General features: G+C 41.1%; 2 protein-coding genes across 2 annotated transcripts; both read left to right on the forward strand.

The window, feature by feature from the left end:
• Window positions 1–1,284: 1,284 nt before the first annotated feature.
• kif11 (kinesin family member 11) lies at window positions 1,285–40,824 on the forward strand. Its single transcript, XM_085994782.1, has 24 exons — window positions 1,285–1,392; window positions 9,366–9,461; window positions 12,632–12,764; window positions 12,853–12,950; window positions 13,803–13,881; window positions 15,414–15,599; window positions 15,749–15,873; window positions 16,352–16,442; window positions 19,364–19,509; window positions 20,169–20,265; window positions 20,725–20,820; window positions 21,643–21,731; window positions 22,483–22,570; window positions 24,922–25,110; window positions 27,117–27,324; window positions 28,612–28,784; window positions 31,011–31,136; window positions 31,568–31,726; window positions 31,819–31,958; window positions 32,221–32,500; window positions 34,639–34,861; window positions 35,613–35,770; window positions 38,637–38,747; window positions 40,242–40,824. The coding sequence occupies exons 2-24, from the start codon at window positions 9,391–9,393 to the stop codon at window positions 40,350–40,352; spliced, it is 3,177 nt and encodes a 1,058-aa protein (XP_085850908.1). The 5' UTR covers window positions 1,285–1,392; window positions 9,366–9,390; the 3' UTR covers window positions 40,353–40,824.
• Window positions 40,825–50,628: 9,804 nt separating this feature from the next.
• On the forward strand, window positions 50,629–57,424 carry hhex (hematopoietically expressed homeobox). The gene is made up of 4 exons (XM_085994783.1): window positions 50,629–51,178; window positions 53,344–53,522; window positions 54,094–54,144; window positions 56,535–57,424. The coding sequence occupies exons 1-4, from the start codon at window positions 50,818–50,820 to the stop codon at window positions 56,772–56,774; spliced, it is 831 nt and encodes a 276-aa protein (XP_085850909.1). The 5' UTR covers window positions 50,629–50,817; the 3' UTR covers window positions 56,775–57,424.
• The last annotated feature ends 14,665 nt before the right edge of the window (window positions 57,425–72,089 follow it).

Below are 72,089 nucleotides of genomic sequence, written 5' to 3' on the forward strand. Positions count from 1 at the left end.
TGGCTGACCTCCCACCTTCCTCCCTCCATAAACTTAAGATTATCCAAACCTCCGCTGCACCATGTCCCGCTCACCCATCACCCCATGGCTTATTGACCTACATTGTCTCCCGGTCCCCCAAGGCCTGCAATATAAAATTCTCATCCTCAAGTTTCATTCCCTTCATGGCCTTGACCCTCCCTATCTGTTACCTCCTCCTGTCCAACAACCCTCCGAGAACTCCACTTTCCTCCAACTCTGGCCTCTTGTGTATCCCCACTCCCTTTACTCTGCCATTGTGGCCATACCTTCAGCTGCCTTTCTTTTTATTCATTCATGGGATGTGGGCATCACTAGCAAGGTCAGCATTTATTGCCCATCCCTAACTGCTCTTGAGAAGGTGGTGGTAAACCACCTTCTTGAACTGCTGCAGTCCATGAGGTAAAGGTACTCCCACAGTGCTAATCCATGCAATATATTACCCCCAATCCCACGAGCCCTAATTTTGCATAATAACCTCGTGTGGCACCTTATGGAATGCTTTCTGAAAATCCACTGGTTCCCCCTTATCTACTCTGCTCGTTGCAACCTCAAAAAACTCTCCTATTAGATTTGTCAAACACAATTTCCCTTTCATAAATCCATGTTGACTCTGTCCAATCATATTATGATTTTCTAAGTGCCCTGTTACTATGTCCCAAATAACAGATTCTAGCATTTTCCCTACTACTCCAGGATTTTGTCTAGGCCTTATAAATTGAAATTCTCTCCCAAACCCCCCTCTCTCCCAAACCCCCCCCCCCCCCATCTCTTCTTCCTCCTTTAAGACCTTCCTTAAAACCCACCTTTGATCAAGCTTTTGTCCACCCCTTAACATCTCCTTCTTTCGCTTGGCACCCATTTGTGTCTCCCTTATAGCCCTCAACTTAATGCAGACACAAAAAAAATCATCTTTTACGTGAAAAAGTGAACAATGCTGCTTACATCCCATGCGGATCATATAAAATGTAAAGAATATTAACAAATAAATGCAACGTTGCATCTCGCAGCCTAACCTCCTTCGGGATAATGTTTAGACCCGTTCATTTTCCTTTTAAAAACAGTATAATTTGGGGGCAGGGGCAATGTACTCGATGCCACATCCGGGTAATGCGCCCTCATCAATATGCCCTGCCGAAGTACCAACTCTCCCGGCACGCCTCGCGACTGAAGGTAACATGGACCAATCATAAAGGCGAGCGAGACGCTGGCGTATTCTGATTGGTTAAAGCTTACGGAAGCGCAACTTTTAAATGTGCAGCTGACACCAGCCACGGGACAATCACTGGATTCGGGTCGGTTTGAATTCGGGTGGCTGACAAATAACTTCTGGAGACTTTCTGCTAAAGATCTGACAATTTTCCTAACGTTTTGGTAAGTTTAATTCTGCCACGTGCCTAAAAACATTTGATGCGAAACCTCCCGGTCTGAAATGATTCATTGAGGCTCGGTGTCCGCGACCGCCTTTTGTGTGTTGTGATGTAATTGCTATTAAGCTTGTTCAAAGTCTGAGACAGGAGTGACTTTCATAAATTGTAATGTGGACGTTTCCCCACATCACTGTCCGCTTTAACTTAATAGAGTGACAGAATTGTAGCCAGCTCTCTTATTGAGGTTTGTATCTTTTTAATGTTTTGCTGTTTGCTAACTAAATAATGACAGAAAAAATCCAGAGTATTTATATGGTTAATCTACTGTTCAGATTTTTTAAATCCTGATTTTTTTTTTGTCTGTTGAATTGTTAACTTGCATTTTGTATTGCTAGAAACAACATGTAAGGAATTAAGAAACAAGCTCCGAGGCCAGGTAGCTTGGTTGTAATAGAAACAAAAAATGCTGGAAAACATTCCGGTTAGAGAGAATCTGTAGAGAGAGAGAAACTTCTTAGGCAGAACCGAGGATTACTTGCTTCAAGTGACTGATGAGTCTAATGCGAGACCTACAGTCTCTGTCACAGGTGGGGCAGGCGGTGGTTGAACGGGTGGGTGAGGTGCTTGGGTGATGTGCGCTGCTTGCGCTTGGCTTCTACTTGCTCCCGGCGGAGAGACTCGGTGTTCGGCGCCTTCCCGGATGCTTCTCCTCCACTTTCTGCAGTCTTGGGCCAGGGATTCCCAGGTGTCAGTGGGGATGTTGCACTTTGTCAAGGAGGCTTTGAGGGTGTCCTTGAAGCGTTTCCTCTGCCCACCTGTGCTGGAGCTCCGCTTGTTTTGGGAGTCTCGTATCGGGCATGCGGACGATGTGACACATCCATCGGAGCTGAGCGAGCGTGGTCAAAGTTTCGATGCTGGGGATGTTGGCCTGAGCGAGAACACCAATGGATTTGCAGGATCTTGCGGAGGCAGCGTTGGTGGTACCTCTCCAAGCACTGGAGAGAGAGAGAAACAGCATTAATGTTTCTGGTCAATGCCCTTTCATCAAAATTGGTTGTGATGTGCTTCACAAGGTGTGAATTGCTTAGGCCAGCACAGTGGGATTCTGAGGTGTGAATTGCAGGAGCCATTGCATTCAATCATGGACACACTTGTCATTGTCAAAGATTAGCTATCCACTCAGTATTGATAGAAATGCAGTCTTCTGCAGCTGAGAGTTGATCTGAGATGTGGTATAACTTATGGGTAAACTTGCCTGAGAAGGTTGTCTGCATTCAGTGTCTGCTTGTATGCAGCAGCTGAAGAATTGTCTGAGAAAATTGGGACTGAGTAAAGCTACAGCAAATAAACTTCTGTTTGACATCTGTTTGAGAGAAAGCAAGTGGCATCTTTGTTGTTTTATGTATTGGGGAGGGGAGTAGAGTGTATGATTCACTGATTGTGGTTTGTTTACCTGTTTTATTTAAATAAAACCATTTGTTGGTTCAGAGTTTGACCCTCCATATGATCAAAGAGAGAAGGGTTACATGGCATATGATGCATCCCAACAACCAGTGTACCGAGTAAGGGCTCCCTTACGATCCTTGGGTCTTGCTATTATTTACATAGATAATGAGGCATTAAGCCATGCTCTGGCTTGCTTACAGGAGTGGCTGGTGATGCTGACCTCCAGCAAATAGCTAACGTTAAAAACCCCAAAACTTGATTGCACAGTAGGTCGCAGGAGACGATGTGTGGATGCTCTGCGCTGATCATAACAAAACAACCAATCTGTCGGGGAATACAAAAAGAAAATACTGCAGATGCTGGAAATCTCAAATAAAAACAGAAAATGCTGGAGATACTCAGCAGGTCAGGCAGCATCTGTGGAGAGAGAAACTTTTTGTCAGAACTGGAAAAAAGCAGGAAATGGAACAGATTTTTAAGCAAGTGTAGGAGCTGGGAAAGGGGGGGGGGATGAAAGAACAAAAGGGAAGGTCTGTGATCGGATAGAAGGCGGGAGAGGTTAAGAGATATTCAAGGCAAAAGGAGATGGTAATAGGACAAGTTAAGAAACAAAAGCTGGCTCTAGATGAAGTGTAACTTGTGCTGGCAGAATGATGGACAGCTGCCATGTGGGAAAGAAGAAAAGACACAAACAAAGTGTGGGGAAAAAATATATATATGATGATAGGGGCCGAGGTTATGATCTGAAATTGTTGAACTCGGTGTAGAGTCCAGAGGGCTGTAGAGTGCCTAATCGAAAGATGAGGTGCTGTTCCTCGAGCTTACGCAGAGCTTCCGTGGAACAATGTAAGAGGCAGAGGACGGTGAGGTCTGAGTGGAAGTGGAGCGGAGAATTAAAGTGACAGGTGACCGGAAGCTCGGTGGGGGGGTCCCCCTTACGGACTGAACGGAGGTGTTCCACAAAGCGGTCACCCAATCTGCGTTTGGTCTCCCCAATGTAGAGGAGACCACATTGTGAGCAGTGAATACAGTATACTAGATTGCAAGAAGTACAAGTAAATCGCTGTTTCTCCTGGAAGGTGTGTTTGGGGGCCCAAGACTGTGGGAAAGGGGCAGGTATAAGGGCAAGTGTTGCATCTCCTGCGCTTGCACGGGACAGTGCCAGGGGAAGGGGTGTTGGGGGTGATAGAGGAGTGGACCAGGGTGTCGCGGAGGGAGCAGTCCCTTTTGGAATCTCAGGAAATATGCTTTATGGGGTTATATTTCATAGAATTTTAGAGCAGATGGAGGCTATTCGACTATTCACGTTCTGGCTTTCTGAATGAGCTATTCTCAGTTTCAGTTCCATGTCCTTCCCCATATCCTTTTATATTTTTCCACTTCCCTTTTTTTTTTTTAAAAAGTGATCATGAATTCTGTTTCCACCACTGTTTCTGGTCGAATATTGATTTCCCCAGCAACCCTCTGCATATTTAAAAAAAACATTGTCCTAATCTCTCCCTTTTGTTAGTTTGGTGATGATCTTAAACATAAGAACATAAGAAATAGGAGCAGGAGTAGGCCATTTGACTCTTCTAACTCACCTCCACTTTCCTGCACTAGCCCCATATCCTTTGATTCCCATAATATTCAAAATTCATGCCTCTAGTTGCATACTCAGATTAGTGGAAATAGTTTTCCTCTATGTATCCTATTGAAAGCAATGGCATCTAGGGTTACAGATACACAAATCACTAAAAGTAGTGGCACAGGTTAATAAGGCCATCTAATAATTTTTTTTAAATGCAAACCAAAAACTGGGATTCATTTCTAGAGGGATAGAATTAAAAAGCAGAGAAGCTATGTTAAACTTGAATACAGCTTTGGTTAGACCACATTTGGAGTACTGCGCACAGTTAAGTCTCTATTATTAAAAGGATATAAAGGCACTGGAGAGGGTGCAAAAAGAGATTCACAAGGATACGGAGTGCTGGCAATATTTTTAGCACCTCCTTTTTATCCTATTCAATTTCTCTACTACCATCTCCTTTACTGTGACATTGGCAGCCTCTTTAGTGGAGACCGATGCAAAGTGCTCATTTAGTACATCAGCCATTCTCTCTGCCTCCACTAAGCTATGGTGAAAAGATAACTTGTGGGTGTTCATTGTCTAAGCTCGTGTATGACGAGTGATTCCCTCAGCTGAAGTAGTAGTTATTTCTGAAAGCCAAGTATGAGTAAGAAAACATAGGATCCAGTTCATCAGAGATTAATTGTTTGGTATGGGATTTTTTTATTTGTTCCTGGGATGTGGGTGTCACTGGCAAGGCCAGCATTTATTGCCCTTGAGAAGGTGGTGGCGAGCTGCTGCCTTGAACCGCTGCAGCCCGTGTAGTGAAGGTACTCCCACAGTGCTGTTACGGAGGGAGTTTCAGGATTTTGACCCAGCGACGATGAAGGAATGGCGATATATTTTCGAGTCAGGATGGTGTGTGACTTGGAGGGGAACTTGCAGGTGATGGTGTTTCCATGCGCCTGCTGCCCTTGTCTTTCTAGGTGGTAGAGGTCACGGGTTTGGGAGGTGCTGCAGTGCATCTTGTAGATGGTAGACACTGCAGCCATGGTACACCGGTGGTAGAGGGAGTGAATGTTTAAGGTGGTGGATGGGGTGCCAATCAAGCGGGCTGCTTTGTCCTGGATGGAGTCGAGCTTCTTGAGTGTTGTTGGAGCTGCACTCCTCCAGGCAATTGGAGAGTATTCCATCACACTCCTGACTTGTGCCTTGTAGATGGCGGAAAGACTTTTGGGGAGTCAGGACTCGGAGGTGAGACATTGTCGTAGAATACCTAGCCTCTGACCTGTTCTTGTAGCCACAGTATTTGTGGCTGGTCCAGTTAAGTCTCTGGTCAATGGTTACCCCAGGATGTTGATGGTGGGGGATTTGGCGATGGTAATGCTGTTGAATGTCAAAGGGTGGTGCCTGGCACTTATGTGGCAAGCAACACTCATGGCACACATCAGCCTAAGGCTGAATGATGTCCAGGTCTTGCTGCATGCGGGCACAGACTTCATTATTTGAGGAATTGTGAATGGAAATGAACACTGGTAATCATCAACGAACATCCCCACTTCCAAAATGGAGGGAAGGTCATTGATGAAGCAGCTGAAGATGGTTGGGCCAAGGACAGTGCTCTGAGGAACTGCTGCATCGCTGTCTTGGGGCTGAGATGATTGGCCTCCAACAACCACAACCATCTTTTGTGCTAGGTATGACTCTAGCCAGTGGAGAATTTTCGCCCTGATTTCCATTGACTTCAATTTTACTAGGGCTCCTTGATGCCACACTCTGTCAAAGGCTGCCTTGCTGTCGAGGGCAGTCACTCTCACCTCACCTCTGGAATTCAGCTCCTTTGTCCATGTTTGGACCAAGGCTGTAATGAGATATGGAGCCGAGTGGTCCTGGCAGAACCCAAACTGAGCATTAGTGAATGTTGTGTTGTACCTGTACTAGAACTGCTTGGCTAGAAACACTGCTAGTTATGGAGCACAAGTCTTTAACACGACAGCCAGGATGTTGTCGGGGCCCATAGGTTTGCTGTATCCAGTGCGCTCAGCTGCTGCTTGATATCACATGGCGTTAATAGAATTGGCTGAAGACTGGCTTCTGTGATGGTGGGGACCTCAGGAGGAGGCTGATATGGATCATCCACACGGCACTTCTGGCTCAAGATGGTTGTAAACGCTTCAGCCTTGTCTTGTGCACTCGCGTGTAGGGCTCCGCCATCATTGATGATGGGGGTATTCATGGAGCCTCTCCCTTCTGTTAGTAGTTTAATTGTCCACCACCATTCATGACTGGATGTGGCAGGACTGCAGAGCTTTAATCTGAGCTATTGGTTGTGGGATTGCTTAGCTCTGGCTATAGCATGCTGCTTCTGCTGTTTAGCATGCATGTAGTCCTGTGCTGCAGCTTCCCCATGATGGCACCTCATTTTTAGATATGCCTGGTGCTCCTCCTGGCATCCTCTTCTGCACTCCTCATTGTCCCCTGGCTTGATGGTAATGGTAGAGTGAGGGATATGCTGGGCCATGAGGTTACAGATTGTGGTGGAATACAATTCTGCTGCTGTTGATGACCTACAACGCCTCATGGATGCCCAGTTTTGAGCTGCTAGATCGGCACTGAATCTCCCATTTATCACAGCGGTAGTGCCACACAACATGATGGAGGAAGACGGAACTTCCTCGTGTTTGTTCTCTCACCACCTGCCGCAAGCCCAGTCTGGCAGCTGTGTCTGTCAGGATTCTGCCAGCTCGGTCAGTAGTGATGCTGTCGAGCCAATCTTGGTGATGAACATTGAAGTCCCCCACCACAGTACATTCTGTGCCCTTGCTGCCCTCTGCTTCTTCCAAGTGATGTTCAACATGGCGAAGTACTGATTCATCAGCTGAGACAGGGTGGTAGGTGGCAATCGGGAGGTTTCCTTGCCCATGCTTGACCTGAAGCCATGAGACTGTAATGTGCAACTGTCTCCGGTTCCGAAAATCACAGCCATGTGCTCATTGGGATCAGACTGCAGCTTTTTTTTTTTTTTAAACAGCATTTTAACGCTGTTTTATAACTAAGTGTGGTATCCTGAGTGTGATGTCTGCACATGTGAGATGTCTCTTTTTAATGTTTTAATTAACTAAAGATATAATACAGCATCTTGCATATGTTTGCACTTTCCATCTACATATTTTGCCCTTGTCAACTTTTTCCATTTATAAATTCCTATGTCTGCATACAAAGGAAAGGGCCTATGTTAACTTGTGACATTATAATTACACCCGCTAGCCAGTGATGGCATTCTAGCATCTCTGTTTCACATCTCACAACTCCTGAGTCTGCACTGCAAAGGGCCTTCTATGCTGCAGCTAACTCGGCTTTGCAATTTGTGATTGTTTTGCTATTTAACTATAAGGAGATAGAGGCACTGGCGAAGGTACAAAAATATTTACCAGGATGATACCAGAACAGAGAGGTTATAACTATCAAAGACTGAACAGGCTGGGCTCCTTTCTCTAGAAAAGAGACGGCTGAGGGGTGACCAGAGAGAGGTTTTCAAGATTATGAACGGTTTTGATAGAATAGACATAGAGAAAATGTTTCCACTTGTGGGGGAGTTCAAAACCAGAAGCCACAAATATAAGATAGTCACGAATCTATCCAATAAGGAATTCAGGTGAAACTTTTTTTACGCAAAGAGTAATTAGAATGTGGAACTTTATACCACATTGGGTAGTGGAGGCAAATAGCACAGATGCATTTAAGGGGAAGCTAGATAGGTACACGGGGGAGAAAGGAACAAGAATATGCAGCTAGGGTTAGATGAAGATGTGTAGGAGGAGGCTCATGTGGAGCATAAATACCGGCATTGGCTAGTTGGGCCGAATGGCCTATTTCTGTGCTGGAGACTTATTGGCCTGTTGGTGTGCTGTTAATTCTATTAAAACATAAAATCAAAATATCGTACAATAATGTCCGAATATGTGCCTTTTTAAAATGGGGACTAAGTTAAATCTACATGCCCGGGACCAATTATTCCTTTTCATCAGAAAGACTACAGTTGGCCTCGATTCTGTACAACACCTCAGAAGACTGATGTGTAAATAAATCTCCAATGACAATGCACATGGTGAGTCGAGGCTGAATCCTGAATTTTATTCTTGATGTCTCCCACTCTTTTTGAAGGCCTGTGAGAAATCTAAACTCTGCACACATTCTGGAAATCTATCCCAGAGGCTGGTAACTTTATAAAAAAAAAAAGAAATAGTTCTTGGCATCTACAGTATATGAGTGACTGGGCCCTCAGCAGATCTGTTACCATTAATAACTACCCTCTGACTACACAAATGCAACCACAAATTTCTAAACACCCTCCATCAGATTTCCTCTCCCTTTGTACTTGTCTCTCTGATGCTTGTACTTTGTTGCTGATTACCCCAATGGTTGTAGGAACAGGAGTAGGCCATTCAGCCACTCGAGCCTGCTCCACCGTTCAGTTAGATCATGACTGATTGATTGATACCTCAACTCCATTTAGCTGCCTTTGATCCATACCCCTTGATACCCTTGGCTAACAAAAATCTATCAATCTCTGTCCTAAAAGCTCCAATTGTCCCAGAATCCACAGCCTTTAATGGGTGAGAATTCCAGATTTCTACTGCCATTTGTGTGGAAAAAGTGCTTCCTGATTTCCCTCTTAATTGGCCTAGCTCTAGTTCTAAGCATATGTCCCCATAGTCTTGATTTCCCCCACCAGATGAAATTGTTTCTCTGCATCTACCCTATCGAATCCTTATAACATTTTAAACCCCTCCTGTGGGGGAGAATTGTATTAAGGAAGTGTTCTTTATTATTTTTCACATCTCTAGATGAGTTACTGTGTAATTTGCAGTAGTCAGTGCATGAAGAATACTTGCCTGGATTTGGGAATGGCCTAATTTTGTACCATAGACAAGCCATGTGAAATGTCAGAACTTATAAATAGGAATTTCTCTCTCTCGCAGGTGCTCTTGTAAACCAAAACTGAAAATGTCAATCCAGAACTCTTTGAGTAAAAAAGAAGAAAAGGGCAAGAATATACAAGTGGTTATACGATGCAGGTAAGGAAACAATCATCTTGTGTTACCCACTGTTTGTTTAGTAAGATTTCAGATCCCAAAGGAAACAAATTGTGAAATGTGTATTTAGCCCCTGTTGCTGTTAACAACTTTAAGTACTTTTTGGGGGGGCCTTGGGGGTGGGGGGCTGGGCTGGGGGGTGAGGAATGGAGAAATGATGGCTTTGATGAGGCTAGCATAAGTTACAGGACTTTTTTTAAGTTTCATTTTTCTATTCAAAGCCAATTACATATGGGACTGGTTCTGTGCAAACTCTCAAGAAAGGTGTTTCAGGTTTTGCTACTCGGTCAATTGGTAAAGCAAATTAGTGGCAGTCATATAAACCAGAAGGTCCCAGATCTGTGCTGAATTGGCCTTATCTCAGTTGGGGCAACAGTAGAGGCTACAATTGGTCTACGCTTTCCTGGACTAGGGAGGATTCCAATCCACCAGGGTTCCTGCTCCAGATCGTGATCCAGTGACTACTCTGAATGACTATATTGATGTTCCAGTCCTCACCTGATATGGACGTGATGCCCCCCACTGTGAATAGTCTACAATACTCTGTGCTTGGGCTCAACTATGAAGAATGGGCACTTGATTTAGACACAGTGGTCAGAGCCTGTAGAACCATACTGCAGCTTGAGTCAATGGTACGCATCTTCTGGTTGTAATACCGATGGCAATGCATTTAAAATGAATGTAATCGGAAAGTCTAGGCCAATGTATTTCCGGGGAGAGGGAAGAAAAATTTCCAGGGAGGGAGTGGAGATGGAAAAACCTAATTGAGTATTTGTTTATAAGGGCTGTGGGTTGACTGTTTTCTGATTCCTACCTGTAACATCCGAGACTGAGGTTTTTTGTGCCTATGACATTATGTGGGATGCAGTCCACATGTATGGTGGGAAGCTTCTGTCTATTCTGGGCTGTATGATCATATCACAGGTGTGGAGATGCCGGAGTTGGACTGGGGTGGACAAATGTAAGAAGTCGCACAACACCAGGTTATAGTCCAACAGCTTTATTTGGAATCACAAGCTTTTGGAGCGCTGCTCCTTCGTCACCTGACTAAGGAGCAGCGCTCCGAAAGCTTGTGATTCCAAATAAAGCTGTTGGACTATAACCTGGTGTTGTGTGACTTCTTACATATTATCACAGAGCAGCGTATAAAGTTTAAATCCACGTTTATAAATCTCTGGTTGCTGATGGGGATCTTGGTATTGCGATTTAAGATTTATCCACCTATAAAACAACAAATGTTAAAACATGGTCTTCCCAGCCCACAAAATTTAAATAAGAAAATGTATAAACACAAATAGGACAAAGTTACTTGTGCTCTGAAGCTCAGATTTTCAAAGCTTGTAGGCCACAGTTTGGACTCTCATGGACTTTGAAATATCTAGTTTGTAACTACCTTTAATTTTGTTGGACAACTTAAAGTCATAGCAGTACAGAAGGAGGCCGTTCGGCCCATCGAGTCCGTGCCGGCTCTCTGCAGAGCAATCGAGTCAGTCCCATTCCCCCGTAGTTTATTTCCCTCAAGTGCCGATCCAGTCTCCCCTTGAAAACAGTGTGTGTCTCTGCTTCCAACACTTCCGTCGGCAGCAAGTTCCAGGTCCTCGCCACTCGCTGTGTAAAAAAGGTTTTCCTCACATCTCCCCTGTATCTCTTGCCCAAAACCTTAAACCTGCATCCTAGTCCTTGTACCAACAACTAGTAGGATCAGCCTTTCCCCGTCTAGCCTATCCAAACCCGTCATAATCTTGTACACCTCTATCAAATCACCCCTCAACCTCCTTTGCTCTAATGCAAACAAATCCAGCTTCTCCAACCTGTCCTTGTAGCTAAGATCCCCCATCCCCGGAACCATTCTGGTAAATCTCCTCTGCACCCTCTCAAGGGCCTTCACATCCTTCCTAAAATGTGGTGACCAGAACTGGATGCAATCCTCCAGTTGTGGCCTAATCAGTGCTTTATAAAAATTCAGTATAACTTCTCTACTTTTGTACTCCATACCTCCAATTACGAAGCCCAAGATATGCTTTGCTAATTGTAATGTATGTACAGCTCATGTATACTGCAGTACTGGCAGTGACCACACCTGTATATAATGTTGAGTAGTAATCTGTACAGTTCAGTTCTAGAGTAACCCTCATTCAGTAAACACCTGTTGATCGTTCCCTGCAATCTGTTGTCTGATTATTGAAGGACACAACATTAAGATACACGGATATAACACTAACCACTCTCTCTCAATATGTCCTGCCACCTTCCGGGACCTATGCACATTAACTCCCAGGTCTGTCTGTCCCTGCATACTCTTTAAAACTGTGCCATTAAGTGTATATTGCCTCTCCCTGTTCCTTCTGCCAAAATGCATCACCTCACACTTCTCTGTATTAAATTCCGTCTGCCCATTCTGCTAGCCTTTCTATGTCCTGTTGCAGTCGATTGGTATCATCCTTGCTGTTTACCACCCCCCCCCCCCCCCCCCCCCCCCCCAAAACTACTACTTCAAAAAACTTCTATTTTTTTTGCATGTAATTTTACATATTTCATGCTAAAGCTCTTAATTTAGCCTGACACAATATTAAATAGCAGCCAAATGTTCTGTGTAACTTGACCTACACAAAAAGGGGACTTGAATCTTCTATTTAATTCTAGCTTGTTTCTTTTTCAATAGCTTCTCTCGTGCACCACCATCTTGTTGCATTACTCGTGAACCTTTCTTCTGGTCTCCCTTGCTGGTGTTCTCTGCTGCCTGTCCCAATCTGGCCTCCACTTTGCAAGCTTTTAATTCTTCATTTTAAAATCGCAACTGGCAAGCAGCTGCAATTAATAATAATGGGAGTTAAATGCTCATGAGCTTAAAATTGTCAAATACATTTTGCTGTCAGTTCTCAGTAGCTGAAATCGGTAGACAAATCACCGAGCGGATAACTGGAGAAGGAATTCAGCAGGTGTTCCACCATGTTTTGCTTTAGCATCCTTTCTGTTTACTAGCTCTTTTACAGTGCTGCATTGTGGAAGTGGCTGGCCTCCTGTCTGTCATGAGTCTAGGTTGGTTCGGCTGTGAACAGGACTAATTTTTGAGATGCATGTTTTGCTTTCCTTCTAAGAAACTTGACCACTGCAAATACTAAAATGTCAGTCGACATGTGCTGTTTCCACAGGCCTTTCAGTTTAACAGAGCACAAGTCAAACTCCCCCTGTGTGGTTGACTGTGACCCGGTAAAAAAAGAAGTCTCTATACGTACTTCCGGACCAGGAAGTGAGAAAGGAGCCAAAAAGTATACATTTGACATGGTAAGAACCTTGGTGTTTGTCTCAAATACAGAAATCATCAAGAAAACATCTAAAAGTGAATACTTAACATATTTATTTTTAATTCCAGGTGTTTGGACCCTCTGCAAAACAAATTGATGTGTACAAAAATGTGGTGCACCCCATTCTGGATGAAGTAATAATGGGATATAACTGTACCATTTTTGCGTAAGTTGAGTCATTTCCCAACATCAAAAAGTGAAAAATGTTAAATGAAATTTCTCTGCTTCCGATGTTACCACTGGCTATTTTTAACTTTCCAAATAAATAGGATTCTTCATTTTCAGTTAATCTCCCATAATCTCAGATGAAAAATGTTTTTAAAATATAATATTTAGCTGTTATTCCTTTTGCTCGGCTACCTGCGCTCCAACTTCATATGAAAAGTTTTGAATCTAGCATACCTCTGCCTACTTGCAATTTTTAAGGTGTCTCACCTCAAGAATCCACCAGTCTGTAGGACAATGGTGAGTGATCAGTGGAAATGAGGACCGTTAGTGTTGGTGCTGACTGACTAAACATCAATGAATCAGAAGTAGTTTCATTCAATTGATATCTACCAATGAGAAAGTACCAGAAAACTGACCAACGAAAGCTCACTATTTTCCTTTCCAAAGCTACTGTTCACTTAGCACCAGAAAACTGAATTGTTCAAATAATCTAAGTTTTAATCTGCCATTTTCTTCATTGCTCAGTTGAGAGTATACAGTTGGAAACAATTTTTTATAACAGCCAAGCCTGATCCTGTCCTCGTCAGGAGTCTGTATACAGTCCTTTCAAGTAGGGGTTACTGTTCAGAAGCAGGGACCCTTGCCAGCTTTCCCCTCCGAGCTTGGGGACTGGGTATCCAATGTAGCACTGCTGCTCTAACTGAGGTCAGCTAGCTTGGCTCAAACCTGGGCCCTCCCCCTGAAATATGTGGTCCAGAGACCAATCGCTGCGAGGGCTGTGAATGTTTGTTTCTAAACGGCTGTCATGAAACTTCCTAATTTAATTTCTCCATTTTTGAATTTGACTCAGATATGGACAAACTGGTACCGGGAAAACCTTTACTATGGAAGGTGAAAGATCGCAAAATGAACAATACACCTGGGAAGAGGTAAGTGACAGAAGAGTTTCTCTGATAAATGTATGGATTTATTTTGTACTTTATTCCTCTGTTCCTTCTAGTTGTGAAATACTGGGCATTTGATTCCATCAAACCAGTTAATAATTGTTTCACCTAAAGTACATTTTGTAAATTAATGTATGTGCAGCTGACTTCTTTCCCTGATGTCTGCCTGAAGTAGTGGTGACATGTGATTGAGGTAATTTATGCTGCCATCATACTCAGTTAGAACTGGCTTCATTTGAATAGCATGGTTAGTAGAAATTGAATTGACTTGGTGTTTTTTTTTACATTAGGTTGCAACCTGAGTACTGTATATCTGCAATTGTAGTGGAGAATAAAATCTATTTATTAGTGGATTCATGGACTTAAATATCAGAAAATCTCCATGTAGCTGCTGGAAGGAATGTTGTATAAATTAATACAGGAACAAAAGAACATATAGCGTCTTTCACAACCTCTGTACACCAAGCGCTTTACAGTCACTTGTAATATAGGAAGCGTGGCAGCCAATTTCAGGAGACCGAAGGTCAAAATTATCAAGCGGTTATGTAACATGGAAGAAATGCAAGTACTGTGAAGAATAGAGCAGAATTTGAAGATTTAAAAATGAGAGAACTGCCTTTTGTAGAACAAAGAAATCGACACATTTTGGACTTCTAGAAATAAATCTAGTCATGGGGCAGGGGGACCTCCTGTGGTGTTTCTAAGCAGTTTGATTGCACATTGTCGTCTGCCATGGGATGACCGGATGCAGATTTGTGCTCTTAAATTAACGCTTAATCTCATGGGGAGGGGGCAGGACTTTCGGAGCGTCTGGGTAAATGATCACTGACGATTTTGTTTTGATACTGAGGCTTCACTGATGTGCATTAAGTTATTTTTGGCACACTCTGGTTAATTGATTTCAGAGAAGAAGTACTAATTTATTTAAGGGTATGATATTCCGACCTGTTTTTAAAAAAAATTAATGTTGCTGGAGGTTTGCCATTAGCAGTAAAGGTAATTTAACTTTTAAACTGTGACCTTCATGCACCAGCGTGCACAGTTGACTCGGTCAGACTGTATAATCTATTTGGGGGTTTCTGGGTTTTTTTTTTTGCATATTGGAAAATTGCTGATGCGTTGACCCACTGATAAAATATTTTGTCTTGAGGCCTTGTAGAAAATGAAGTCAAGCTGTTAAATTCAAGAGCTACTGATGGATGAGCAGAGCAGTGTTATTCACCCTGTTGGGTCACAGACCACTGCTGCCTCCATTTCCTAAGCTTGCTCTCTCTTTTAGAGAAACCTATCCTTGATTTATTAAAGTAAGATTTCATGGGAATATTGTGGTATCATGGTCCTTGCATTACAATAGTGACTACACTTCAAAAGTACTTAATTGGCTGTAAAGCATCTGGTACGTCCTGTGGTCATGAAAGGCACTATAAATGTGAGTTTTTTTTCTTAAGTCTCTCTATCCTCTGCCATTAACTGGATTCTCTGATTTTTAAAAAAAAAAAAATTTCTGCTCTCGGCAGGATCCTTTGGCGGGTGTTATTCCGCGTACACTGCATCAGATATTTGAGGCGCTGGCAACACAAGGTGCTGAGTTCTCAGTGAAAGTCTCTTTGTTGGAAATCTATAACGAGGAGCTCTTTGATCTTCTGAGCCCCTCTAGTGATGTTAGTGAGAGGCTGCAGATGTTTGACGATCCCCGCAATAAGGTAATGTCCATTTGATTTTAGTAATTTGGTTTTATGTGGTTGTTGCCAAAAAGTGCAGTAGCCTGATGCTCTTTTTAAGATTGCTTTTCTCTGGAATATAGAACTTGGTGAAATACTGCCTTGTTTTTTCTTTCCTTGTGTCACTGTAGAGGGGAGTTGTAATTAAAGGACTTGAAGAAATTTCTGTCCATAACAAAGATGAAGTTTATCAGATTCTGGAGAGGGGAGCAGCAAGGAGGACAACTGCAGCGACTCTGATGAATGCGTACTCGAGGTATGGGTGGCTGGCTGGTTGAGTCTTGTCTGAAATTCATAACTAGTTGCAAAATAAACTCTGTACACAAGGGGCTGAGTTAAATACTCCAGGGTGAGGCCTTGCAATAGACATGTCTTTGCATGTTCTTCAACAAAATACAACCAGATGTTTAAACAATGTTTTTAGCTTAATATTTAGTTTGCTTTACAATTGGTATTGCTGAAACGTGGGTTTAGGGCATTTGAAAAGACTTTTCAGCAGCAACCCTGCAATGCGGATCTTCTGTACTGCTAATACCTTAATGTTGTCCTTCACAACAAGCTGGTTTCATATTGCAACACCCAGATTAAACAAACAGATCTCATCTATTCCAAAGATGATTCTCTGTTGAATTTAAGGCAACAAAAATTCTGGATTTGCGAACTTGCTCAGAAGTGAAGTGTGTTATTTATAGAGGCTTGTATTTACATTTTGAAATTTACAATTTTTTTTCCAGTCGTTCCCATTCAGTCTTTTCCATTACAATCCATATGAAGGAGACTACACTTGACGGGGAGGAACTAGTAAAGATTGGCAAACTGAATTTGGTGAGTATCATTTTATGCAAACGTGTCTTAAATAAAGGCTAATGCATCTCTTATTTTGTTGGGAGCTGGTGTTGGAGCTGCAAACCCTGTCCCCATCTGCTGGCTTCATAAAACATTAAGCGATCAAGGTTTATAAGTTGGTTTGAAAAAATTTGCTCCGAGCAAGGCTTTGGGGAACCATAGCCCAGTAAACTGACCTGTCAGAGGGTGGCCATTTCTTTCTGGTTGAATTCTATCTGTAGAATAGGTAACCTATAATGTTGGTGGAGAATTTTGTCACTTTTTTTTACTTCGAGAATGTGCAATCCCTTTTTAGAACATAACATAAGAAATAGGAGCAGGAGTAGGCCAATCGGCCCCTCGAGCCTGCTCCACCATTCAATAAGATCATGGCTGATCTGATCCTAACCTCAAATCTTCTATCACTCTGCATCCACCCGAACCCATGTGATCTCCCGGGAGAGGCGAAAAACCAGATAAAGACCCAATGGCCAATTTGGGAGAAAAAAATCTGGGAAATTCCTCTCCGACCCATCTAGGCGATCGAAATTCTTCCAGGAGATCACTCTGTCCCTATATTTTCTACAGTACTTACCTTCTGTAAAGGCGATCTCCACCCCAGCCAGGAACAGGAATAAAACCATCTCCTGAAATCTAACAGAATTAGAACACAGTAGGAGCAGAACAAGGCTACACGGCCCCTGGGACCGCTCCACTACCCACAGGGCCATGACCATTCCGAACCCAGACTCATGTCCAATTTCCTGCCCGCTCCCCGTAACCCTTAATTCCCTTTACTTCTAGGAAACTATCTATTTCTGTTTTAAATTTATTTAATGATGTAGCTTCCACAGCTTTCTGGGGCAGCAAATTCCACAAACCTACCACCCTCTGAGTGAAGAAGTTTCTCCTCATCTCAGTTTTGAATGAGCAGCCCCTTATTTTAAGATTATGCCCCCTAGTTCTAGTTTCACCCATCATTGGGAACATCCTCACCGCATCCACCCGATCAAGCCCCTTCACAATCTTATATGTTTCAATAAGATCGCCTCTCATTCTTCTGAACTCCAATGAGTAGAGTCCCAATCTACTCAACCTCTCCTCATATGACCACCCCCTCATCCCCGGGATTAACCGAGTGAACCTTCTTTGTACTGACTCGAGAGCAAGTATGTCTTTTCTTAAGTATGGACACCAAAACTGTACGCAGTATTCCAGGTGCGGCCTCACCAATACCTTGTACAACTGCAGCAATACCTCCCTGTTTTTATATTCCAACCCCCTAGCAATAAAAGCCAACATTCCATTGGCCTTCTTAATCACTTGCTGTGTTACTTCCTGTTTCCTTCGCACTGGCTGCTTTGTAAGCATGCTTCATTTCCTAGCTTGTGCTGGCAATGATCCATGTAACCGCATGGAAACATTCCATCGGGTGGTGCCAGGCAGCATCAGATCACAAACTGCAAATTTAAAGACCAAGGACAGTAATTTAGTGATCGGAAGTACTGCAGAGAGAATGTAGATAACTTAATCTACATCCTTTTCTGGTTTTCAATATTTGACTTCACCTTGCTAGATTTTGTATTTAATTTTTTTCTGTTTCTTATCATCTATCCAGTTAATCTGATTTGCACTTTTTTTCCCAAATTGGATTCAACTACCCTGTACTGATATTACTGGTTTCCTTATTACTACTAAAGTAATAAACTTGCTACATTTAACTTATTTTTAAACATGGCTTCCTTGATGGTTCACCAGATTTATCCAGTGAGCATCTGAGCTGTACAGGTCCCACATTCCATCCCTGGTCTTTGCCAAGTTCCCTGATCTCTGGTGGGACTTTGCAATTTGGTTCCAAGCCATGAGTTAGGAAGTGCATAATAGGCAGAATCTGTATCCTATTTCATCAGCTGGTGATCCCTAATGCAACGGTGTGTTAGTGAGTGACACCCGGTCGGGACCGGATCGGACTTGGTTGTAGTGGCTTCTTGGGTCAAATAACCTACGATAGAGTCAGAGTTATACAGCACAGAAAGAGGCCCTTCGGCCCATCGCGTCCGCGCTGGCCATCAGGCCCTGTCTAATCTAATCCCATTTTCCAGCATTTGGTCCGTAGCCTTGTATGCTATGGCATTTCAAGTGCTCATCCAAATGCTTCTTGAATGTTGTGAGGGTTCCTGCCTCTACCACCCTTTCAGGCAGTGAGTTCCAGATTCCAACCACCCTCTGGGTGAAAAAGTTCTTCCTCAAATCCCCTCTAAACCTCCTGCCCCTTACCTTGAATCTATGCCCCCTTGTTATTGACCCCTCTAAGGGAAAAAGTTCCTTTCTAGCTACCCTATCTATGCCCCTCATAATTTTGTACACCTCAATCAGATCCCCCCTCAGCCTTCTCTGCTGGTTGTTGAAGCTTGTATGAGAAATGGCCGCTTGGGTGAGATGGTGTAGGATACCTATGGAACCCGAATAACATTGATGGGGACAAAAACTTTAGAAAAAATGTTCTTGATACAATGTTTTGACTCTCTTGAAGCTGCAATGCAGCACATTGCAAATGTAATTTTATTTTAAAAACAAACACCTTTGAAAATATTGACCAATAATTGACTTTTAAAGCCATCAAATGTCACTACTTTGCTCACTTCACATAATGCAACTCTGTCAAAAACATAGAAGGCACAGGGCAATGTTGTGTATACAGTTTTATTCTATAATGTGTAAACAAGCAAACCAACCATTTTTTTTGGGGGGGGGGGGTGGTTGTTCTATCTTGGCAGTCGAAAGCATATTATGCCTTAAGATCCTGTAAATTGTGCCCAATATAAAAGTAGAAACCAGTGTTCCAAAACTGCTATTAGTCTGCAGTTAGTGAGAATGGGCATGGCCATAATTAGATCCAATTGTTTCCTGATCCTGCAAAGGTGGATCTTGCTGGGAGTGAGAATATTGGCCGATCTGGAGCTGTTGATAAAAGAGCTCGTGAAGCTGGCAACATCAATCAGTCACTGCTTACCCTGGGCAGAGTAATCACTGCGCTGGTGGAGAGAACCCCTCATGTGCCATACAGGTAAATACTTAAATTGTCATTCAATTACTTTTATTCCTCTACTAAAGGCTCGTTAGAATTTACTGTCTAGGGGCCTGCTCAATCAGAAATGTTATACTAATATGTGCATAAAAACTGACAGGGATATTTTTGAAGTAAACGATTGGTGATTGGCCTTTGGTTGTAATTTTATGAAATGATCGATGAGTAGTAATATCCAGTGACCACTATTTTAATCGATAAGGGTAACAGCACAGAAGAATGAACGTGACTAACATAACCTGGATCGAGGATACTACAGTCATGTGTGCATGCTCCAGACACTTGTGAATAGTGACTTTCTACATCTACCTCTAATCCAAGTGTTGCACTGTTTTGTGACTGAATTGCAATCATTGAGAGAGTGCATTATACCTAGCTTCATAAACCTTTTTTAGAATGGATCTTGTGCAAACATTTCAATCTGAAGTGGAGATGGGCAATTCTGAATAAGGTACAGAAACTATCAATTCCAGCAGGTCACTGCTTGTTGGAAATACAGGCCTCTTTCTACAAACACTCATCGGTTTAAGTTTGGCCATTTTCAGTGATTGACCACCGCACAATATTGAGCAGGGAATACTTGGGCCAATTCAAGCTTTCTCAAATCATTGACTCGCTTTCTTTCTGTACATTTTCAGAGAATCAAAGCTAACTAGGATCCTGCAGGACTCTCTGGGAGGACGGACTAAAACCTCCATCATCGCCACCGTTTCCCCAGCTTCTGTGAATCTTGAAGTTAGTACTGTATAACCTCCTTTGCTGAAGTAGTAGAGTGACAATTATCCCAGATAGGGCAAGTTTTAAGTCCTGTTCTTGTGTACTGTTTGCCACAAAGTAGTTTTCAAAACTGTTAATGAACTGGTTCTCATTTTAAAAACAAAATACTGGAAATACTCAGTTCAGGCAGCATCTGTGGAGAGAGAGAAAGAGTTAATGTTTCTGGTCGATGACCTTTCATCAGAACTGGAAAAAGTTAGATGTAACAGGTTTTAAACAGTACAGGGACAAGGTAAGGAGGGAGGGGAGGAAAGAACAGAAGGGAAGGTCTGTGATCGGGTGGAAGGCAGGAGTGAGTAAATGACAAAAGGGATGATTGTACAAAGCAATTGCATGATTGTTCATGATGCACGCTTAAGTGAAACTGACTAGTTTGCTTCTAGTTCAGTAATCCAGTCCAATGTCTCTAAATGATAGGAAACCATCAGCACTCTGGATTATTCCTATCGAGCAAAGAACATTATGAATAAACCTGAAGTCAACCAGAAGCTCACCAAGAGGACCTTGATTAAGGTAGTCAAAATTATGCTTCAATCAAAGTAAATATTGATGTGCAGCCTTAGTATATTCATTCATGAAGATAACCATCCAAAAAAATCACCATTTCTTTACAGCTGTTATTTTGAAGTGATTTTTAATGCTGGTTGGAGGGTATGTCACGATCGCCATTCCTTGATGCTGAAAATTCTAATTTGGGACAAATTGTCATCTCTCCAGTGTGAACAAAAATGTGTAAGACTCTTAAAGCACCCTAGCTAAGTTATACCAGCTTTTCTGTCCACAACACAGCTGTTACCACTTAGTCACTGAGTGACGGTCTCCCTTCTTTCTTTGCCTGTGCTGGTTTGGCTGTGGTACAACTGCTGATCGCCGCACTCTCGGAGAAATTCTAGTGACTCCACAATTCCATACCAGAAGTTGTGTGAATGCATAGCAGAACCACACACATGTCTTTAAAGAAATTGTGGCACGGAGTACAAATACGATAATTCGGGTGTCCTGTCAATCTGGTTATAAATTCACTTAGAACATTAGAATTTGACACCGGGTGATTACAATGTTCTTAATATCAAATATGTATAGTAATTAAAGTTTTTATGAAGCACAGAATTAAAACTCCTTCATTGATGTGCTTTCTCCTGAGGTCTTATTTTTAAAAGCAAATGTACAAGTTTGGCCACAATTTTCCTGTCTGATGCAGTGTTACTTTCCAACTGGCCATAATATAGGTGTGCAGGTTAACAAACCATTCCCTTTGCTGTACTTTCATAGTTCCTTTCTAGTCCCAAATTACTGCGTATCTGGTGCAATCTGATAACTGTGCGTTGATTTCAGGAGTACACTGAAGAGATTGAAAGACTGAAGCGGGATCTTACTGCAGCACGTGAGAAAAATGGAGTGTACATGTCTGCAGAAAACTACGAGTGAGTATACCATTTGTAAGAAGAGGTGTTGGGAGTCTGAGTTGCCTTGGAAACGATGCAAACAATTTGAGCTTTAACTTTAGGAATTGTTTTATTTTATGTTTATATACTCTAGGGTAATTTTGCACAGTGAGACTCCCAGTGCAGAGCCTTGCTTGGTACGATGTGGATTGGAGAATCGAATATGACGGTCTGCACTCCCCATTTAGTGACCCCAATTTCCCGGTGATTTCATTTTTTTTTATCCAGTGCCTCGTGCAATGTTTCTTTCGCTTGTAGAAGGTGCTACTTAAATACAAGTTGTGGTTGATGACTCTGCCGGTTGTCATATTGAATGATGCATTATGGCTGATCTGACAATACCACTCTAACTTCAACGTGTGCATACAGATGAATTTTTAATAACGCACAACCTCGCATCTCGACTATATTACATGTACAGTCAATGACTGCAGTGCTGTAACTGGCCAGGGCAAGTTGCAATTCAAGCAGGATGGTGACCATCAGTTTCTCAGTCTTGTACAAGAATTAAAATGTTGAGCTTGATCTTGTCCCCTTCTGGACGGGATTGAATTGCTCAAACTGTTTGCGCTGCCACACTGCTTATCTTCAATATATAGAAAGTAATAAAGCATCCGACAGAGCAAGTGCTGCACTGGAGCACAGTTTAAATATTTGATATGAAACAGCTGCTCCCTATTCTGGAGACTAGTAACCCAAGTACATATAATGTGTTTTTTTTCTCCTTTAGATCTATGCAAAGCAAGGTGACTGTTCAGCAAGAGCTGATTGGCAACTATGAAGACAAGATTGCTGCTATTGAGGAGGAGCTGAAACGGGTAAGGAGACACAATGGAATATTCTCAGCATAACAACAACTTTCATTTATATAGCACCTTTAACGTAGCAAAACGGCCAAGGCACTTTGAGTGGTGACAATCAAAATTTGACACATGATATCCGGACAGATGACCAAAACTTGGTCAAAAAAATAGGTTTTAAGGAGCATCTGAAAGGAGGGAAAGGCAGAGGTTTAGGGAGGGAATTCCAAAGCTTGGGGCCAAGACGGCTGAAAGCAAGGCCGGCAATGGTGGGGTGATTAAAATTAGGGATGCACAACATGCCAGAATTGTAGGAGCGCAGAGGTCTCAATGGCTTGTAGGGTTGGCGGGTAGGAGCAAGGCAGTGGAGGGATTTGAAAACCAGGATGAGAATTTTAAAATTGAGGCGTTGCCAGACCAGGAGTCAATGTAGGTCAGCAAGCACCAAGATGGGTGAAAGGGACTTGCTGTGAGTTAGGATACAGGCAGCAGACTTTTGGATCCGCTCAAGTTTATGCAGGGTGGAAGATGGGAGGCCGGCCAGGAGAGCATTGGAATAGTCAAGTCTAGAGGTAACGGTGGCATGGATGAGGGTTTCAGCGGCAGATGAGCTGTGGCAGGGTCGGAGTCGAGTGATGTTATGGAAGTAGGCAGTCTTAGCGATTGAGCAGATTGTGGTCGTCGGCTCCTCTTTAGGTCAGACACAACACCAAGATTGCTAGTGGTCTGGCTCAGCTTCAGACAGTTCCCAGGGAGATGGATGGAATTGGTGGCCAGGGAACTAAGACAATGGCTTTGGTCTTCCAATATTTAGTCGGAGGAAATTTCTGCTCATCGTGTACTGGATGTCTGACAGTGTGTCAAATCAGAGCCCGCCATGGAGTCAACAGAGGTGGTGGTGAGATAGAGTTGAGTGTCGTCTGCATACATGTGGAACCTGACCTTGTGTTTTTGGATGATGTCACTGAGGGGCAGCATGTAGATGAGAAATGGAAGGGGGTCAAGGATCGATCCTTGGGGGACTCCAGCATACGGCAATGAGCAAGGTCCAATTATTTTGCTAATATTGTAACCCTTTACATATTTTTAAAAGGTTAGAGGAACATCTTTTGTTCTGTTTGAAGTGGGTAGTCAGGTGGGTTAGGGCACTCGGCAGCATGTTGAAATCCTATGATGGCATTCTCCTGCTTCACCGACTAGGCCCCAAACTCTGGAATTCCCTCCCTAAACTCCTCTGCTTTTTTTTTTTCCTTTTCCCTTTCCTGATGCCCCTTAAAACCTATCTCTATGACCAAGCTTTTGGTCACCCATCCTAATATCTCCTGTATGTGGCTTGGTGTCAACTTTTGTTTGATAATGCTCCTGTGACGCGCCTTGGGACGTGTTGCTATATACAAGCAAGTTGTTGTATGGATTCTCTATGAATTGTTTAGGCAATAAACCCTATTACTATTGCCCACAAGACTACAGTACAAAAAGGGATCGATCAACCTTGCTCAAAAACCTTTCCTTGGGGGTTTCCAAAAGCAGCCTAGTGGAGGACGGTGGGGAAGGCACAAGATATTTTCATAGTGCTACTGGGACACACGGTGGCTGTAAAAAGGAAGTGCACAAACATTCTAAAATCACTTTTTGGAAAAGCTAATCTTGATGGCTGCATGGTAAATGCTAAAGGGAGATGCAGGTTGGGATCCACACTCTCCCTTTATTAATATTGTAAGATTCTGTGATGTTTCAGAGGAATACACTTAATGTCTTAGTTGTTTAAAAGAAAAAGAATGGAACGTTAATCACTTGGATTTTTATAATTCTGCTGTCGTGTTGCAGCATATATTGTATTTACAGTGCACTATAGTAATTATTATTACCTGATTATTAAATTGAGAATTCACCAATTTGCTCAATTCCAGTGCATTATCGTGTCTGATAACTGCAGGATATTCTGCTGAGCCGTACAATCCCAGTTTGATTGCTGGGTTGGCTAATTTCAGCACAGTTCACATCTTTCAGAAGATGGAGGAGCAAATGGGTTTGGAGGGGAGATGAGGGCATGAAACAAACAGTTAACAATCATTAGGTTAAGGAAGAAATTGCATTTATATAGCACCTTAATTTTGCAGTGTCTCAAACCACTTCACAGCCAATGAATTCCTCTTTGAAATGTAGTCACTGTTGTAATGTAGGGAAACGTGCAGCATCCCTCAGATCATTCAACCATAAGATTGGAGATCTGGGTGTGACTTTTATAAAAAGGGCTGGCTATTGTGATATTTTAATATTTATTTCTCTGCACTTGACCATTTATCTGATCCTGCTGTAAAATTTGTTGAGAAAAAGAATGTAAATGTCATTTTTTGGGTTTTTTCTAGGTCAATGAGCTATTTATAGATGGCAAGAAGGAGCTTGAACATTGTGTGTCTGAACTACAGCAACAGGAGCAAGTGCTTCAGGAGACGCAGCAAGATTTGGAGCTGACCAAAGGAAAGCTGTCTGAAGAAGAATTTGTTTGCGATGCCCACGCGCTCACAGAAGAAAAGCTCCACAGTACAGCCAATGAGGTAGGAAGCAGTTTGTTTCCTAGTGTAACATGACCAGGGCGACTGACAGCTACAGGTTCCTCCTCCCCACTCCACCCCCAGTAGAAGGTTGCGCTATCGCTGCGAGCTCGCCTCATGGCAGAACTGAGTGATGAGTTGCTCCAAATGATGGTGGGTGGCTGTGGAGTCTCTTGCTTTCTTTAGTGATTTCTTCTTGATTAACAACACGCAGCTTGCTTGCGATTAATCTTGTGTTGAGGTAGATGTGTCTTTTGAATCGTGTTTTGTTTTCTAAAGTAGATTTCGTAAGCTGCCTAGCTCCATTGGTGCTTGTGTCTGTCTTTGAACCCCACCCACCGCACTTTCTATTTCTTGACTGCCAGCAGAAACCCTTTAGTTTAGAATCTATTCATTTACTACATTTGATTAACTTTCATTCAGCCCATGGGCCCATTTGGATAGCACCAGCTTTAATTTTATTTAGACTGTAAACATTTATTTTTTTAAAAACCTATTGTGGCAAAAAATGGATTTCCATCAGTCGAATTTTTAACATGTACTTATTGCTGGAAGCAGCATGTGAGGGGTTTTAAAAACCCCAGTCACGTGTGGCTTTTCCTTTGAGAAATACCGTGAGTTCGGAGACCAGGCAGGCTGGCTGCAGCAGGCTTCATGAGGTGCAAATTGATGAGGAAAGTACAGTAGGAAGACCAGGTTGTTAATTTTGTTACAAAAACAGAAAATGCTGGGAACACTCAGCAAGTCGGGCAGCATCTGGAGAGAGAGAGTTAACGTTTCAGGTCGATGACCTTTTCATCAGAACCCCCTTCACCATTGTGTCAAATGGCCCCCGATTTCACATTGCATGGCGAGCATCGTGTGCAATTATCGGTGATTATACATTTAATATTGAACGAAAGGCAGCCTTTTGTTTCAGTAGATCTTCGCAGGATGTTGTAATGATGTGCCTGCGCTGACCTTTTGGTTAACGACCAGTTTTCAGCTTTTCATCCAGCAAAAAAAGTTCAGTCTTTATATTTGTGCCGACTGGCAGAGAAGCTCGGCCAGTTTGAAACTAGTGTATTCCACGGCATCAGCAGTGAGCTTCTGTATTAAAGTCTGTATAGAGACTGTGTGTGGTGGCTTTATTTTATGCATCAGAGAACTGTGAAGTGCATGATTGACTGTATTACAACAGTATTACATACTGTTCTCTTGCCTGTTCTATTTAAATAAACACTGCTGGTTTAGTGTCTGAGCCTTGATCTGTCAGCCTGCATTTCAAAGACTGGAGAATTGTGTTGCAGCATGTAATAATCCAGTAGCTGGTGTACGGAGGACGGGTTCTCTGCTCTGACCTCTGGGTCTTGATATTGTTTACTGAGATATCGGCCAGAATAAGATACACTTCAGATCACAGGAGAGGTCAGAGTATCCGGTGATGCTGAGCCTGAGAAATGGTCTAGTGTTTACCATGTGACTCCTACATACCCGATATCCTAAACTGAGCAAGACCGTAAGTGATTTATAAATATAGTCTGAATCTGAGATGAAGTTGGTATCTGTTTTTCTATCAATTTTAAAATACATGGGCAGCTGTTGTCTGACTGATGTGAAATACACACTGATGCTGTTTGCCAAATTGTTGGACTTGTGGATTGATAGTAAAAACCTTTTGGTGTATAGACTGTTTCAGCCACCTAGGCCCTAAGCTCTGGAATTCCCTCCCTAAACCTCTCCACCGCGCTCTCCTTTTTAAGACGCTCCTTAAAACCTACCTCTTTGGCCAGGCTTTTGTTCACTTGTCCTAATGTCTCTTTCTTTGGCTCAGTGTCAATTTTTTTTGTCTGATTACGCTACAGTGAAGGACCGTGGAACATTTTTACTACGTTAAAGGTGCTATATAAATGCAACTTGTTATTGCTAAATTCACAGGTGTGCCACAGGTTACTCTTTCTGCTGCATGTTTCAGTTGGGTGTTTCACTACTGTGTCCTTGTTTGAAAAAAATCTGTTCATTTGCTTCAGTTGCTGCAAACGGTTGAAGACAGTACAGATGATGTGTCTGGTCTCCATGCAAAGCTTGACCGCAAAAAAATGGTTGACTTTCATAACTGCAAAGCACAGGAGGGCTTCGTAAAGCAGATGAATGACTTGTTCACTGAAATGCAGAGGAAAACTGATGAAACCCGCATAAAGCAACAGGGAATGCTTGATTTCTGTGCAACATCAGTTGGTAAGTTTTAGTTCAATTTTGGTTTCAATTTGTTTGATAGTAAAGCTACGAGTCCTGTTTGCAAGTATTTGGAATTAATATTTTTCTGTTTTTGTGACTTGACGACTGAATTTAAACCATTTATTTTATTTTTAAAAAAAGCTTAAAGCTGTTTATCCTACATTGTGTGTTCCAATAATTTCAGTTTAAAATGATTGACCTACAAATTATGCCCATTAAACCCCAGTTTAAATTTTTTTTTTTTTAAACTGAACCCTCCAAAGCAATGGAGGTAAACAAAACGGCACTGCTCCTTTTTTGCATTACTATCACTTGGGACTGATCATACAGTTTGTAGGCAACTTTGGTAACCTCGTATGGTAACTTCAAAGTCAAATGTCGATGAAACAGTGGCATGCAAGTCAGAAGAAGTCCTGATCAAACTGTACAGTGTTCTGCTTAGACCCCCATTTTGAGTGCTGTTCTGGTCACCATAAAACAAAGGAGACATTCTACATTGGAGACTGTGCAGAGGAGAAGGTCTGAGAGTTTGATTCCTCGTGTCACAGGTCTGAGTTATCAGTAAAGAAAAAAAAATCTTGGACTTCCTGACCTGGACAGGAGATATGAGAGCAGATCTTACAGGGGGTGCACAAGATTGTAATTGTAATGGAATAGGCAAATTTGGAAAATTACTTTAAATTGCAAGAGTAGGACAAGAGAACACATTTTAAACTAGTAAAAGGCAAATTTAGGACTGATATTAGGAACTCTTCATGTGCTGTGCAGATTACAGTAGTGGAATCATTTAAGAAATTTAAAAAAAAATGTTTTAAAGGTTTGATTGAAGCGTGTGTGTGCATCTGATGCAGATTTTTCCCTATTTTACGCCCATCTTGGGATGCTGCAATTTTATAATAAAACGTGATCTATTGAAAGCCACTGCTAACACACTTCCACTAGCCAAATGAAAATGAGCAGAATCAAATCTATAATGTACCTAGTATCTGACAAGTCTGTTCTATCTTTTCATTAGGCCAAGTGAAGTCAGCGAAATTAACTGTGGCTACGGGGCTGGCTTTAGATTACTAAATATTTCCCTAGGTCGCTGATGGCCTCCAATTAAGGGAGGGAAGTGAACTCCTCTGTAGATCACTGAGGCCATCTAGTGTGAAATCTTGGTACTGTCACATTATACTGAGGCAGTCCTCTATGAAAATGCTCAAAGACTTGAGTCAATTGTTCAAAGACAGGAATGCTGCCAACAAAAGTTTCCTGAGCAAGCTTCTGTTTTTCTTTTGGTTTCAGGTGACCTCCTGAGTTCAAATGCCTCTGCGTTTAGTTCTACCATATCTACAGTGGCCACTTCTTTTGCATCAGTTAAAGAAGCAGTTTCTTCGGAGGTATTGGAAAGTCTTCAGGAATTGCTTAAACAAGAGAGTCTGACTGAGCAGTCGGTAAACCATGTGCAGAAGGCCCTGGTAGGTTCATACCGAGACTACAGGATATACTTGCCATAGAAGGAGTGCAATGAAGGTTCACCAGACTGATTCCTGGGATGGGGGGATTGTCCTATGAGGACAGATTGAGTAGACTAGGCCTATATTCTCTAGAGTTTAGAAGGGTAAGAGGTGATCTCATTGAAACATACAAAATTCTTACAGGGCTTGAGAGGGTAGATGCAGGGAGGATGTTTCCCCTGGCTGGGAAGTCTAGAACCAGGGGTCACAGTCTCAGAATAAGGGGTCGGCCATTTAAGACTGAAATGAGAAATTTCTTCACTCTGGTGAATCTTTGGAATTTTCTACCCCAGAGGGCTGTGGAGACTCAGTCGTTGAGTATATTCAAGACTGAGATGGATAGATTTTTGGATGTTAAGGGAATCGAGGGATATGGGGATAGGGCAGGAAAGTGGAGATGATCAGCCATGATCTTACTGAATGGCAGAGCAGGCTCAAGGGGCCGAATGGCCTACTCCTATTTCTTATGTAGAGACAGGAGGGAGGGAGGAAGTGTTTAGTCAGGATGCTCAGGCCATCATGAGTGTGGGCAGGCTTGATGGACCAGCTGGTGGTCTCTTGCCTGTCAATTTTGTATGTCCCACAATACCCTCCTTATTTTTTTCTTGCCACAATTACTTTTTCTCCTTCCCCATCTATCCTGAAGAGGCTGTTTGTTTGTGGAAGTACAGCAGCCAGGCACTTTCTGCTGCCTCACTTGAGTGGCTATTTGTACACGAGAGCTGACAGCAAGTGTTGGCAGGCTGTTGGACCACAGCATCACATCCGAGCCTAGTCCTGGGCCCTGGCTGGACCTGCCACCCACGTCTGGTTCCAGTAGTGGTCATTAGATAATGATCAGGAGTCGGCACCATGGCCAGTTTCCCCATCTAACCCAAAGGTTATTGAGGCTAATCCAGTCCAAGGCAATCGGTTTTCTTACTGCAGGTCTCTACATCACATTAATTCAACACAGTAAAACAAGAGGTTCCATTCACTGACCTGACCTGTTGAAAGTTACGTGCACCTTGCCTGAAATGTCTGACTTGTAACATGGTTGTGTGCTCTTTAGACACTTGGGACTATCCAAGCGTGGTCTTCATGGGGTGCATACCACAGAGCACAAATCTTGCTTTTTTTACTGATTTTTTTTTTCTGCTAATGAAGCAATGCTACTAATAACTGCCCTTCCCAAACCACCACACCTGCAAAATTCAGACAGAACAAACTAGTCAAATAAGATAATTTAGGCACAAATTGGCCTGAATTGTCTGGCATAAAGTTCAACAATTTCAGACCCGAACCTCTGCCCCTATTATTTTCAGGCAGCAGCTGTTGAGGATTCTGCCATTCCCATTTGCAGCATTTAACCACTTCCTGCCTTCCACCCTATTACAGGCCTTCCCTTTTGTTCTTTTCTCTCCTCCACCCCCCCCCCCCCCAAACCCCCTTTCCCTGCCTCTGCACCTGGTTAAAATCTGTTCCATCTCTAACTTTTTCCAGTTCTGACGAAAGGTCACAGACTTGAAACGTTACCTCTGTTTCTCTCTCCACCGATGCTGCCTGACCTGCGTATTTCCAGCATTTTCTGTTTTTATTTCAGATTCCAGCATCCACAGTATTTTGCTACTGAATTGTCTGGGTTTTGAGGGCTGGATTGCCAGGGCTGGGGGGCTGCATGTGGCAGGCGGGCCATAGATTGGACACCTCTACTCTAAGTTCCAAACTTGAGTCAAAAATCACTCTTGCCCAAACAATATTGTAAATGATGAAGTCCTATAAACCAGTTTTCTTCTTCAGACTGAAAGTTTACTTTTTGGGACATGAAAGTTCTGCTCATGAACACCAAATGCATTTTTAAAATTGTGAAGCTATCTCAGAATTGGGAACCGATTAGTCTGTTTATCTAGTATTTGCTACAGCAGATGTAATTGTGTTATTGAAGAGCAGATCCACTGCCAAAGGAGACCACTTGAGTGTCGTGTTTTGATTGTAACTTGGTTGTCTTGCAGGTTTGTCTGAACAGTTTTGGTTGGCGCAACCAGGCAGGCCATTTGTCTAACTATGCAAATTCTAGTTTCATTGTCAATGCAGAACCCATTGCTATTGTATGTCGAACAGGTGGCTAACTGGGAGCTGTGAGGGCTGGTTTTATAGTTCGGGGAGGGATTCCATGTTGAAGTTTTTCAAGTCTGTTTTTATTTTCAGGAGGAACACAAAGTGAAAATGGAAAAAGTGCTCAAGAAGAATTTACAGCCCATGGTTGTCTCCCTAATGGAACTGAACAACTGTCTCAAACTGAACTTTCGGACCTATTCTGGCATAGCCGAGAAGGTTACTGATACTTTTCTCTATCTGTCCAGTGACATGAGGTCCGTCCCCCCCGCACCCCCACCCAGTCTCAAATATTCTGTACCTGCTGTGCTAGTTTAATTTTTACCATTTTGGAATTACAGGTTGCTAACTCACTTTCTATAGATGTTACTGAGCTGTGACTCAGTTAATTGTGCAGAAGAACCCCCTCGTTTGAGGGAATAGAATAAGATTGAAAGAAACTTTATTTGGAGTAAACTAGGGCCATAGGTGACCATTTTGCTTCACACCTTAATTTACCAGAGTTGCAGATTATTGCAAACTATATAACTATACAGGCTTGCTACTGGTTATGATCTTTTGCAGTGATGTTGCTTTTAACTGTGGTGTTTGGTTTGCACATATTGGCCAGATTTAGTTTGTTATTAGACTAATATTTTAAGTTGTTTCAGATGGAAGTCATGAAAACAGATACCAACACATTCTTCGGGCAACACTGCGAGATGCTTAGCAAATTACAAGAAACCACTTGCACTGCTCTGGGCGTCGTTCAAAATGAGAACGAAAAACTCAATCAAGAACTACAGAAATCGCAGCAAGAGCAGATGGAGGTTCTGTGAAAATTTATTGACTCTGAAAACATTTTGTTTTGTTATCAATTGACTGATTCAGTGACAATTCAACTCTGGCTTTTTGTAAATAGGGTTTTTCAAGAGTCATCTCAAATCTACAGAATCAGCTTGGTGTGTTGGTTCAGCAAACTCAGCAGAGCTTTGACAGTGTTCTAACACAAAATGGAAATGTGCATCACTCGTTGACCATGATTCGGGATAATGTGCAGGCGTAAGTAACTGGATTTCTATTTGCTGTTCTGTAGTCTGTTAGCTTTAAATTTGCTGAAATGTGCAAATCTGTCCCATCGTTTGGATTCTGACAGTTTGGTGTTTTATTGCCTGCTTTATAACTTCAAATTGTACATCACACCGAACATTGGAGAATTTAAAAATTCCTGTGGCTTGCTTTTTGGCTTGACATAATCGCTATTTCACGTTTAATTCATTTTAAAAGAATTCTTATTTCATAAAGCCATCCATTTCCCTTCTAGACAATCTGCAAAGGCTATGGAGAGTGCTATTTCTCACCAAGAGAAAGTCACCACCTCTTTAGACAGCTTTGCAAGTGAAATTAGAAAAACATCCAGTGAAGGGATAACAACTGCAGATCAGTCGAATGTTGAGTGCCAACAGCTAAGCTCCGGTATGCTGGTACTCCACCAGAAAAGCAACCAATGGTGTGACTTGACAACGGGCACGGTCGACTTGTTCAGTCAGGATCAAGTGTCTTTCCTTAACGGTTATAAGAGGAGGTTAGAGAACCTTGAGCAGGTAGGTGGTTGTGACTATTGTCGTGGTTCTTTCCTGGACTTTGTCCCTGTGCCTTGCCTCAAAAAAGCAAGTACTAGAGTATTTTAATGAAATTAAACAAACTCTGAGTTATTAAGAAGGGTATGTTGGAATGGAACTCCGTTTATTTTTTTTAAATGACTATACCTCAAATACCAGCAGTTGAGAAGCAATGGGGAAATGGTATTTTTCAGGAAATGGAGGTTCAAATCCATGTTCTAAGTGGAGTGGAAACTAGTAATTGCAGATGGGTAATTATTCACACCAGGGGTGCAGGCAGTGAGATTTTGAACTTCCATTTAAAATGGTGCATTCGGGTTTATTAAACTTTTTTTTTGTTAAACATCCCAATTTAATAGATTTTAATCTTGAACGATTCATGGTCATCCCTTCCTCAAAGACCACCTCCCTTCCTCAAAGACCACCTCAACACTCACTCACTCTCTTTCCCCCACCCTGGCCCTTCGGAGGTGCAACCTCCTGCCTTGGAGATGCTCTCCCCTCACCCAATTCAAAGAGACACTTATACAATAGCAAAATGCTGCGGATGCTGGAAATCTGAAATAACAGAAAATGCTGGAAATACTCAGCAGGCCAGGCAGCATCCATGGAGAAACAGAGTTAATGTTTCCGGTCTGGGACCCTTCATCAGAACTGGAAAAAGCTGGAGATGTAACATATTAAGCAGGTGCAGAGATTGTGGGGGGGGGGGAAAGAGAGAGAGGAATTGAAAGAACATACTGTGAAAATGTTGCAAATGGGAATAGCAACACTTGTTCTCTTTCATATGCTCCTTCCGGCTGGTCCTAACTATAGCTCCCAGCTGGTGGTCCTACCCCAAAATGGAATGGATGCTGTGCTGTGAGCAGGGATGGCTGATTGATCATGAGACTAGGAATTCCCACTTGTCGTACAGAGTGCGGTGCTGGGACGAGCCAGAAGCATATGTAACAGTCCAGAAAACGAACGCAATGCTCTTCCAAAAAAGTTAATACTACCCCACAAAAACCTAGCCATTCGAACAGCCCTGAATGTAAACGTCTGACATGCAGTTACACTGGGTGTAGTGGACATGGGTTAGTCATAACTTGTTGGTTCATCCAACATTCCATCACTTGTAATAGTGAAAGATTGTGATCATTTTTCTCTCTTCTTGGAGAAATTGCGACTATGGATTAGAGTTCTCTGTTACAAATCTAATTGATTGTTTTGATAGTTGTCTTTTTTGATACAGAAGCATTCTTCTTTCTGACCTGGACCTCCTTCCCTCTTCCCATTCCATATGGCTGCTGTCTTTTGCTTCTCCTCAGTTCAAACATCCTCCCCTCTCCAGCTCTGATCATCTTCCCCCACTCCTCTCTGCTTATGCCAGCATTTTCCCCCTTCTCTCTACTGTTTTCTTTCTCTTCCCCCTGCTCCCCTCCCTCACCCACTCCTACCTTCTGCTCTGAGGAATCAAAGGTTGCTGTAGGCAGAAATTATCAATAGTTTTCAGATCCAAAATTATTGAGAATTCCTTTCCGTGGAACTGACTGGCAGAGAGCAGGGAAGAGTGCTCATTTTTGTTGCCCTGGGAAATTAGAAGTCTGCAGCCCTGGTTAGATTAGACCAAGTAACTCTCAAAGCTCCAGTATCATTCTCTTCAATAGAACTGCTGAGAATCCCATATTTGTATTTAGAATGCATGCACTACTTCTTGGATCAGTATGTTTCTGGTCCAACAAAGAAAGAAGCTGTTTGATTTTAGTTCTTGAAAATAAAATGGAACAAGTAACTAGAGAAGGAAAAAAATAGTGGCCACAACAAAGGTTCAATGTAAAAAAGGAGTAGTGAGCCCATTCAGAACTTTTCTGGTAAATTGGAAGGCTGAGTCAAATGCAAAAACATGGTGTGCACAGAACTTGCAGGGAAATGAAATCTGCAAAAACCAGTTAAAATCTAACTTCCATTAATCTTATTTGTGTAAATATCTTAATTCTCATTCTGGGTGTCACCAATGAATATTGCAGCAGTTTTTAAACTTATAAAGAATGGGTTGACTTTCTAAATCCATCTATGCATTGAACTGTTCTTGAATGTTGAAAACTATAAGTTAATTAAGCATCTTTTTTCTTGTATAGGCTTCCAATGAGAATTGTGACTCTCTAGTCACTGAGGTCACAGAACAGCTGAAAGGACAGTGCAATACAGAGGAATCTGCACTCTCCACCGTACTTGAACAGGTTAATAATGATAAAGGGGAGATGATGCAACACATAAAAGAGCTAACTGAACAAGCCCAGGCAGGACTAAATAATGTCTTTAACTTCTTAAATGAGGAACTCCAAAATGACATCCCCACAGGTATGATCAACTCCTTTTGGTAAAAAGAAGTGAATAGGATGATTAAATGCAAATATTTGAGGTTGTTACAAAGAACAGTGTGAATAGGAAATGTACAAGTCAACCAATGAAGCAACTAACTGCTTACTAACAGCACTACCTTCAATGATACTTGCAATCTAGTGTAGAAATAAGTTATAACTAAATAGCTTTTAAAAAAAGTGGAGGACTTTCCACATGCAGGACAGCTAAATTGCACCCATATTAATAAAATGTTACAACTGCACTGTTACTGTGGCGCAATAACTAATTGGAACAACTTTTCTGAACTAAATATTATTTATAAGGAGTTATATGTTGTACTTAACAAGTAATTCAGAAGCCATGGACATGCAAATGTCTAGAAACATTCAAGACTTGCAGTTGTATCGTGCCTTATGTCAATGTGAATTACTTTGAATACAATAACTTGTTCCAGGCACAGCAAGATCACACACATATTGGAGATGAATGATCCCACCCAGACCATCTGAATAGATGGTTTAATTTCTCATTTGAAAGACAGCACCTCAGTGCAGTACTGCACTGTAATATCTACCCAGATTTTTTTGTGTGCGTGTGCCCGTCCATCCGAATAATGGTACCAGAGATTGTCGGCTGGCTTTGGCCTCATGCCCCAATGATGAAATTACAAGCGGAGAAAAGCATTTTATTCAGACAGAGCTGGAATGGTTCTACTCGTTTGTGATGATAATTGCACTTTGATTTTTAGGTACTACTCCACAGCGCAGAGAATATCCATATCCGCGAGCCCTCTCGAAAACAGAGCCACGTGATGTCTTGGTTGTTCAGTACAAAACACAGCAGCAGGAATTTCCAGGTTCTCTGGAGTCTGTCCTATCCATCCAAGAACCACCGGTCGTTGAGCGGGTAAATATTATAGAAAATGTTAATCTAGTTAGCGTAGCATCCCTAAACCTATCTCTGCTTTACACTTCCCACAAGTTGCATGTTGGTGATGCATTAGATGTTCGAGTAAAATACTTTCTTTTCCACACCTATTGTGTGGTAGTGCTGCAAAAGCAGGTGTCTAATGGGAAATGCGAGTGTTTTCACCTTGCACCTCCTGATTCTGGGTTACGATCCAGCTGACTCATGCTATAGTTATATACTCTGACTGGATTCCTTGTGGTATTCATTGTCAGGCAGTGGCAAACTAATCATTGAGCAAAACATATGACCAAACCTTTTTTGTCCCTTTTTTTGTGTTTTTACCAAAAAGAAAGTAAGTTTTTCCTGCCAATCCTGTCCCTCCTTTCTTTTTCCCCTGAGGGTGCTAACTCCTTGCTAGGGTACGATTCCTTGGGTACTGGATGCCTTGCAGAACCATGTCCAAGTAACTGCATTTCATATGTAAGCCTTGACTCTGAGTGTTGGCAGGATCTTTGACCAGGTGTGCACTTGCCTGATTTCTAACTAGTGAGGGAATAGAAATCAAGGCTGGGAAGCTGGCCATCATCAGCCAGGGGTTCCCACTGCTTATTTCTAGCGTCTGTCTCTCACCACCCCACCCCACCCCCCATTGAATAGAAATCCGAGCTGGGTGCCTTGGCTGAATTTGCTCGTATAAACCAAGGACACTGAAGCCAATTGCAATGTTCCAACTGCCGCCCTGGTTAAGATCACTGGTCTATATGGCTCAGATCTATTTGTTACTAGGAACTGTTTTTCCAAGAATAAAAATTAATTTTTTTGAGGGGGCCATTCTTTGTTGTTGGAGCCAAACACCTTTTTATAAGCATAAGCAGCTTTGGGTGTGGGTTGCTGTAACTTCTTTTGATTTATTTAGCTAAAGTGAACATTGATGCAATCTTGTGATGTATGAATGGTAAAACACTACTGGATTATCAATTCATACCATGGGTAATGATCCAGCACTAGTGTCGTCTCTGGAGGTTTTCGGGTGTCTGTCCCTGCAAGACCATATTTGTGACCTCCACTTGTTCTATAATAGTCCCATGAACTCTAGTTCATTCTAAGCGGTCTCAAATTTCATCCATCCATCCAGTATACTGGCCATTTGAGGCCAAGGGTATAAGTTTTTAGTACACCGACCATTTCTAGAAAGACTCAAGCTTTATGAATTTCCACTTCTGAACATTGCAAGAAGGCTCTAGCTTTTGCCCCAATGACCATGGTTGATGGTACCTGTACTTTCTGTTCAGGTGCAGCTTGAATAATGTTAATGATGGTGTTAAATGTTGCAAGTCCCAGGACTGAAGGTTGACCTGACTTGTCTTGGGCAAGATAATGAGTTTAATAATCTTCCAGTGTTACATCCTTGGATAAGTAGAAAACTAAATATCAAATCTTCCATAATCGCTCTGTAGATAAATACATTAACTATAGAACATGATGTGATGCAGACCGTGAAGGCCCCAGGTTCAATTGCTGGCCTGTACTATGCTAGCAGAAATGAACTGGGGAAATAGTTGGGTGCGACAGTTGGCCTCCGTGTCACCAAGCTTGGGGTGGGGGTAGAAGGTGATGAAACAACCAGTCTTCCTGTTTCCGATAGCTACCCTCACCATGACTAGAAGGTGCATGTGTGTGGATATCCAGTGAGGAAAGGATAGTGCTTCTGGGTGATGCCCCAATGGTCAGACAGCACAACAGTGCCCATTGTACAGGGTTTTGCTTGAAAACTGGCCACTTTTTGGTGAGAAGTACCTGCTACCAAGATCTAGGGAACTGTACCCCAACCTGTCATCACTTTCAATAGAACATGAGGAAGGGAGAGTAAGGGGGTGTGGGAGTGAGAAAGAAAATAACGTCTATTTCTATCTAGATCATCAAAGGTAGGTGATGTGATATTAAGGTGAGGAACTGGGAACGGTGATGGCTGTGTTGATAGCTGTGTCAATTTCTGTCCTAAAGGCCTCTCTCTTGTTGGTGATACAGAACCTGAAGAATTGAACTTTCTGATCCATTTGGAACTGGGCAGATGTTTTTAATAGCCCATTCCTTGAGCAGAAAACCATTGTGGTGTGAAAGCCCTTCCTCAGGCCCAGCACAAAGTCAAGCACTGTTGGGTCAGGATTCCTGCCTCAATTCCTAGAAGTTGAATTTGTTAGCCAAAATTCTATACCTCAAGCATATAACCATCCTGTTTGATGGCAAAAGTGAGTTCCTCCACAAGCTCTTTGTACATAATGGAAGGAACTGAATTAGTGAAATTTGCCTGTGTATCCTAAGCAGGTGTGTCTTACCTCTTGGATATTCCTTTAATAATATACATGTACCTTTTAAATATGTGTGGGGGAGGGAGTCGCATAGTCGTAAACCATAGGGGTTCATAAAATTTTAATACAATGTTTAATTTTGAATATTGTGGGAAGTTTGTGCACTTGCAACTGTCAGCTTAGCTCATTGGTAGCACTGACATCTGAAGGTTGTAGATTCAAGTCCCACTACAGGGCCTCTGCACCTAATCTAGTCCAATACTTCACTCTGGTACTAAAGAAGTGTTGGAGATGCCATCTTTCAGATGGGATTTTAAACTGAGGCCCTGCCCATTTGTTCAGGTGAATGTTAAAGAACTCGTGGCACTTTTTGAAGAAGAGCAAGGAGTTCTGTGTCCAAGCCAGCACCCATTCCTTGGCCAACAACACAAACAGATTAACTGGTCATTTCATCTCACTGCTGTTTGTGGGACTTTGCTGTGTGCAACTTGGTTGCTGCATTTTCTTTCCTTTACAATCTGCTATTTAGGAAATCACATTGTGGTTGATTTCAGGACTCTCTGGAAGATGAGCAAGTAAGCTCCAATAATGACAGTATTGCCAGTGAGAAGTTGAGCACCGAAGAAGATTTCTACCTTGGTATTGGTGGTGCCCCATTCTTCAAGGTAAATCGAAGTTGTACCATTAAACTTGTGTTGCTGGGTTCATTTTCATTAGTGTAAAATAGGTGAATTGTGGGATAGTAAAAGTGAAAATAACGTAGTGGCGAACAACTATTTTATCACAGAAACTTTATAAAATCTTGTAGGGGGTGGTGATCTCAGAAGAGCTTGACACCCGGAATGCTATAAACACATGCTTTGGGTGCAATCAGCGATCCAGGCACAAATTGCACTCGTTTTCAGAAGTGAATTTTTTGCACGAGTTTCTGCTCAAACATATTTGCATATCGTTGAATGTAAAATCTTACATGAACCAGCACAATCGGGCAGTGTTTGCATTAAAAGAAATATTCCTTGAAAAATTTGCATGGTAACCTGGTGCAGTTTTATTAATACAACTGAAAATGGGTTTATCACAAAATATCCATTTTAATCGGTATCTAGTCCACTACCTGTGAGTAACCTGATTTTATATAACTGAAAATGACTCAACTATACAGAACAATTTACTAGTTACATTGGTGTACAGTAGTGAGTTTCTTGGTAAATTAAAAACTATATTTAAAAGCTTTTAAAAGGTGCCTATTCATTCCCTAGAAAAACCAGCTTCATTTTAAGAGCCTCTTCGAAGACCCGCAAACGGGTGCAATTAGTGGGAACTCACCATGGTAATTAATCCGATCTGGGGGCATGGCCAGTTTTGTGGGTGGGGCCGGCTTCCAGCGCAATGTTTTTTAAACCAGTACAGAAGATCGTGGAAACTCTTTGGCTAGATGTAATTTGCACTTGAAATTACTCCCTCTCGCGTTGGTTTAGCTCATTTTGAGAAAATTGTGCTGGGGGTGGGGGGAGCGCAACCTAGTGGCAACTCTACCCCATGTAATTTTTTCAGAAATATCAATACTTTAAACTCTCTGATCAAGCTGCTTGATGTGTCATAGGTGAAGAATTTTTAATTGACTCATGAAACCCTTTGATGCTATTATGTGGTACAAAATGTGGCAAGTATAAAGATTTTCAGATGTGAGTTTGAAGAGGTTCAAATATTGATGGAACCTAATTGTGGGAGAGACACTGTATGGGAAGCTCCTACAGAATCTCAAATTTAATACTGAATCTCGGATCCTGATGATTTACATCTCATTCATTTATATGCAAAATAGTTTAGATTTTTACAGATGAAATAGCCATTTACACCCCAAAATGATGTGATTTATTGCCTAATATCCAAGTAGCACTCCATGATATGCTTATTAGATCTTTCAGTACATTATTAGCAAGTTAAAGGCAAACTGAAATGTTAATATTTTTTGCTTGAATTTATATAAATACGTTCAATATTTTTGCAGCAAATTGTTTTTAGATTTGAAAAATGAAAGGCTAGTTTAAGTTCCAAAAATGATTTTTTTAACTTGTTCACTTAATGTACTCACTTAATGTACTCAATCTGTTGGTCTACAATCTGTTGGTAATCATTGTTTTATTTCACCTTTTTAGCACAAAAAAGGCCACAAAAAGGACAAAGAAAACAAACCTGTCCATTTTGACAAGTCTGTGGAAGATGGTCAAGTATTGAAATCTAAGTTGCCACTCAGAATTCAGAATTAATATTGCTGTCATTGTAATTTTAATTACATCTTCTACATCAGGGTTTATTCTGCTTTTATGTATGGTGCTGTCTATTTTGGGTTTTCACTGCCTCAAAATTCCAATGTTCAAAGTATTGTGTTAACCGATCATTGCCTTTTTCTTGTACACTGAACCATTTTAATAGTTTCTTTCGAATAATGTCCTTTTTTATATTGTTTAATGACTTTTATATGCCCTGCATTTACAATATGTAAATCTAATGCTGGATAATCTGAAACATTTTAGGCTTTCTCATCCAATTTTGTATTTTAATCCTAATGCATTTAGTTGTGTATATACTTATTACTTATTAGAAAAAAAATAAAAGCTTGAATACTGATTCAAAAAATATTTTATGTAAAGGTATAAATGGCATACAGTAGAATTGCATTCCATTGGAAGTGTACTTTTTTAGTTAAACAATAAACCTACAACAAACAAAGTAATAGGAGCACAGCTTCAGTGTTGCTGAAGTTCTTCTTTCTCCTTTCTTTCCTCCCCCACCCCCCCCCCCCCCCCCCCCCCCCCAAACCACACTCCAGCAGGAGAAAGTCACAAAGGCATCACAGTTCTGGTCACCATATTTTAAAAAGGATAGAGAGGCACTGGAGAGGGTGCAGAGAAGATTTACAAGGATGATACCAGAAATGCGAGGGTGTACATATTGGGAAAAGATGAACAGGCTCGGTTTTTTTATCCTCCTTTGGAAAAAAGAAGGCTGAGGGGTGACCTAATAGAGGTCTTTAAAATTATGAAAGGTTTTGATAGAGTGGATACAGAGAGAGTGTTTCTGCTTGTGGGGAAGAGCATAACTAGAGGCCATCAATATAAGATAGTCACCAAGAAATTCAGAAGAAACTTCTTTACCAAAGAATGGTGAGAATGTGGAACTCACTACCACAAGGAGTGGTTGAAACAAATGGTATAGATGCATTTAAGGAGAGATTAGACAATTGTATGAGGGAGAAGGGAATAGAGGGTTAAGCTGATGGATTTAGATGAGAAAAGACTGGAGGAAATTCGAGTGGAGCATAAACACCGGCATAGACTGGTTGGGCCAAATGGCCTGTTTTTGTGCCATATATCATATGTAAAAGGTTCATAACTGTCTTGTCCAACTTTCTCACCTGCCCTCCGGAAGCAGCTGACTTGTTCCGGGCTATGATTCCACACTTTAGGAAGGATGTCAAGGTGTTGGAGAGGGTGCAAAGATGATTTACTAGACTGGTACTAGGAATGTAGGACTTCAGGGCCTAGAAATTAGGTTTGCCTCCGCCAGGGCTTTTGCGCCCGCGATAATTGCTGCGCCCGCCAAAAATTCAGCTGCCCCGCGCCCAGACGGCTGCGGGCGCTAATGGAGGGTTTCAGCGCCTCGCTATGGGCGCTGAATGCAGGTTTGCGGCGCTAATCCCCCGCTGCGGCACCCGATGCGGTGCGGCAGGCTGGGGTACTGCAGGCCACCTCCTTCTGTTGAGGAGCTGCCTGCAGCTGACCGCTGACCGGTCGATTCGCCCGACAAATGAGCCCGGCACCTCGGAGAAGTGCCGGGCTCGCGGGCCACACACATCAGTGCCGCGGGGGCGTGGTGGAGGAGTCCAGGGAGGGAGGTGCGGGCAGGCGGCCGCCGGGAAAGCGGCCGGCCGCCGCTCCGCCTTAATGCGCCGGCGCTACGTGCTGCAACATCCCATTGAACAATCGTTGGTTGCGGCTGCCGCTGGCGAGGCGGCCGTAACTGAATTTGGGCGTCCGGCCACGTTACCACGGCAACCGGGACGCTGCGCACACCGATGACTTCATCGGTGCCGGCGCAGCGCTACCGGCTAACTCCGATGGTAGGGCCCAACGCAATTTCGATCGCGGCTATAATTCCAGCGCAAGTCCCTCTAACACCTCTAATTGGGCGCCAACCCCACGGAATTTCTAGGCCCAGGTATGTGGAGAGACTGGATAAGCTGGGCTTGCAGAGGAGGTTATGGGGAGATTTAATAAAGGTGTTCAAAATCATGAAGGGTTTTGAAAGAGTAAGGAGAAACTCTTTCCTGTGACGGAAGGGTTGGTAACCAGAGGACACAGATTTAAGATAATTGACAAAAAACCTGTGGCGAGATGAGAAAGTTTAACTTGAGTTATCTGGAATGTACTGCCAGAGTGGGTGGTGGAAGCAGATTCAATAGTAACTTTCAAAAGGGAATTGGATAAATACTTTGGGGATAATTTTCAGGGCTATGGGGAAAGAGTGGTGGAGTGGGACTAATTGGATAGCTCTTTCAAAGAGCTGGCACAGGCACGATGGGCTGAGTGGTCTGTGCTGTATCATTCTATGATTTTTATGTATATACTAAAGAAACATGTGAAATGAAGGGGAAGGGGGGGTGCAAGATGGTGGGTCACAGATGGGATCACTTCAAGTGTCCAGTACCAATTTGCTGCTTAAGCAGGGACAGGTGCATACAGAGTGGTCGATAAATCTTGGGACAATGGCAAAGGATTAAATGTCATGATGGTCAAGCCTCAAAATGCATCGAGAGCTAGGGTGACCTCAGGCATTGGATACAATTTACCCATTTTGTCTTCTATGGACATTGACTTTCTGTTCAGATGCTTGGGGAGGTGTCCTCTCCATTAATGCATTCGCTGCTCACAAGCGGAAAGCTCTTAATGACTTGCTGTTTTGTTATTTCAGTAATGTAGTTCCTGTTGCCAGAATTCTGTGCATTTCCAAAGAAATTACGGCCCAAGTCTCCAATGTCTGTTGTCTCTGATATCCTCAGTGGATTAAAGCACCATGTGATGCATTGAAACGAGAGGTTCAAGGTTTGTTTTTTTCTGGGGCAACAATTTGTGTAGAATTTTGCTGCGGAGTAAAAGGTCCTGGCTGGTGATCTGTCCTGTGCAGCCCGTTCGGAGGTATATTTGTATCTATTTTCCACTAGACCTCACCTATATTTATTTTGTCTCCTGTGTGTATGTATATAACTTTTTTTAAATAAGTGGGTGGGGGGAGGTGGCGACGACGGAGGAAAAAAATGAATGCTGTGGTTCAATACAGCATAGACCAATTTCGCACTTAATGGTAAGGTGAGCCAAGTCCTCAAGCTTGCTATCCTATTGAGCAAGCTATATGTTCAAATGAGCAGATAAAATCGAGAAAAGAAACGGAAAAGGGCTCTTTTTTGACGTGATGACCGAAAAATCCCTGTGGAATATAAACGCAACTTTTAATTAATTTAGCTCTTAGGTTATCCCAGTATAACCTGATATCAGTCGCTGATAGCTAAGTAACATGGGGCGAGAATATTCAGATATTTGCTTGAAACTTGCCGCCAGGGAGGCGGACGCCACCCACGCGATTTCCTTGCTCCGATCCCGATAAACTCCTCGATCTGCTACTTGTAAATATTGGTTATTTGACATTGATCTTTCCGAACTAAATGTGTGCCTGCTCTTCCCTCCACTTGACGACCTTGTGCTACCCGTCAAATGGCCAAGACTTCGTTTCCTCAAAATCCAATGATTCTCAATCCGTTTATTATCTAATAATCGCACTGCTATAGAGGAACTGGTGCTTGAGTGCCAGGTGTAAAGGAACACCGCTTTCTGTTAGCCGACTTAAAGGTTTGATTATCAGTATATCATTAGATTCATTTCCGATTTCTTAAAACGCCCAAAGGAAAAAATATTGACTGAAGATTTCATTAATAGCTTATGCGGCGTTTTATATTTCATTCCGTTGTACAGTAAGAGCAATGACCGATGCAGAACAATTTCAAAAGTAGGCTGAGGATTTAAAACTATAGCGCCAAATGAAGTATTCAACTAATGTGGCTGTTATTTTAATTGCCCGTTTTGAATAGAATTGCTTAGGGTTCACGACAGGCGCCAATGGCTTAAAACGAGGACAATTATTCTGGATGGATCTGTTTTATGGGAGCAGGTTGAAGCGATGTCACTTTAATTAATCAGCAAGGTCTCCATTGATAAAATGAGCACAGCAAAGTCCTGTGTGTACGATCGACGTGACATTGAGCTGTGGATATAACACAATACAGAATTCTTATTTGGAAACGGGGTGTTTTAGGTGTGTTTGTATTCGACAGTTCAATCCGTTGTTTCAAAATGTGTGCATTTACTGTTCACTGCAATCCCAAATCATTGAAGGTTTGTCATTAAGTGCTCAATATTACTAAGAGATACAGCTGATGAACAACTGATCTCAGTTAACAGGGACATAAGAACATAACATAAGAAATAGGAGCAGGAGTAGGCCAATCGGCCCCTCGAGCCTGCTCCTCCATTCAATAAGATCATGGCTGATCTGATCCTAACGCCAATCCACTATCACAGAACCATCTCCTGAATCTAACAGAATTAGACACACGAAATAGGAGCAGGATCAGGCTACACGGCCCCTGGGCCCGCTCCGCTACCCACAGGGCCATGACCGATCCGAACCTAGTCTCATGTCCAAATTCCTGCCCGCTCCCCGTAACCTTTAATTCCCTTCTAGGAAACTGTCTATTTCTGTTTTAAATTTATGTAATGATGTAGCTTCTACAGCTTTTTGGGGCAGCATATTCCATGGGCCTACCACCCTGTGAGTGAAGTAGTTCCTCCTCATCTCAGTTTTGAAAGAGCAGCCCCTTATTCTAAGGCTATGCCCCCTAGTTCTAGTTTCACCCATCATCGGGAACATCCTCCCCGCATCCACCTGATCCAACCCCTTCACAATCTTATATGTTTCAATAAGATCGCCTCTCATTCTTCTGAACTCCAATGAGTAGAGTCCCAATCTACTCAACCTCTCCTCATATGTCCATCCCCTCATCCCCGGGATTAACCGAGTGAACCTTCTTTGTACTGACTCGAGAGCAAGTATGTCCTTTCTTAAATATGGACACCAAAACTGTACGCAGTATTCCAGGTGCGGTCTCACCAATACCTTGTACAACTGAAGCAATACCTCCCTATTTTTATATTCTATCCCCCTAGCAATGAAAGCCAACATTCCATTGGCCTTCTTAATCACTTGCTGCACCTGCATACTAACCTTTTGAGTTTCGTGCACCAGGACCCCCAGATCCCTTTGTACTTCAGTACTTTCCAGTTTCTTGCCATTAAGATAATAACTTGCTCTACGATTTTTCCTGCCAAAGTGCATAACCTCACACTTTCCAGTATTGTATTCCATCTGCCAAATCTCTGCCCACTTACTTAGCCTGTCGATGTCCCCTTGCAGGTTTTTTATGTCCTCCTCACTCACTACTTTCCCTCCCATCTTAGTATCATCTGCAAACTTTGATATGTTACACTCGGTCCCCTCCTCCAAATCGTTAATATAGATTGCCAGATATAGATTCATACCCAGAATATTTAAACTGCAGGGGGGATTTTCATGGATGCAATATGATGCATGGAGTGACTGACTAAAATGTTCCCATTAAACCCATCAAATCATGCTGTAATCATTTATGGAATTAATCCATGAAAAATCTCACGAGATTATTAAAATCTTGATATTAAAATCTCACTTCTTGAGATTATTAAAATCTCACTTCTCATCACTCCGTCCCCGATTTTCTTGTAAATTAATTTTCATTCTCGATTCCAATCTATAAACACATTTAATAAAGAATATTTATAAAACGTTCTCTTATTTACCTCAAGGAAAACTAACCATATAACGCCCTACAACAAAATTGAGCGCTTAAAAAGCATTTCTGACAAACTCTTAATTTACAGTTCTTCTTTGCATTGGATTGCAATTACACCTCTAAAGAGGTGTTAAACGGGACACACGGTTACAACTGTGTATTCACTTCAGGTTCCCATCGAAATAGGAATTCCGAATGTAATCGATTAATCTGCATATATATTGGTGTTTTGACAGAGAGCTGGATGATTTTTGTAAGTGTGCTTTTGATGAAAGGAGCTGTGTGCCTGGCTCTCATTTCCATTGAATTGGTTGACCTAGTGCAAGCGGCCGCTTCAGATGCGCCCGAACCCCAGCAACCCAGCCCCGGAAGCCCAGGCAGATCAATCCTAATTTCTCGTTTACTGATTTGTTCTGTTGGAATTTTGTGGGGCTGAGCTTTGGAAAGAGCTCTTTCTAGCACCGTGCTTCATTGGCGGATAAACCTCAATCGGAACACCTAGATCTGTTTTTTATCAGCAACTTGGGATATGTGCAAATTCAATATAACCTTATATCGCTCCCCCTCCTCACGTTATGCACCTATGGAGGCCTCCGTCACAACAGCTTGGGCACTCTTGTGGATCTGTTCATTTCTAATCAAAAATAATTATAGATTTGCACACACGTATTTATATGCATATGCAGATGGCTGTTTCATTAAAAATACTTCATGAAGCTACTGCTCCAAGTTTTGTCTTGTAGGGCACTGAAACCTGATTAAGTGTTGACAATGTATAACCGTGGCCTCTTTGCATTTTACAACGCTTCACATGTTATATGGCCCCCAGCACTCTTCCATTCAGAATAGATTACAGTTATCTTTAAGAGGCTGATACAACCTCGTTTAAACACCGGCGTGTTTTACCAGTGGCGCCGTCCTGACCATCCATCCTGTTGCTGACTTAGAATCTTCAGCACGAATATTCTCAGATCTTTGATTTGGAAAGACTTCAATATAATTTATTTTATCTGCCAAGAGCCGTTCTAGCGGCAGGTGTCCATTACGGCGCCAACAGGCGGAATCATTGAACAGTAATAGTGTTGTAGGGGTTTAAAGAGCTCTTCAAAGTAATTCGCCATATCCAGATTTGACATTCACAACAACATAAATTGGCCTGTGTTTTATTAGCATCAAATGACGCGAAGTGACCAGTGTTGAAAAGATTCGTAAAAAAGCCGGCTGATTACAAAGTCCAGCAGTGTATAAACTTAAAGGACATCGTTAGGGTGGGCGTTCCCAATACAATATTAATAAATTGCTGTCAATCTCATCAGAGTATCACTTATTTCTTGTACCGGGCAGAATTCGGTATCCACTTTCGAACTCTGCTGCTCCCCAACAATTATTCACCAGTTTATGTTTAATATCACCAAACAATAGTCCCTGCTCTGCCGAGCCTGACTCATTCGGAGTCACGAATACAGAAATCCGGCTATTAGTCCTGGGACACAGGCCAATTGTAGTAAGCCACCATTTCCCCAGGTAAAGAATATTTACATCGGTACAGATGGATTTTCAGGTCCTCCTGGTCGATATGCTTCGGTCCAGGGAGTATTTATCCAACGCAGTGTACAATTTACATAATGTCACTTATTGAATCGTGCTACAATATATTTTAATGCAGAGATTATTTGAGGGTTAAGATTACTCATTGAAAATATCAGGAAGGCTCACTAACTGCCAACCTGCCACAACAACCCAATTGCTCCGAGGTTAACCATAACTTTTTAATGTCTTCCGTTTTTCTTATTTAATTCCTTCTGTTATTTTTGCTTCTCGAGTTACTGAACTGAAATCGATTGAACACACAATTTATGTGGTTGCAAGTCTCAATCACGGAAAATCAATGAGTGAAAGAATCTTAATAATACAGCAAGCAATAACTTAGTGCTAGTACCACCATTTATGATTTCGCTTATAAAAAAACTAGCTGCAATTTATCATTTCCCCGACACTAGCACCTTGTTCTTCCTGACCTATAGGGATACCGTCTTTTATTTCAATATTAGGCTTAATATGTAATTCAAATAAATCTTCCGATCGGTCATAAAGTGTTTGCGCCAATTGTGTCACTTTTGAGCATCTCTTGCTGCCGTTCACTCCAGTGGAACATGTGACTGCTGAGCTGCAGCGGGAATTCGGTTCTGTTTTCAGTCTGCTGAAATTTGCAGTCATTATTATTCACCTTTAACAAAAACAACTCTGTCATCACAAGATGAACAATGAGCTAAAAGGCAAATATAGTCTGATGTATTAGTGGGGTCATTTGAATAATGAAGTGATTTGATTGCATTTATCAATGTATTGTCTGATATAATATAACCACTATAGAAAACACCTACTGAGAAACAGCCAGCGGTGATAAGCACCAGATTAGGCAATTATTATTAACTACATCAAACCAAAGGACAATGGCCGAGTTAAAAGAGTTACAACGCTTTATTTTCATCGATTTAACGGTGGGTCAGAATAGTCGGTCCAATGTTAAACTAGATTAGTTTTATACTTTGCAAATTGCTTTGTTTCTTATCACCTGCACTCCAATTTACAAGTGGATCGGCGAGTATTGGACAATACAAAGAGTTACAATATCGGGCAGTTTATTTTGGTAATTAAATTGTTTTTCAAGATTGTGTAAATAATCATTTTTTTAAAAAAAAGCATAGTCAGTATCATCTACCAAAGAGTGCTGCATAATGTTTCAATGATATTCGCTCCCATTCTGTCTCTGCACTTTCAGTGGCAGTGAACGCTGTAAACTCAACCAGCGAGGTCTTGGAAAAGCAACATTGAGCCGCATCAATTCAAAGACGCCATTAGTGCCCCTATAGAATGTGAATTGAAGCGTATTACATATTCTTACCTGTCAACCGCGTCCACATGTTGAATAAAGCCAAAATGCCACCCCGAAAATGTGATGGGATCATGCAGAATCGAGTCCCATTTCGGCAGAGCGGTAGTAATGTTTGAAATACAGCCCGGTAAATTAACTTGTACCTTTAACTATTTATTGTAATTTGGTCGAAACATTTTACACGAAATGACGAACTAATTAAACTAACCAATTGTGATTTTATCAGGGGATAATGTGTGCGAGCTTTTAACTTGTGAATCGCTGCCCCTTCTCACCCTGTGGAATTCAATCTTTTTCTTTACTAAATTAAAAAATATCTTCTGGTTCCTCGTGCGAAATAAGCAAATAAGAACAGGAAAATAATTATGGTGATAATTCTCTTTGATTTTTCGCTTGACATCTGAAGCTGCACAGTTTCCCTGATGCTTAAAAGTACTTATATTATAACTCGCCTTGAGTATTTTGAAAGCCTTACCCGATCAATAATTTAGCGTGATAGCGAAATGTTCAAAATGTTAGTTTTGTTTGTGCAAACGTGTTTAGTTAAAAAAAATAAACAAATGTATATTGAAACTCCGAAGTGTTAGAAGCTACTTGTTATACATTTAACACTGTTTCGTTATACATTTAACGCTATATTCCACAACCATCTTGTAATACACATTCCCCTTGAAGTATTGCTAACTCCCTAATGGAGAAGTGAGAACACTGATTTAAAATGTTGATTGGTTTGTGGATGTTTCATTCCCTAAAACAATTTGTCACCGTGAGCTACAAGGCAGGCCGCTCATCAACCAGGAGCTAAACGTGAATCTGACAACAATCCTTGAAAAGTCTTCACAGTTAACAACAAGCATTGCTGACGTGACGCTTGGTTCTGACACAACTCTGTTCTTTTTCTCAGTTAGATGGGATGGTCACTGTTCATTAATAACACAAAATACTACTTATGTTTTTTTTAAGTTTGAGAATTAGAAAAATCATAACAATAAATAATTACTGTCAACTATTTAATCAGAGTTTCAGAATCTTTTCTTTTGGTCGGGGCTGCTGTCGGTTTATTTCCCCTCCTACAATTTCAAGCATTTATTGAGCGGCTCTGCTGAAGTATTCAGACTGGAAGCGAATATTGCGCTGAATTCCCAGCAGCGACGCCAATACTAATGCTGGTGTTCGTAGTCGTTTCTACTTCTGGAGGCAAACTAGTATTTTTCCTCCAGCCGCGGGCTGAAGACAACAGCTGTCGCCATCTACAGGGGCAGCGGATGCCAGGATTCTGCCGAGCCGCTGGTGAACTGTTTTGTTTTCTCTAAATGTGACTTTTTTTTGGTTGAGATGAGACAGTTGCCAGAAATACTGAATGTTACAAATGAGCCATATTTCATAAGGTGAACGGCACTGGCAGTAAATAGACGGTGGCGGTATCTGTGGGCACTTCTGGCACAAAGTCCTACAGTGGACTAACCATGTGCTGACTGTCTGCACGGCGGCTTCTCTCTGGGTTTACCTGGGGCAATGCATTTTCATCTCCCTTCCCCTGTCACCTGCAAGTGGCTCTGCCCTCCAGTGCGGCTGCGCATCCAGACAAAGGGGCGGCTCGACCAGTCTGAGCCCGAGCTGGGGACCGCCAGCCAATCACCGAGCGACCAATGAAGGGAAATTGACAGGGGCCCCGAGGCCCCGCCCACGCCCATAGAAATCTGTGGCTCGCTGGAGTTTTGATAAGTTTAAGGGAGCGCTTAAAGTTCACAGCAGGAATATCCCGTCCGCTCCGTTAGCCCTGAGCCCCGCACCGGTTCTTTTGGCATCTGCTTCCCCCTTGCTCGATCCGCCCTGAGCAACCAAGCCGAGTCGCGCTGAAGGAGTCCTCCCGGGAGACCAGCGGACAGCGGCCGTCATGCAATACCAGCACCCCAGCAACTCCTCCTCGGCCATGAGTGTGAGCCTGCCGCTGTACGCGCCCACCCCGATGCAAGCGGTGCACCCGACCCCCTTCTACATCGACGACATCCTGGGACGCAACGGGGCTCCTCACCCCAGCACAGTGACCGGGCCGGCTCTGCCCTCGCCAAATTCGTCCTTCACCAGCATCGCTTCCCCGTACCGGACTCCAATCTACGAACCGACTCCAATCCACCCCGCTTTCCACCACCCGGCTCTGACCCCGTACGGTAGCAGCGCCTTCACCGGGCCCCTGTACCCCTTTGCCAGGACTGTGAACGACTACACGCACGCATTCCTCAGACAGGACAGCCTGGGTAAGAACTAGCTCTGTTTCCGATTTCTTCTCATTGCGATGAACAGGCTGCAGTTTTTAAGTCAGTTCTCTTTTTTTTTGGTATTGTTTTGCAGCAAATAGGGGAATTCTGCAGCGGGAGTGGGTCGTTTCCTTTGTGAGATGCCATTTAAATTGGGCATCGAGAAAATACAATCATCCCTACCAAATACGTTTTTATTGCTTTAGCTGCACTGAATTTAAAGGATTAAAAAAATAGTGCGAAAGTGATCAGTCGGAGACAATTCGATCGCCCGTTTTCTTTCGACGATTTAAATATAAAATGTAAAAGTCGTTTGCCATAATTGACACCAGTTGGCAATTCAATTACAGGGACAATTTCAAAATTTCCAGAGCTTGTGGAATTATAGTTGCGAGCACAAATTTCGAAACTAACTCAGATGCCTTGTACACATCATCCCGTGATGCGATTACGGAGCTAAATGATTTCCATTGAAATTAAACCTTTTATGTTACCCCTTTTCTTCAAATAATAAACTGCACGAATATCTGACTTTAAGGAGCCGAAAACGAAAATGAAAGGACTTTATTTGCAGTTTGTTCTTTTACGCATTAATTCTACCCGACAAACTCCCTTGGGAGAAGGGGGTTGTCAGAAATCTTTACCAACCCCGACATCGGCCGTAGATTATTATAATTCTTTTTCAAATCGTTGCCAAGTCATATTTTTAAATAGTCATTCAAATACAATACATTATCCCATAAATGTAAGCGAGATTTGCTTTTAAAAATCCATTCACTCATAGGTCACACTGTAGAAATTGCACCTTGGGCTAGTTTAACAGCTTGTGCTCTGAAAGGCTGACCTTTTTCCGTTCATACAGGAAATCTTGAGTTCTCGATAGGAGTAAATCTGGTTACAGAGCTGTTAAATGTTTTCCTCTCATGCAGAGGCAGACTCTTCCCCGGGAGTCGTGCACACTGCTGATTATTTTATCGACATCCTCAATACAGACATATACAGGAAACACTCGAGTTCTGATAGCCGGGATACGTTTTTCTGATATTGTTCATTTCCTCTGTGTGGGATGTGACTTTATACCAGCTAAAATAACCAGTTGCTTCCTATTTTTGTGGCTGCTTTGTAGCAATTGGAAGTGGGGACTGACGCAAGCGAAACTCGCGTTAAATAACAGCTACACGGAATTTAGAAAGATTTAATTGCGTTTTGATTTTCGCTGAAGTCAATTTTTGAATGTGCATTATTTTAACATTCTAGTTGGGGCAGTTATCTGGGTAAAGTGGACGAGTATTTCGTTACTTTAATGGCAAACAAATGGGCACTTTCGGGGAATAAAACAGTAAGAACTGAAATCCATGCGAAGTAATTTGATAAGCCTATAGCATCACATGATACATTTATTCGGTGTTAACTGGAATGTAACTAAGATTACACTACTGTATAGTTTATATTCAACCAGACATCACGTTAGAAGTGTATAGTAAAATAGCCCAGTCGTCTATACACAGAATTAAAAAAAATTAACGCATTTTAGAGAACACTTTTACTATAATGGAACTGTTACATAGAAACCACAAAGCGGCCTATCGCGGCTTCCTTGACTCATTTTTGTCAACGAGCAGAAGGAAATAACAGCCCTTTTGCAAGATAGACCAACAGGAAACACATTGACGGAAATGTTGCCATAGTCCTGAGTTGGTAGGTTTCACACAAACCTTCAAGGCTTGTATGAAATCAATGTTGCATTGTGAGAAAGAAAAAGAGATCCCGGAGCTTGTTTTTTTCCGGGTCCTTGTCCTTTGCTTTCGGAGCTTTTATCATACACCGCCTACCAAGGGCAGCAAACATAAATCAGAACAGGTTTAACATTTTATAATCGACAAATAAATAAATGAGCAAGTTGTAGTCAGATTTATCCCATTGCTAATATATAATTCTATAATAATAATGAGATTAAATAATTCTGGATTTCCATCTTCTGCTTTATTTTTATGTAGATCTTTGATTTAATGTATTATGAATAAAAGTCTATACAACAGTCTGATTTTACAACAGCCAACTACTGAAATAACATTTCAATGTAATTTTAATCCCTTGACACAATTAGCACTTTGTGATATGATCACACGTTATCATTCCTATTGTTTTGTCTGATTTTCCTACAGGAAAACCATTGATATGGAGCCATTTTATTCAAAGGCCGCCGCACAAAAGAAAAGGAGGACAAGTTCGATTCTCAAACGATCAGACCATTGAACTGGAAAAGAAATTTGAGACCCAGAAATATCTCTCCCCCCCTGAACGAAAAAGACTCGCTAAGATGTTGCAGCTCAGCGAGAGACAGGTACATGAAAAGTATGATAAACAATTGCAAGTACGGTGTTAAACAGTTTCCATGCCAAAATATTTCTTGCTGTAGGGATTTACAAGTCCAGCACGGGTATATGCTAATTGCACCGAATATAAACATTTTGATAATGAAAATGTTCAATTTTTTAAATTGAAATTTTATATTTTTATATACGAAAATGCTAACTTCGTACAAAAACAAAATGAATCCAACTGGTGTTTTCCACGGGTATGATTTAGAATAATATTTCTTCTGATCTTTCTATTGATAGAGTGCCTGTAACTGCTTGATAAGAGTGTGTTCCTGCCGCATTTTATTAGTGTTTCATTCGATGAATATTTCTTCATATCTAATTCTTCATATTTAATGGGCTCTTTGTCTTCCTCATTTTTGAGCTTTTGTTAATTCTGAGTAACAAGGTATTTAAGATTTTTTTTTAAAACCTCTAAAAATGCTTTCCACGCTATAATCCTCAAAACACACTGATTTTATGTACATATTTCCTGCAGAAATCTCAGGGGAAATATCCACTCCACTAAAACTCAGGGTGGTTTTTTTGTTGCAGGTTAAGACTTGGTTTCAGAATCGCAGAGCTAAATGGCGGCGGCTGAAACAGGTAGGGAGATTGTGCTGCCATCTACTCTCTGTGGAGACTGAGCTTTTGGTTGTCATGGAAATGAATGTTCTAATGAACTTATCTTTAATGTCAGAACCTATTATATTTTGTGTGCTAAAGTAATTTGAAAGGTTATTTAACCTCTTTACCTTGATTGAAAAGACAAATAGTCACGCTGGAATTCAGGATGAACCACTGGAGCTGCACAAATGTTAAAAGCTTCTAATGTAGTTCCTATATCAATTATTTTGGCCGTTTCACGCTCTCCGCATTAGGAATCTATTAATTCTTCAGCAATCCCATATGTTGTTTGTCCAATTAATACTTGCGGACCAACGTAAATGTCAGCAAAGTATCCACGCAATTCAAAGAATATTTATTGTTCCATCGTTCAACGAGCACACGCATTTATGAAATTATTGACATGCATTACGTCATACACCTGGCACATTATATTTTCAGCTTCAAACATTAAGCTGCACCTACGAATTTCGACAGCAGCCTGTTGGCAGCAGGCTATAAAAGTATAGAGCACTATAGGAACTGCGAACACGTATCGTTTAAGAAGTTTAGCCCATGAGGGAAAAGTGTAATGCGTTCGTTACAAATATATTCACTACTATTGCGACTTTTCTTTGTTTACCAGACAGTTTGAAATAGTTTTGTTTCGTCCAGTTTAGAAGGAAGTTTGAGGCAATGTGGCCTTAAATCTTGAAAAAAAAATCAAAAGGAAACTGCATACAATTTTGTCAGAGTACAAACGATAGTTTGCCACTTAGAACCTTATTCTAGTCGGAACTATATTTTAAACAATTAGACTTTTTAATATTTTTTAAATAAAAGTTATTTTTAAGTTCAGAAGAATCAAGATGGCGAAGTTTAATATTTGAAACGGGACAATCCCATTGGCTGGCCAGTGGACTCTTCATTCTCAGTGGAGTCTCAAGTTGGTGGCAGTTAATTTAAATATCAAAACCAAATGGGCTTGTTCTTAAAGGGGCCGCACACTGCTGACAGCACAGCTCCAGCGCACACCAGGAACAGCCGATTGCACAATGACATTCCTGATATAGTACAAATACGTTGTATCCGGTCCATTTTTGATGTAATTAATATTAGTGGAGTATAGCTGTTCCCGTTCTATAAGAGTCAGTTGTAAGCAATATGTTGAGTTCCAGACCTTTTAACTGTAAATAAAATTATGTGGTAAACACTAACGCTCCGAAATTGTTCTCAAAGTAGGAGTGTATACTTTTAATATTATAATTATTATAAACGGACTGTATGCTTTCTCAGTGATCAACTGTGACTGTAGATAAGCTTAGAGCGATAAGATCACCATCATTAATCTTTCAGATTTGCATGACATTCGCTACTAGCCAAAGAGGAACTAATAAAAAACAACAACCCCACAAAATCCACAGTAGAGACTCGACTACTTAATAGGATACTGCATTACTATTATGGAGTTGCAGGCGTGTGGAAGCAAAGTAATTGGGCCTGACATCGCTCTATCGTTTTGCTATGGTATCTTTGCTGTCTCTTGCAACTATACAAGCGGCAGTTACTTGTGCAGGTTCAGCTTTTCAAACTGTTCCATAACAAGTATTCCCTTTTAACTCCTGTAACTCTTGTCATTTCACCAAAGGCTACAGAAGTATTATACAGTCGAGAGTGCTAGCCAAACCAGTTCATTCCCCAGGCAAGAGGGGAGAGGAAACATTTTAGTTACCCATTCTGGGCACACATATTGTTTGCTGCCTCCTCCAACTAGGAGTGTTTGTGTTGAATTTGCAGGCTGCCACGTCTGCTTAACAGGGAAACATCAACTTGGATGATGCTGCCCGCCCCTGAGGTTCGGTGCACCAAAAGGTTCTCTATTGAGAGTTTTCTGCCAGTTTCTGCGGTAGCATGGGCCGCAAACTGGCAATGTAACGGGGCTATTAAGTCACGCCTACCTGGGCGTGGTTTAACGATAACCTCGGATGTATCAGTGCATTTTTCAAGCACCTTGCAATCAAAATGTACATCATAAAATATCCGTATGTGAATGTAAAAACACAAGCTATATCATTTGGATGTTCAGCCCATGGTTATAAACGAGAAGCGTTGCCTTCACACCATAAGACCTCAGCCGAACTCCTCTGGTGTGCTGTGGCTTCGCACTCAAGTTAAAACACAGAATGGAGGTCCAGTGAATTTTTAAACTGGCCATTATTCTCTAACAATGCGCTGTATCGACATGCATTTATTGAAAGGACAATGATGAATCGGAAAGGTTATTTAACACGTTATGAAATACGATAAACCACGAGCTTTCAGCCACAGTAGTTATCTTGCATATCTTACTCCTGCTACTCTTAAGGTAACAATAGATATTTATTTTACAGGAAAATCCTCAAGGAACCAAAAGAGAAGAATCGGACAATTCGGATCAATCCATCGAAAGCCAATGCGAGAAGGGTCGAGAGAGCTGCTTGAGTCCCGATCAGAATAAAGCGGTCTTATTGAATGGGTCGCATTGCTCGACCTCCCCGGCTTCCCAGCAAAATGAATCGGAAGTGTCAGAGGACAGCGACGAAGAGGTGGACATCGATGACGACAGGAGTACTTATCCTGCAAATGCATAATAAAACACATAGGGACACAAGTCGGTTGGAGAATGGAAGGATAGTGGTTTATCCTTGCACTTTACTGGGAACCGGACTGGTAGGTAGGACCAATTTCCTAAAACCACAACAATGGGAAGAATGTATAAGGTGTGAGACTCACAACCTTTTTGCATGGGTTAATGTTTAGTGAACAGGCCCATATAAACTACCGGTCTCTAAACGCGATTGAATGGAGAGTTGTGTTTAACTCAAAATAGCACACTGTGTTATATTTATGTACAGGACATAATTTTTGAAATTCGAATATTTTAATACTTGTGTACAGAACGTGCTTTTGTTGTAATATTCCATTTTGTAAGAAAATTGTTAGACTGGAAGAAGAAAGTCGAATAATTTATACAACCACACAAGGCTATGGCAGCCGTGCATTTGACCGGTAGCTCTCAGTAAACGCTGGTCAGTGGTTATATACCTCATATTCCAAAAGTATTGTGTATATTGTGTAAATACATGTTTTGTCGAGACGCTCACGTGGTTAATAAATGCAGAAAAAACCATGAAATAACTTTACATTTACTGCCCGTGTCAATCACCAAACAGATATACAGCCTTTGGTCTTATTGTTTCTTATCTTATACCTTGCAATAAAACGTGACGATGGAATGTTATACAGCCTTTACATATATCTGTATATATAGATCCAACAGTAAATTATTTGGTAGAAGAATAAATGGGGACGGTGGAGTGAACGGCAATCTAACGAATCAACCAACACACATATTCCTATTTTTATTAAGGGCCTCTAATATTGTTCCAATTTAACAGTAATGCATATATATTGGCAAGAAGGTGTATCAGATTTATAGCCTGGATAAACTATATCTGAGGTACATATCTTTAGTTCAAAATCACTCCAATTTCACCATCTAAATACAATGAGGTTTCGTTCGATTTGAAGCCACTGAATCAGGTATTGGCAATTCCTTGATATACATGTTCTGTCGCAATGAAGAGGGATTAAAATTCCAGGTGAATGGTTTTTTTTAAACTTAATTTGCTGCCATGTAAAACAATTGAGTTCCCCCCCCCCCCCGTTAAGGCGAGGTTACATAGTATTACGTAGTATTACGTAGTATACACTGGAGTTTGGGATCACACCCATTTATTTTCAGTGCAGTCCGAATGTTGTTCTCATAAAGGATGCATTGGAAAGCTGGAGGATCTGTTTGCTGAATAGAAAAGCAAAATACTGCGGATGCTGGAAATCTGAAATAAAAATAGAAAATGCTGGGAGATCAGGCAGCATCTGTAGAGAGAGAATCCGAGTTAACATTCCAGGTCGAGATAAAAGGTAATTGACCTGCAACATTATTCTCTCTCCACAGATGCTGCCTGACCTGCTGAGTATTTCCAGCATGTGTTGTTTATTTTGTCGGGTATGAAGATCAGAGACTGTTTTAAAAATGTGAACTGTAATTTGCGTCTGCTCTTTCCCCTGACGCATCTTTTTTTATAGTGTAAGGCCGGATCGTGCTAAAATCTCAAGTTCCATTTAGAGACAAAATTAGACTTCTTGCGTTTTCCATTTTTCATCAGCGGGTATAGTACCAGCTCCCGGACAGTAAGAGGATAAGACGCTCACAAATGAGTAATATTGCTGCTCAGAACTGACCGGAAGTTAGTAGCATTTGTGCTGACAGTTAACTTGCAAAGTAGAAAAAGCGCCAGGCACTGAAATCAAAGATTTTTTTCTCAGTCAAACAATTATCTGAATTTATTTAACTTATTTAAATCTGAAAAGTTTGCTCCATTCTAATGTAGTATCGATTCAAGTCCCGTCTGATATTTATTCTGGGCATCATATAGTTACAATATTTTTTTAAATGTTAATATTTATTTAATTGAATATATTACTGGAGTTCATTACGTTTTACTGATATTCTGTGTCAACAGTAACTTTTTGTTGTCTTTTTATTCATATAGAAGGAGGGATGTCAGTGCAGGCACATTCTCAGTACTCTCTGGGTAAAGAAGTTTCTTCTGAATTCCCTATTTGATTTCTTGGTGGCTATCTTATATTGATGGCCTCTAGTTTTGCTCTTCCCCACAAGTGGAAACACTCTGTGTCTATTCTATCAAAACCTTTCATAATTTTAATGCCCTCTATTAAGTTATCCCTCAGCCTTCTCTTTTCAAGAGAAAAGAGCCCCAGCCTGTTCATACTTTCCTGATACCTATAACCTCACATTTCTGGTATCATCCTTGTAAATCTTTTTTGCGCCCTCTCTGATGCCTCTATATTATTTTTCTAATATGGTGACTTGAACTGTGCATGGTACTCCAAGTGTGGTCTAACCAAGGTTCTATACAAGTTTAACATAACCTCTCTGCTTTAGACCAGGATTGGACATTATAGGTTATAGGTATAGATTGAAATGATAAAATACTCCATAGTGGGACTTATTTTAGTGTCCATTATGCCCCAAAACCAACATAGAGTGTAATGGACCAGAAAATGGGGTGGAAATCAGTTCTGTCTGATTTCTGCCTTGTTTGTGTTGTGCTGGATTTCCAGATTGGATCTGGATGGGTGTTGGTATGTCCTATCAGAACCAGGCAGGAACCTCGATAATATCTGACAATTGGGGTAACATTACATCATTAGGATGTAGACACAATTTCACATTGTTTATGCCCCCATAATACCAGTCTGCCCTTGCCCACAAACTATGGGCATTACTTCAATTTAGGTGGCAGATTTGAAAGTACATTTTCTAAATTGTCTAGCAGCTGCTCGCAGGTACTGCTCACTATTCCAGGATCATTCTGTAATTCAAAGATAACCCCTGGCTTCTTTTCTCTACTGCAAGCCGTCTTCTTAAACCACTCTCCCCACCTCCTCCACCCTCACCTCCGAGGAGCTCATGAACATCTTTGTCTCTAAGATTGAGACCATCTGTTCAGCTGCCTCTGCTGCTTCCCTCCCTTCCTGTAGCCCATAGGGCCAAACTTCCTCTAAGGTCCCCCATGCCCTAGCCCTGAACTTGCATCTTTCTCTAGTTTCTCTCCTATCTCCCCTTATGCCCTCTCCGATATCATCTCGTCCATGAGACCCACCTCCTGCTCCCTCGACCCTATTCCCACTAAACTGCTGACTACCCAGCTTCCCTTCTTGGCCCCCATGTTAGCTGATATTTTTAATAGTTCTCTCTCCTCAGGTACTGTCCCCCTCTCCTACAAATCTGCTGTCATCATCCCACTCCTCAAAATACCAACACTTGACCTCTCCGTCCTTGCAAACTATCACCCCATCTCCAACCTCCCTTTCCTCTCCAAAGTCCTTGGACATGCTGTTGCCTCCCAAATCCGTGCCCATCATTCCCAGAACACCATGTTTGAATCTCTCTAATCAGGTTTTGCCCCTGCCGCAGTACTGAAATGGCTCTTTTCAAAGTCACAAATTACATCCTATGTGACTGTGACAGTGGTAAACTATCCCTCCTCGTCCTTCTCGACCTGTCTGCAGCCTTTGACACGGTTGACCACACCATCCTCCTCCAATGCCTCTGACTTCAACAGCAAACACCTTCATCACTTTTTTCATTAACATGTAGAAGCAACAGGAGAGGGTTTTACACAGATTTCAAGATTCCTCAAAGTTCAGGGCATCATAGACTGCACAGACTGTCCTTTGTGTTCCTTACCACAACACTACAGTCTTCATGAATCACAAGGTATTTCAGTCCATCAAAATTCATCTACTCCTGTCACCATCTGCACAGGTTCATGCTGGTCACTGCCTGCTTTCATGGCAGCTGCCATCATGCCTTTCTCCTACGCCATTTCTCTATTCTCCCATTATTTTATCTTGGACAATAAATGCAAGATTGGCTCCTTGGAGACCAAGGCTATCTATTGCAGTCCTAGTTAAGACACATGTATAACATTCACATACACCTGCTGCACAGGGACACAATGAGGTCTATGTTTCTATAGGAGCCTCATCAAGCACACTATAGGAATCGTGAACAAGTCTCACCTGTCTCTGATATGTTAACTCCACAGATGCTGACTCATGCTGTGCGTCTCCAGCATTTTATGGTTTTGATTCAGATGCCTTGACAGATCCAATACAGCCCAGCCAGAATATCATGCATCATCATCATTTGTTGTATGCACACAACTTTGCTGTGGAATTAGGACTGCTTATGTAGCTGCCAGGGGAGCAGGGCCTTCAGTCAACTAATGAGGGAAGACATACAAAGCACTAAGGATACTAAGAATTCTTCTGGGGAACAGTTGTCAACTACCAGAGCTGTTCAGCAAGATCTAATTAATGAAGGAGTCCTTCATATAATGACCCCCTAGCATTAACAATCCTGGTAACCACCTTCCCCAGTTCCTGCAAAGATGCACCTTCCACACCACACACTTTTACTCCACCACTGCCAAGACCACTTCCACTGCAGATTTCAATCTATGCTGACATTACAGGAAATCTCTCTGGACACAATGCAAATGAAGTGCCAGCTCATTTTATTGCCCTGTATTTCAGTCTTGCTATTGATTTCTACCCCTGACTGCATTGCTGTAGTGCCTAATCTGGTGTTATTTTCTCAGTGGGTGGAGCATGAGAGGGGACTGGTTGCTGTGTCTCAGTCAAAGCTCCTAAGGTGGTGATGGCAAGGTTGTGATTATTGACCTCTATGAGCACAGATCTGAGATGTCCTGGCAGCAGGTTGCTGCACTTTGGACTGCTGGGTAGTCTGACCCTGCACATTTTCTGGCTCCTGTGTAGACATTGGTTGGGGTACAGAGTTATTTTCATCCTGAGAGACAGCTTCTCTCTCTTAAAGGCAGTCTTCTCCTGCAGGATGTGTAGAAGGGGGTAAATAAAAAGCTTTCAGCCTACACCATGTGTTAGTCTGCTGACCATAGTGTGTAACATTACAGGAACAAGCATTATGCTGTTATAATAGGTAAAGGAGCTGTCAGGGGACCAGAGTGCAAAGTAAAGCAGAAAAGAGATTCAGTGAAGTCTTCCTTTCTTCTTAATGGGCAACAGCATGACTGTTTGAGGGGAGACAAAGGTATGGGTTATACCTGTTCAGTTGAAACAATGAGATGCAAGTGGGATTTCTTACCTTAGCATACCTGTTGAGGTCATTGAATTTTTTCTGTATTACAGCTAGATCTGGTGTATTGCTGCAGCATTGACATGGTTGATGACCAACTGTTAAGCCTCTTCTCTAGTTCTCTGGGAATGGAACCCACCTAAGGGGAGCAGGATGTCCCTCTTCTTCTGAACTCGGTCCAACACGATGTCCAGTGTCCAATCCAAAAGCAGAGGTGTTCTGCCACTCCCCTTACTATGCATGGACACCTTGGTGAACCTGCAGATCCACGTTCCTGCACTATGTACCGGCAAAGTGCAATGTGCCTTTATGCTACTGCAGGACTTTAAGACCATCGAGATAGGGTACAGCCACATGCACCATTTACCCACCTCCAACCATACAATCTCCTGAGAAAAGCAAAAGAAACGGTGGCCATTTAAAGAAAAACTTTGGAAAATTTTTCTGTAACTCCCTAAGATCAAGCTCCAGTAGTCCACAATAACCCATTGCTCATCATCATCCCAGCTGACTAACAACGGTCCCCTATAACTGGAAATGTCCTTCTCATCTCACCCTTTTAAAGGACTACAGTGGGAATGCATATCTAGTCTATGTTTTGGTAGTCTGTTCCAGAGAAAAATGGAGTCACTGCACAAAGAAACACACAAAAAGGTCAGAACTAACTCACCAATCTCTCAGAAAGGCCTTTTGTTCTACTATAATTACTTTTAAACAAAATAAATAACTTTTAACGCCTTTAAAAAGCTAGTCTCAGAATCAATATCCTCTCACATATTGGATTTCAGATATTTCTGTACACAGTTGAAATGACTGAAGTACCTCATATTCATGAATATCAATTCATGTTCATTCAGCTCCTGTACACGATCAAACTAAATAGCTCCCTGGCACTAGTTCCAATATTGTTATCAGCACTCGCTCTTTAAACACAGATTTTCAAATTGACAGAAAAATGCACGTTAAATTTAACCTGCCTTTTTGAAAAAAAAATGTCTTTTAAAAATCGGTGCAGATAGTGAGATTCACCCATTAACTGTAACCCCTGACTTAAAATTGGAATTATAGTGAGTTACTGGGTACAGAAGCACTTTGGTAAAAACTTGGTTTGATTTTATATTATTTTATACATATATATTAGATGCATATACATCAAATAAGCGGTGATATTCGATAAGAACCCATTTTTGCTTGTCTTGTTCTGGCCGTGCCAGTGACATCGGCAAATATTCATGTTTCCTAATATATCAGTGCAAAAAGAACAAGTTATAGTGGTGTTTGAAGCAGAACAAAAACACACAGCACAGTGCACAGGTTGTCATGACTGTCCATATCTACATTTATTTTGAGTTGCTCCTTACTTCTCCAGCAATCCGTAACAATCAGGCACCACTTAAAAAGCCGTAAAGTGCAAATATGTTAAACATTCGTTAAAGACAATTAAAAGTTAAACTATTTTCCTCCTTATTTTTTTGGTTAACATCCCGCGCGTGTCTTATGTTTTTGGCATCGTATATATAAGAAAACTATAAATAATGCTATTTGTAAGAGCGAGTTTTGCTTGAAACTTGAAGTGGCTTTAATGTCACTGCAGAAGGACTGGGTTAATGATGGGTTAAAGGGTTCACAGATACCTAGATCGGATAGTAAAGGCACTGCCTTCTTCAGGGAAACATCACGCCTTACCGAAATAACTACGTTATTGACTACGTGTCTTGAAAGTAACTTTAACATGTACAACATTAAAAAAACTAAAAGCAGATGGTTTCTCTGAATCAACTTTAAGAGATAGTGCAGAAATGTGTTCCAACACTGGCCTACACCAAACACACCAAACAGGCTGTGAAATTAACACACTACAGATACTAATGGATATTCTGTACAGTGTGAGTTACAGATATTAATGGTTTTTTGGGACAGTACGAGTTACATATACCAATGGGTATTCTGTACAGTGCGAGTTACAGATACTAATGGATATTCTACACAGTGCGAGTTACAGATACTAATTGATATTCTGTACAAGATGAGTTACAGATACTAATGGATATTCTGTACAGTAAGATTTACAGGTACTAATGGATATTCGGTACAGTGCGAGTTAGAGATACTGATGGATATTCTATACAGTGCGAGTTACAGATACTAATAGATATTCTACACAGTGCGAGTTACAGATACAAATGGATATTCTGAACAGTGCGAGTTACAGATACTGATGGGTATTCTGCACAGTGCGAGTTACAGATACAAATGGATATTCTGTACAGTACGAGTTACAGATACTAATAGATATTCTACACAGTGCGAGTTACAGATACAAATGGATATTCTGTACAGTGCGAGTTACAGATACTGATGGATATTCTGTACAGTACGAGTTACAGATACTAATGGATATTCTGTACAGTGCGAGTTACAGATACTAATAGATATTCTACACAGTGCGAGTTACAGATACAAATGGATATTCTGTACAGTGCGAGTTACAGATACTGATGGATATTCTATACAGTACGAGTTACAGATACTGATGGATATTCTGTACAGTACGAGTTACAGATACTGATGGATATTCTGTACAGTACGAGTTACAGATACTAATGGATATTCTGTGCAGTGCGAGTTACAGATACTAATAGATATTCTACACAGTGCGAGTTACAGATACAAATGGATATTCTGTACAGTACGAGTTACAGATACTGATGGGTATTCTGTACAGTACGAGTTACAGATACTAATGGATATTCTGTACAGTGCGAGTTACAGATACTAATAGATATTCTACACAGTGCGAGTTACAGATACAAATGGATATTCTGTACAGTGCGAGTTACAGATACTGATGGGTATTCTGTACAGTACGAGTTACAGATACTAATGGATATTCTGTACTGTGCGAATTACAGATACTAATAGATATTCTACACAGTATGAGTTACAGATACTAATGTATATTCTGCACAGTGCGAGTTACAGATACTAATGGATATTCTGTACTGTGCGAATTACAGATACTAATGGATATTCTACACAGTACGAGTTACAGATACTAATGGATATTCTGTACAGTGCAAGTTACAGATACTAATGGATATTCTACACAGTACGAGTTACAGATACTAATGGATATTCTGTACAGTGCGAGTTACAGATACTAATGGATATTCTGTACTGTGCGAGTTACAGATACTAATGGATATTTTGTACTGTGCGAGGTACAGATACTAATGGATATTCTACACAGTACGAGTTACAGATACTAATGGATATTCTGTACAATACAAGTTACAGATACTAATGGGTATTCTATATGGGGCGAGTGACAGATAGAAATGGATATTCTACACAGTACGAATTACAGATACTAATGGATATTCTATAAAGTGCGAGTTACAGATATTAATGGATATTCTGTACAGTATGAGATACAGCTACTAATGGATATTTTATACAGGGCGAGTTACAGATACTAATGGATATTTTGTACAGGGCGAGTTACAGATACTAATGGATATTAACAGGGCGAATTACAGATACTAATGGATATTCTGTACATTGCGAGTTACAGGTACTAATAGATATTCTACACAGTGCAAGTTAGTGAAACTAATGGATACCTTACACAGTGCAAGTTACAGATACTAATGGATATTCTGTACTGTGAGAGTTACAGATACTAATGGATATTCTACACAGTGCGAGTTACAGATACAAATGGATATTCTACACAGTGTGAGTTACAGATACTAATAGATATCCTGTACAAGGCGAGTTACAGATATTAATGGATATTCTGTACATTGCGAGTTACAGATACTAATTGATATTCTACACAGTGCAAGTTAGTGAAACTAATGGATATCCTACACAGTGCAAGTTATGGATACTAATGAATATTCTGTACTGTGCGAGTTACAGCTCCTAATGAATATTCTGTACAAGGCAAGTTTCAGATACTAATGGATATTCTGTATAGGGCGAGTTACAGATTCTAATGGATATTCTGTACAATGCGAGTAACAGATACTAATGGATATTCTGTACAGTGCGAGTTACACATACTAATTGATATTCTGTACAGTGCAAGTTACAGATACTAATGGATACTCTGTACAGTGCAAGTTACACATACTAATGGATATTCTGTACAGTGCGATTTACAAATACTAATGGATATTCTACACAATGCCAATTACAGATACTAATAGATATTCTGTACAAGGCGAGTTACAGATACTAATGGCTATTCTGTACATTGCGAGTTACAGATACTAATAGATATTCTGTACAAGGCGAGTTACAGATACTAATGGATATTCTGTACATTGCAAGTTACAGATACTAATAGATATTCTACACAGTGCAAGTTAGTGAAACTAATGCATATCCTACACAGTGCGAGTTACAGATACTAATGAATATTCTGTACTCTGCGAGTTACAGCTCTTAATGAATATTCTGTACCGGGCGAGTTTCAGATACTAATTGATGTTCTGTACAGGGCGAGTTAGAGATGCTAATGGATATTCTACAAAGTGCGAGTTATAGATACTAATGGAAAGTGTGTACAGTACGAGTTAAAGATACTAATGGATATTCTGTACAGTGCGAGTTACAGATACTAATGGATATTCTGTACTGTGTGAGTTACAGATAATAATGGATATTCTACACAGTGTGATTTATAGATAATAATGGATATTCTGTACTGGACGAGTCACAGATACTAATGGATATTTTGTACAGGGCGAGTTACAGATACTAATGGATATTCTGTACAGGGTGAGTTACAGATACTAATGGACATTTTGTACAGGGCGAGTTACAGACACTAATGGATATTCTACATACTACAAGTTACAGGTACTAACGGATATTTTGTACAGTACAAGTTACAGATACTAATGCATATTCTGTACAGTGCGAGCTACAGATACTAATCAACATTCTGTACAGTGCGAGTTACAGATACTAATGGATATTCTGTACAGTACGAGTTACAGATACTAATGGATATTCTGTACAGGGTGAGATACAGATACTAATCGATATTCTGTATAGTATGAGTTACAGATACTAATGGGTATTTTGTACAGGGTGAGTTACAGCCACTTATGGATATTATGTACAGTATGAGTTACTGAAACTGATGGATATTCTGTACAGTACGAGTAACAGATACTAATGGATATTCTGTACAGTGCGAGTTACAGATACTAATGGATATTCTGTACAGTGCGAGTTACAGGTGCTAATGATATTCTGTACAGTGCAAGTTACAGATACTAATAGATATTCTGCACAGTACAAGTTATGCATACTAATTTGATATTCTGTACAGTGCGAGTTACAGATTCTAATGGATACTCTGTACAGTGCGAGTTACACATACTAATGGATATTCTGTACAGTGCGATTTACAAATACTATCGCATATTCTACACAGTGCGAGTTACAGACACTAATAGATATTCTGTACAAGGCGAGTTACAGATACTAATGGATATTCTGTACATTGTGAGTTACAGATACTAATAGATATTCTACACAGTGCAAGTTAGTGAAACTAATGGATATCCTACACAGTGCGAGTTACAGGTACTAATGAATATTCTGTACTGTGCGAGTTACAGCTCCTAATGAATATTCTGTACAGGGCGAGTTTCAGATACTAATAGATATTCTGTACAGGGCGATTACAGATGCTAATAGATATTCTATAAAGTGTGAGTTATAGATACTAATGGATATTCTGTACGGGGCGAGTTACAGATGCTAATGGATATTCTATAAAGTGCAAGTTATAGATACTAATGGATATTGTGTACAGTAAGAGTTAAAGATATGAATGGATATTCTGTACAGTACAAGTTACAGATTCTAATGGATATTCTGTACAATGCGAGTTACAGATACTAATGGATATTCTGTACAGTGTGAGTTACAGTTACTAATGGATATTCTGTACAGTGCAAGTTACAGTTACTAATGGATATTCTATACAGTGTGAGTTAATGATACTAATGGATATTCTGTACAGGGCGAGGTACAGATACTGATGAATATTCTACACAGTGCGAGTTACAGATAGTAACGGATATTCTGTACTGTGCGAGTTACAGATAACAATGGATATTCTACACAGTGCGATTTATAGATAATAATGGATATTCTGTACTGGCTGAGTCACAGATACTAATGGATCTTCTGTACAGGACGAGTTACAGATAGTAATGGATGTTCTGTACAGGGTGAGTTACAGATACTAATGGATATTCTTTACAGGGCGAGTTACAGATACTAAAGGATATTCTGTACAGGGCGAGTTACAGATACTAATGGATTTTTGTATAGTGGAAGTTACAGTTATTAATGTATATTCTGTACATGGCGAATTACAGATACTACTGGATATTCTGTACAGAGAGAGTTATAGATACTAATGGATATTCTGTACAGTGCGAGAACATAAGAACATAAGAACATAAGAACATAAGGAATAGGAGCAGGAGTCGGCCAATCGGCCCCTCAAGCCTGCTCCACCATTCAATAAGATCATGGCTGATCTGATCCTAACCTCAAATCTTCTATCACTCTCCATCCCACCCGAACCCATGTGAACTCCCAGGAGAGGCGAAAAACCAGCTGAAAAACCGAATGGCCAATTTTGGGAGAAAAAATCTGGGAAATTCCTCTCCGACCCATCTAGGCGATCGAAACTCATCCAGGAGATCACTCTGTCCCTATATTTTGTACAGTACAGAGTTACAGATACTAATGATATTCTGTACAGTATGAGATACAGATACTAATTGATATTCTGTTCAGTATGAATTACAGGTATTAATGATATTCTGTAGAGTGCGAGTTACAGATACTAATAGATATTCTGTACAGTACAAATTGCAGATACTAACTGATATACTGTACAGTATGAGCTACAGATACTAATTGTTATTCTGTACATCGCGAGTTACAGGTACTAATGGGTATTCTGTACAGTGCGAGTTAGAGATACAAATGGATATTCTGTACAGTGCGAGTTACAGATACTAATGGATATTCTGTACAGTGCGATTTACAGATACTAATGGATATTCTATGCAATGCAATTTGCAGATACTAATCGTTATTCTGTACAGTACGAGTTACAGTTACTAATGGATATTATACAGAGTGAGTTACAGATACTAATGGATATTCTGTACAGGGCGAGTTACAGATACTAATGGATATTCTCTACAGTACGAGTTACAGATACTGATGGATATTCTGTACAGGGCGAGTTACAGATACTAACGGATATTCTGTACTGTGCGAGGTACACATAATAATGGATATTCTGTACAGGTCGAGTTACAAATACTAATGGATATTCTACTCAGTGCGAGTTATAGATAATAATGGGTATTCTGTACAGGGCGAGTTACAGATACTAATGGATATTCTGTACAGTACGAGTTACAGATACCAATAGATATTCTGTACAGGGCAAGTTACAGATACTAATTGTTATTCTGTACAATACGAGTTACAGATACTAATGGAGATTCTGTACAATGCGAGTTACAGATAGTAATGGATATTCTGTACAGGGCGAGTTACAGATACTAATGGATATTCTGTGCAATGCGAGTTACAGATACTAATGGATATTCTACACAGTGCAAGTAACAGATGCCAATGGATATTCTGTACAGTGTGAGTTACAGATACTAATGGATATTCTGTACAGTACGAGTTACAGATACTATTGGATATTCTGTACAGGGCGAGTTCCAGATACTAATGGATATTCTGTACAGTGCATGTTACATATACTAATGGATATTCTACCCAGTGCGAGTTACAGAAAGTAATGGATATTCTGAACAGTGCGAGTTACAGATACTAATGGATATTCTGTACAGTACGAGTTACAGATACTAATGGATATTCTGTACAGTGCGAGTTACATATGCTAATGGATATTCTGTACTGTGTGAGTTACAGACTTTAATGGATATTCTACACAGTGCAAGTTACACACACTAATGGATATTCTGTGCAGTGCGAGTTACTGTTACTGATGGATGTTCTGTACAGGCCGAGTTACAGATACTGATGGATATTCTGTACAGTGCGAGTTACAGATACTAATGGATATTCTACACAGTGTGAGTTACAGATAATAATCGATATTCTGTACAGGGCGAGTTACAGATAATAATCGATATTCTGTACAGTGCTAGTTACAGATACTAATGGATATTCTGTACAGGGCAAATTACAGATACTAATGGATATTCTGTACAGTGCAAGTTACAGATACTGATGGATATTCTACACATTGCGAGTTACAGATAATAATCGATATTATGTACAGGGAAAGTTACAGATAATAATCGATATTCTGTACAGTGCAAGTTACAGATAATAATCGATATTCTGTACAGGGCGAGTTACAGATCCTAATGGATATTCTGTACAGTAAGATTTACAGGTACTAATGGATATTCGGTACAGTGCAAGTTACAGATACTAATGGATATTATACACAGTGCTAGTTACAGATACTAATGGATATTCTCTACAATGCGAGCTACAGATACTAATGGATGTTCTACACATTGCGAGTTACAGATACTAATGGATATTGTACAAAATGCGAGTTACAGTTACTAATGGATATTCTGTATAGGCCGAGTTACAGATACTAATGGATATTATACAAAGTGTGAATTACAGATACTAATGGTTATTCTGTACAGTGCGAGTTACAGATACTAATGGATATTCTGTACAGGCTGAGTTACAGGTACTGATGGATAATCTGTACAGTGCGAGTTACAGTTGCTAGTGGATATTCTGTACAGTGTGACTTACAGTTACTAATGGATATTCTGTACAGTGCGAGTTACAGATACTAATGGATATTCTGTCCAGTGCAAGTTACAGATACTAATGGATATTCTGTACAGTGCAAGTTACAGATATTAATAGATATTCTGTACATGGCAAGTTACAGATACTAATGGATATTCTGTACAGTACGAGTTACAGATAGTAATGGATATTCTGTACATGGCGAGTTTCAGACACTAATGATATTCTGTACAGTACGAGTTACCGATACCAATTGATATTCTCTACAGTACGAGGTACAGATGCTAATAAATATTTTGTACATTACAAGCTACAGATACTAATTTATATTCTGTACAGTATGAGTTACAAATACTAATGATATTCTGTACAGTATGAGTTACAGCTACTAATGGATATTCTGTACAGGGCGAGTTACAGGTACTAATGGCTGTTCTGTACAGTGTGAGTTATAGATACTAATGTATGTTCTGTACAGTGCAAGTTACAGATACTAATGGATATTCTACACAGTGCGAGTTACAGATAACAGTGGATATTCTGTACAGGGCGAGTTACAGATACAAATGGATATTCTACACATAGCGATTTACAGATACTAATGGATATTCTGTACAATGCGAGTTACAGACATCAATGGATATTCTATACAGTACGAGTTACAGATACTAATGGATATTCTGTACATGGCGCATTACAAATACTAATGATATTCTGTATAGTACGAGTTACCGATACTCATTGATATTCTGTACAGTTCAAGTTACAGATACTAATTTATATTCTGTACAATATGAGTTACAGATACTAATGGATATTCTGTACAGGGCAAGTTACAGATACTAATGGATATTCTGTACAGGGCGAGTTACAGATACTGATGAATATTCTGCACAGGGCGAATTACAGATACTAATGGATATTCTGTACAGTGCGAGTTGAAGCTAATAATGGATATTCTGTACAATGCGAGTTACAGATACTAATGAATATTCTGTACAGGGCGCGTTACAGATACTAATGGATATTCTGTACCGTGCGAGTTACAGATACTAATGGATATTCTCTACAATGCGAGTTACAGATACTAATGGATATTCTACACAGTGCGAGTTGAAGCTAATAATGGATATTCTCTACAATGCGAGTTACAGATACTAATGGATATTCTGTACAGGGCGAGTTACAGATACTAATGGATATTCTGTACCGTGCGAGTTACAGATACTAATGGATATTCTCTACAATGTGAGTTACAGATACTAATGGATATTCTACACAGTGCGAGTTGAAGCTAATAATGGATATTCTCTACAATGCGAGTTAC

This window comes from Somniosus microcephalus, chromosome 8 (assembly GCF_052327205.1).
Source record: "Somniosus microcephalus isolate GS21.2 chromosome 8, FLI_Smic_1.0, whole genome shotgun sequence".
NCBI classification, from domain to species: Eukaryota; Metazoa; Chordata; class Chondrichthyes; order Squaliformes; family Somniosidae; genus Somniosus; species Somniosus microcephalus.

Coding starts and splice junctions, on each gene's coding strand:
- kif11 (XM_085994782.1), top strand. CDS start 9,391: ATGTCAATCCAGAACTCTTTGAGTAAAAAAGAAGAAAAGGGCAAGAAT. Junction 20,821..21,642: donor CCAAGAGGACCTTGATTAAG/GTAGTCAAAATT, acceptor CGTTGATTTCAG/GAGTACACTGAAGAGATTGA. Junction 27,325..28,611: donor TTTCTGTGCAACATCAGTTG/GTAAGTTTTAGT, acceptor TTTTGGTTTCAG/GTGACCTCCTGAGTTCAAAT.
- hhex (XM_085994783.1), top strand. CDS start 50,818: ATGCAATACCAGCACCCCAGCAACTCCTCCTCGGCCATGAGTGTGAGC. Junction 51,179..53,343: donor CCTCAGACAGGACAGCCTGG/GTAAGAACTAGC, acceptor ATTTTCCTACAG/GAAAACCATTGATATGGAGC. Junction 54,145..56,534: donor AATGGCGGCGGCTGAAACAG/GTAGGGAGATTG, acceptor TTTATTTTACAG/GAAAATCCTCAAGGAACCAA.